The sequence below is a fragment of the Hibiscus syriacus genome, unplaced genomic scaffold (genome assembly GCF_006381635.1).
Source record: "Hibiscus syriacus cultivar Baekdansim isolate YM2019G1 unplaced genomic scaffold, ASM638163v2 tig00007895_pilon, whole genome shotgun sequence".
NCBI lineage: Eukaryota > Viridiplantae > Streptophyta > Magnoliopsida > Malvales > Malvaceae > Hibiscus > Hibiscus syriacus.
In genome coordinates this window covers 708,274-779,780 of record NW_024062147.1, presented here as the reverse complement: position 1 = coordinate 779,780, position 71,507 = coordinate 708,274, and the positions used below count along the sequence as shown (strand labels likewise).

The following is a 71,507-nucleotide window of genomic DNA, read 5'->3' as shown; positions in this document are numbered from 1 at the left end:
CCCAAATTCTACCAGACATAATCGTAAATGCACTAATGTATGATGATTGAGTAGTTATTATGATCTTTCTTTTCTCTCTGAAACTCTCAATATTTTATTTTAAAATATTAAAAAAATTATTTTAAAATAATATTATAACACGTATCAAATAATTAAATTACACATATCACACACATATATATAATGATATATGTATCATGTACTAATAACATGATATATGTACTAATAACATGACACATATTATATATAAAATAATAACATAATGTCACGTTATAACTTTTAACATATAAAACTTATTACATGAATAACAACGATAAATTATTTATCTCATTAAAAATATTTTATCAGTTTTTTTAAATATAAAGATTAAAATGTTAGGATAAATTTCAACATTATGTCATTCTGCTAAGGTTAATATAAATGATTTAATTAATTAATTATGATTAAAAAATGAATATTTCATAGGGGTGTTTGGGAGCATTATCCGTAACCACGTTCATTTAGCATATACACGACTGAAAGGCCCTTTTTGCGTGCCCATGTTCAAGCCATTGGGGTTAGTCTTCGCCACAGTTTTTGGTGTTAGCTTCTTTACAAACAGCCTTCATTACGGAAGGTAATCGACTCTCCTCTCTGTATTATAAGTTTGAGTCTGCAAATACATGGAATGATAAAAAGTTGGATGAAATAAAATCATTTTTCCAGCGTAATGGGCACATTAATAATTGGAGTTGGATACTATACTGTGATGCGGGGACAAATAAAAGAAGATCATCTTCGTCGAGAGTGTAATATGGACCTGAACACACCTCCACTGTTGCACAAGGAAGAAGGCCACCACAACCATCGTTGAAAGCAAGAGGATATTATCTATTCCACAATGGTATGTTACTATTACGTATGATATACGAAGGTCTTTCACTGTAAATTTCGAATCATTTCTGCTGTTTTTTTTACTATTATAGAGGATAGAGTCACCAAGTTTTAAATGTCTGTCAAATGTGGTTTGCGCGAATTATATATATCAAGGATAAATGTTTATGTATATATTGGTGATTAATTTTAAATTGTTTTATCTTTTAGATTTCTGTTCTTGAGATATAAGTCTTTACCTAACAAATTACTTAAAATATAGCATAAAAGAGAAACTATATTATTCTAGCATTATAAGACAACATGCAGGAATACACCAAGTTTATATTAAATGGGAATGGCATTGGTAACGGAAGGGTAAACAACCGTGGCCGGATGAGCCATGATACGGCGGCCCTTGCCGTGCTTGAAGCAATAAACCAAAGCCCCAACAGGCCACTCCACAATGGCTGCCGCAGCAAACGCCAGAAAGCCCACCGTTGGTCCGACCACCTTGCATCGGCAAGGGTTGCTGGCGGTGCCGCACTGAACGCAGATCGGAACCCCAACACCCACCATTTTTAGGATTGTTCAAAGCTATCGAATACTAAAGCAGAGATTGAGAAGATACGGTTAAGATGAAAACTCGGAATTTGGGAATTGATTTTGCTTTCTTTGATGGAATATTACTAATTGATAGGTTTGGGAAATGGAAGTTTACAGTGTGGAGCAGTGGCGAGATGGGGTTTTTATGGGGTCATTACGTTTACGATGGGCTTTCAGCTTTATGACACGAATCAACTGAGATTACACGTGTTTATATGTGGATCGTACACGAGTTTAGCTTTGATTGTTCTAGGTGCTCACGTGTACATTCTTTTGTTAAATAAAAAAAATATTTTCAAAATGGGACAAATATATCTTAGGTCTATCAATTATTAATTCAATTATAAACAAGTTATGTTTAAATAACTCTATATAATTTAATCACATAATTAAAAAATTATTATAAATATATAATTTTATAATCAAATTAATATAATATCATTTAATATTTATAATAAAAATATTTATAGAAATAATTAAAAGATATCCAATACGACAATGCCAGTCTTTTATTCTAATACAGTAGCAATGGAACTCCTGAAATGACAGACAATATATAAATATGATGATATTTAAAAATAATAGATAGACCTTTGGGGTATTTAAACCCAATTTAGAATGAACATACCAGCGTACTCATAGGACTAACCCTTGTTATGGAATTAAGAAAAGGTTCGAGTACCTAAGCTACAAATCTCTGTTTAGTAACGGGAAATTTTAAAATTTTAAGAGGGGATGAATTTAAAAAATATATAGAAAAAATTTAAATTATTTAATAATTTTAAATTTTTAATAGATAATTATCACATCCACCCTCCTCACTCCATCCTTATCTTTATAGGTATGAAATCATGAAAGGTAAAGTTCAAGGGTATTTAGTACTAAAAACTCTAAATTGTGTTTAAGCCTATTATAGTTTTATATAATCTTTAAATGTTAATATTTTATGTTATATAAAACGTTTGTACTAATGTTAATTTTCCTTAATATGTTATGTCTTAAATTTTAATTGTTTTCTATCTTATCTAATCATATTTAAAATTAATAAATAATATTTCAAAATAGATGCTTGCTCCCCTACTTCCACGGCTTCGTGAAAATCATGACATTGAAGTGCATGGGAAATTGGTTGGGGGCTTAATTAATAAGTCGCTAAAGTAGAAAAATAGTTGGTATCGTGCAGGTGGACAATGGTCCAGTGCCACGGAACAACAATGTCCAACATTTATTCTTTTGTTTTGGGATGGCAATGATTATATGACCGAGTAGAAAAAGAAGTTTACAAGAGAATTATAATTACGTGTGATTTGAAATTTAAAAGAGAATGATCCATCACATAATGCTACTTTGAATGTATTGGTATCTTACATCCCACATCGGTGGACCGTGTGGTTAATATAAATTAATCATAGTCCATCTCTTAACCTTTGTCATTTTCATAACATCAATCTGTTGAACTTATATCGCTTTCAACACTACTAATAATTACGGGATTAGTCATATTGTTTAAATAAAGTCTTGAGTTCGAGTTATTGTGTATGCAAAAAATCTCTGTTAGGAGACTGGCCCACTAAAACCAAGTGTGTGACACGGATTGATCCGAATTAATTAAGACGAAGCTTTATGATTTGAACCATGAACTCTGGCCAAAAAAAAATTGAAAGTATCCTTTCAACACTACTTTTCATCCAACTAAACCTACTTCATTTCGAGTTTTTATTACATCTTAATCCTAATTTTATTTATAAAGTATATAAATCATAATGTTTACGAATAGAGTAAATTGGAAATATGTTGTCGATGATTCTCTAAATCTTTAACTTCTCTTGCTCCATACGTACTCTTGAGGAGATTTCTGTACTGCTAAACCTTTTCTTTAGCCACCACGTACTGGGAATCATATTATTCTTTGTAATCTGTTTTATGATACCAAGCCATTTCTTCATATTATTTGTCCAATTGTCTGTTTCATGTAACATAAGCTGTCGTTTCGATCATCAAACGTAGATAAATCGAGGCAAGGAAGAGAGACAAATGCCTTTGGGTTTAGTCTCAGCATGGAACAAGCGGCGGAGAAGCAATCATACAGCCAGGGGACTTACTTGATCTTCATTCAAGTTCTACTGTTGGAATCCCAGTAGTTCACAGAGATGTCAAGTCCACCAATGTTCTACTAAATGCCAACTTCGAAGCAAACTTAACCGAAACATTGGATTCATTTTCACGAAGCGTCGAGGTCAGAAAGCATTGGTAACAACTTGATTTTCACTCTTCGCAGACATCGGATTTTGGACAAGCCAAATTGATGCCAGAGTATCAGGAGACTTGTGTGACAGTCGGAGTTCTCGGTACATTTGGAAATTTCGATCCCGATTATACATCAGTATGCATCTTCTTGTCACAGTACTTTTGCCTACCTTTTCCTTTACATGATTTTACTCATTTCATTTGTCTTCTTTGGTTACAGACCGGAAAACTAACTTTACAAAGCGATGTTTACGCATTCGGCGTGGTTCTTCTAGAGCTATTGATAGGACGTAGAGCCGTCGACATAAACAAGGGACCAAATGATCAAAACCTTGTACTCCAGGTTAGGCAATTACTGAATGACAGGAAGAAGCTACGCAATGTGATCGATCCGGAAATGGCTCGAAATTCACACACCATCAAACCTGTAGCTATGTTTGCAAAACTGGCATCACGTTGTGTCCATGTCGAGAGCCGAGAACGACCCTCGATTCCGGAATGCGTAAAAGAACTCCAATTGAGTTTCTGTACAAATGCAAAAGGCCTGGTGAAGCAAAACCAGATTGTTTGCTAGTGTTTTTCCTTAGTGCAGCAATTCCTGAACAAATTACGTATGTTGCGTAAATACAGTGAAACAATACGTATTCTGCACCAAATACAAAAATGAACTTGTCACCTCAACTGCATATTGCTCGAAAGATTATAATTACAGGTCAGTTGAGAGATTAGCTCCTCCTTTGCTTTCACAATTATGCCGAGCAATGCTCTTCTATCGTATACTCGTTTCACGGTAATAAATAAAAAAAACAAGGGTAAACTATTTAAATGGTCACTCAACTTCTAAGCTACTAATGGTTTGGTCTAGGTATGGCAAGCGGATACAGTTTCGTGGATTCCACACCGCACCCGCTCCAATTGGGGAGGGGATGAGTATAATTTTAGTGGGTAGTGGGCGGGTGTGGATTTAGAAAGTGGTACCCGTTGCGGGTAGTGGGCGGGTAATGGGTTTGAGACCTTACCCTCCTCGCATTCGCCCGCTCAGCCAAATATCCATTAAATTTTGGACCATTATGAATTTAGGTGTAATTTTAGAGACTAATTTATAAATCCTAATATTGTATAAGATATAACTTGTAATTTAACCAAATATTAAGGATAAGTTTATGCATAAATTTTTTTCTTTCAAACCTCTCCTTACTGAGCCGATCTTTCAAACCTCTGGTTTCCACTCTCCAGCTTATTCAGGTACGTTTCTTCCCTTTTTACTTGAAATTTAATTTTTGTAAGAGTCATTTTTGTAGTCATTTCGTTTTAAGCTCCTCTGCATTTCGTTTTAAGAGTTTAAATTTTATTTTCTTGTAATGATTTTTAATTATTTTTTAGATTCATCTTAATGTTTGTTTTAAGCTTAATTTTTTAATGTTCTGCAAATCAGTATCTTGTCACTGAGCACCCATGTTTAGGCCAACAGAGTTAGATCGTTGCTTCTCAAACCTCCATTTTTAACGCCACTGAATAGAATTAAGTGTTAAGAGATTCAATGTCTTCCTTGTGCTATATTACTTTCCCTTGTTCTTATCCCCGAAATTAAATTTATGTTTTTTTATCTTTTACTAACTGTAGAGTTGTCAGTAGAGGAGTAAATGAATGTTCTACCCACATCTTTCACATTTATTTATGATAAGTAAATGCATTGAAGAGAAATCTTTGTAATGATATGGATGTCTTATCGTTTATGGTTAAAAGGTTGTAATTTTTTTTTTGATCATTTAAAAAGGGTATTCTCCTTTCTGGAGAGCTGCTATTTTAGGAGGTCTTAAATCATCTTAGTTTGCTTCGACAAAACTTAATTGTTCTCAGCTTTTGTTTTGGTTAAATTCGATGATATTTTCTCATGATTTTGATGGAACAATTTAGTTCAAAGAAAGCAGATGATAGGGAAATATAAATATATAATGTCCTTGAATCATATGCGTGTAATTCAAGTGTCCTTTCCTATTTTACTAAAAACATAGTTTTATTTCTTTTCTAATCCAATATAGATTTTCTTGTTGGATAACATAGTTATAATTTCTAAAGCAAACCGAAGATACGGGAAGTTTATTGCCTAACATATTTATTCAAGCGAAATGTGGTCTGCAAGCCCCATACTGAGTTGTCACCGATCGTTGGCCTGAGCTTGAAGTACGAAACAAGACACACATATATGATGCATCCCCTATTAGGTGGGTAGTGGGTGTGTGGATGAATTTGAGAATGTACCTGCGTGGACGGGTGTGGATTTGAAAATTTTTACCCATCATGGGTGGTAGGCGGGTGGTAGATTGAAAAATATTATGTGGGTATGGGGATGGGGGAGGGGTATCTGCATCAGACCCGCCCGTTTGCCATCCCTAGTTTGGTCATACACAAAAATACTTGCAATTTCGTCTCTCAATTTATATGACGCTATCATTTTGATCACTCAAGCAATAAAGCCTTAATAGTTAATATTTTAGTCACTCAATTTTTAAGTGTTAACGTTTTGATCACCTAATATTATTTTTTATGTTTAACCACTCAACTTTTTATGAAAGAATTAAAATTAATTTATTATTTATATTTTAATAATAATTTATCATTATTAATAATAATTTTTAAAATTAAACTATAAATTAAATTTTAATTGTAACCCCCTCAAACCGATACGGGTAACTCGATCCAATCTGGAGTGTCACATTAGGGCCACCGGAGCGACCCACTATAAAAATAGCGGAAAATTTAAAACTTTTATTAAAACATGTAAACTCATAAAATCATTTGTCACTATTTAAAAATAAAACAGATTTTCAGACTCGTATATAAAACAAAATACAATTATATGCCCCATAATCACATGTACCATACTCTGCAAGCAACTCCGGAAGAACTTCTTTACTGATGTTGATAGATGAACTGGTACGATTCTTTTAACCTGAAAAGGTGAGTAACAGAGTGAGCTTCAGAAAGCTCAGTAATACAGAACTACCAGATGATGCTGAAGAACGTGCATATACAGATAAACATATATTTCCTTATCAGTTCAGACATTTACAGATCTTTATGTTGAGCAGATATCATACAGATATTTCAGGTAGTAACAGATAGTAAGTGTTTAGTTCAGGGAAATATTTCGGATGTCTAGGTTCAGGAGATCAAAATAGGTTATCTAGTGTGTTCCCATAAAACCAGTAAAAAGATACAGATCTTTTTAAAACATATATATATATACACCTCATCCTTTCACAATCTGTTTGTGTAGGTTCCCCGGAACCATACATCCCGCACAACCAGTGAGACTCTGAGAACACAGCCGAGAAGCCTGCAGATATACTTCCTCCAACAATAAACCCCCCATATAAAAAATTTCTCCGTTAGTAAACGGAGATATCAGAAATCAAAACAGAATTCAGATCAAATATCATAACAGAATCCATATCAGAAATCAGAACAGAATTCAGATAATGTATCAGAACATAATTCAAGTCGGAAATCAGATAAAATATTTATGTGATTAGGGAACACACCAGAGTTTATGGATGTTATTCAGAGGTATAGGATAATCTTAACAGGGAGACACACACGGATCTTCAGTATACAGATAGAATGTCTGAATTTAGAATCACTATTGGAAGAGTTCATTAACTGATGAAATCATCAGTTATTCAGAATGTGAGTTGAGCTGATAAGGAATAACTAAGATTCAGAACCTTTACAATCTATGTCGATTGATTGGATTTTCGAATAACTCCAGATGAATAGCTCGCATAACTAATACTCGTCAACTTGTCAATTCATTAACCTTCCAGGGTATTTACTCTTTAATACCAAATATTCTTATCCATAGATCATCTTCTGAGTCATCACTGAATAGATCTTAAGGAGATGAACAAATGTTCTAATGGTCTTTATTTCATTTCCATGTTTCAACTATATCAGGAAATGTCGGCGTACTTGATTTATGGTTCATAATCCATAGGGATGATTACGTAAGTTCATCCGAGTTTTCAGGCTTATTCGAATCTCTTACTTAATCCTCAGTCATTGAGGTTACCTAGTTCATTTAGTAGTCAAGTCTATTCCAGCTACTTTGGGATTTTTCAGAGTAATTCAGATGTTTCTGAATTTCATATACATATTGTACTTCTGTTCAATTCAATTTGGTCTTCGTGGTTGATTTGTCGAACAAATGTTCAATTCTTAATATTGAATGCGATCTATAATTGAGTTGAGTTGAATACTTCCACAATTATCATCGAGCCAAACTTGAAAAGACGAACACACATTCAAATAATATCTATGTCGTTCAGGTACTGACATATCATTAAGGTTGATCAACTCACTTAAGTGTTCCATAACTTTTAAGGGTAGTACAACATCTATATTTACTTGTATTCCTTAATTAATCCAAAACATCTACTCAGTCTAGGCCATAAGGGAATTTTAGTCATTTTAGTGCTAAATGTTTTTCTATCCATTTTAAAGCTTGAAGATATTCATTCATTCCTGGCTTAGCGATACTCTTGAGTCATTTCCATTATAGGGGTATTTTAGTCATTTTACTGATCCAGCATATTTCAACCCTTTATAACCCATCTGATCTTATTATTTAATTTAAACGTACCATCTTTTCCAGTTCTTTCGAACAATTCTAACAAAAGAGCACTATCAATAATTTATTATTAATTCGAAGATTTTCAGGTCAATTGCCTTCTCAGAAGTTACAAACATGTTATCAGGAATTTTCTGTACAAAGACGGATCTTAACCATTAAATCCGTAATTTATCGAGTTAAGTATGAATTCTCAAAGTACTTTCTCATTCAGGGTTAACTCAAACTAGTTTACCTCGCAAGGGTATTTTCGTAATTTCTTATCCACATAATTTGGGTATTAACTCATAACGAAAATAATTATAATTTAGAGATCCTACGGTTAATTGTTTTCCCGAATATTCTTTGATCTTGAAATGATTCCTTAACAGACTTCTAGTATCTTGCGCAAACCCTTTTGGGGTTAAAAACCGGTTATCCACAATTTCTAAGCAAACTAGCATTTCTTATGCACATATGTACTTTTATCAGATCAATATATCCTTTCAGAGTTATTAATCAACTTCCAGGGATAATTCTTAACATTTTACAACATAAGGGTATTTTTGTAATTTTACCAAACTGGAGTATTCTCATTTTCTCATCCAAGTACCCTTAACGTTTAACATTTGACGAAATAAATTATAATCTACATATCCATGTCTGATTCCTTTATCACTTAATCCTAGAACTTGTAATTTAATTCCAATTGTCTTCCAATTTCTTATAATATTCATCTAAGCCATATTCAGTTACCTACTTTCTACCGCATTCATATCGAGTGTAGAACTTCATTAATTACACCTATGAGACCAAACATTTCCATTCATGCATTTACCAATACCAACATGTTCTATAAAGCATAAAGATGTAGTAATGTATTACCTCGATTTTTGTACCATACTGATCGACCATTAAATTCCATTTGAACGCCCTCGATCTTGAAATTAACTTCCAATAATTCCTCAGATGCATATCAATAGAAATTACATAAAAACGGAGCTTAATTCCGAAAAACATATCGAATCGGTGATAAATCAGTGAAAAACAGCTTACCAGGTTCGAATTTGACGAAACGGACTTCGGATTCGGATTCAGGAAGTCGAAAAAACCCAAAATATTACTCTTGAAACCCAGCTCACCAACTTGATTTCTAACTTACAATCTTTTTCTAACGAACACAGACCATCTATCGTACAAATACGACTTCAAATAATTTTCCTCGCCATAAAAATAAGTTATTAGAATCTAATTAATAATTCGAGAACCCAATTGATAAAACTAAAAACTTATGGAACCACTATATATATTCAATTACTAAAATCAAGGACTAAATTGATTTTATTGAAACTATTATGCCATACTCATAATAATTTGGAAGCTAGAAAACAAGGTTAAGTTTTTAACAACTTGGATGGCTTACCTTGTAATTTCATCTTTTCATTTTAATAACTAACCCCAAAATCACGTGATTTGCTATTCTCCATTTTTTTTTTCATTCTCGTTTTCAACTTCAAAACTGGCTAAATTCTCCTGCTCACCACTTGTATTATTCATCTCCATCGACGTTTACTCTCACCAAATCCCGCTTTCCCATCTCGACGAGTTGCCTATACACCCCATGGTCGAGCTTAACAGAGCTAAACAAAGCAGATGAAACACAAGAATTCTCTTCAGGGAGCATGAAATCTTCAATATTCGTCAGTTCTCGCTCGTACAAAGAAAACCCATGAATTAAATCCATTAAATCTTTCGGTTTCAAGTCAAAACCGAAGAGCGAAGCAAGTTGAATCACGGAATGACAACTTGGGAAGCCTTCAACCGGAGAACACTGGTGTGTAGCTGAACCACAAAAGTCATCGGTGTTACATGAATTCCGATCACAGTCGTGGCAAAGCATAAGATTATCATCAGAGCAGAGAAAATAAGCCGGTTTGGCTTTGTAGCCGTCACACATCTGCGAACGAACGTGCTTGAGAGAGAGGGCATTGGCGGAGTGGACTTGTTGGCCACAGAACAAATAGAGACTTGCGGAGTCGGCACTGCAATACAAAACTACAGATTTTGAGTTGCAGAAGTGTGATGCAGGGGATCCGAGACAGATGATGATGAGCTGTCAGATTGCACGTTGATGGCGCTGAGATATCATGAGTTGGCAGATCAGCGCAAAGGCGGGAATTGATTGTGACATTTCAGTCTTTTAGCCATAACTTTAGCTACAGGTGTCAGAATCGCGCATAAGACCTCACTATTCTGTCTGGCGTCAAAGTGTCATAAGAACAACATGGATCTTCTTGGTTTTGAAACCAACCTTATCCAAATACTTAGTCTTCATAACTGAAAAAATTTGAAGATAATGATTTTGAATTGCAGGCCAAGCATCGGTGGAAATAAAGTTCACATTGGCAAATAATAATTGAATATAATAATAGAGTTCACATCAGATAAAAGATGGAGAATTCACGTGAATGCTAGAATCCCTTAAATCCCATTTTAAATAAAAAAAAACTAACCCCGCCAATTGGGGTGTGAAATTAATAATGTTTTTTCTTAATTCCTTTTTTCATTATTTTAAATATTTAAAATAAATAATAACTAATAAAACACTTAATATCTTCTAAATATCAATTCTGAAATTATTTATATTTTACTATAGATACTAAATAAATAGTATATTCAAAAGGCCTAATGCTAGGCCCATCTTTTTAGTTGACTCGTGTTTGGTCTTCAAATAAAAGAGCAAAAAGTTCAAATTTTGGAATAAATTTGCAAAATAAGAGTAGCAGTGAGCATAGAGATTGAATCAAAGGGATGGAAGGTGAGGAATTCGCAGTGGGTTGCTTGCTTTCAATCAAAACAACTTTGGGCGACGAATTCGAAGGTCAAATAATAAGTTACGACCGCCTCTCCAACATCCTCATACTCCAAGAGGGTTTGGAATCTGGACCCAGAAGGAACATTCGATTGCTCAAGGCTAATTACATCAAAGAGTTCTCTTTGTTGCGTCAAGATGAAGATCCACTTGATGTCAAGAAATGCTTTTTGGACCTTACTAGCCTTCAAGCAAGGGAAGATTCTGCTGTTAGGTATTTCGTTTCTATCCCATATTTTGGGGTTTTTCTTGTCTTATTCAATTTCAGTGAGTTTATTCATTTGCAGACAAGCTGAGGCCGATTCCGAGAGGTTTGGTGTTGGAGTTACCAGTGAGGCACAGAACCTTTTTGATGCGTTATCCAAAACGTATGTTCATTTCTTCTTTAAAATTTGAAGGGATTGTTTTGATCGTAGTTATATTTATCAAGTATACGGAGAGGAAATTCATTCTATATTGTTTTAAGGGATGTTTGTGAACCTTTTGAAAGCATAACGTTGGCTAGTTGTTGCACATTAAGGTTATCTTGTTAATGATAAAGCTTAGGATTAGTAGGGAGACAGAAATTTGGTTGGAATTGTGGGACAGGAGTGTAGGTACACTGAGCAATTGTAGAGTGAGGGTAAAAGCAAATATGAAGGATTTATAATGCAGGATGGTAGAAATAAGAGACGCATTTGTTGTGTCTCACCACATTGTGCTTACCATTTGATAGTCTGCCATAGTGTTCACTTGCAGAAATGATAAATGTTCTTAGGAGAAGTATAATGTTAAGTACCTCTAAGTGAGATGATTTCTAATAGGTTATGATGTATCTTGTAACTAAAGGGAGTTTTTGTATTTGACATCAAAATGAACAATGTTAAATGAGGCATTTTTCTTTTAACTTTTATTATGCGTAAATTATTAAAGGTGCCCCTAGACGATGAATGATTAATATGTGATAAAACTATTAATGTATAGTGCATCTTATCTAATTCAAGATGGTTGAGGAGGAAGACATAACAAAGACATAGAGGGGGAAAGGTCCCGCGGTAGGTTTAGAGTACGAAGTTTTTTATGATGCATTAATATTTTTGAGATCACGTCACAATCATAACTCATGAACTGGCCCAAAGCCTTGATAGTTATCAACCTTTTGTAATTATAAAACCATTGGAATCTATAATTAAGTCAGTTAGGATTGTGTAAGTGTCACGTGTTGGGACTTTAGCTCTGTTACTGTGAGACTTTGGGCCTGCACCTTCCAGCTTACTCCTTAGTATCCCTAAGTTCAGCATGCGAACATTCTACATGCAATAGCAAGCCTCTAGGCACTCACTCAAGCAAGTCAAATACGAGAGCTAATATGTTAAGAGATAGTGTAGAAGAATGCTATAGGCTTGTATTGATGGAGCTTGACATGTTACATCAAAGATTAATCATTTTACAAATGAGGGTAGGGTGCCTCCTATTTTAAGATCAAACCCCTTACATCCTATAGCTAATATTATAAGTGAACGGCTATGATACATGGTCTAGATGTATCCTATGGCTAATATTATAAGTGAGGGTAGGGTCCTTTTAGAAACATTAGCAAAGCTCCTTTTCTTGATTTTTCGTAGAATCTCTTGGATGCTTTCTATAAATCTCTTCATCCAGAAGCCACTAGTGAATTTTCTTCTAGTTCTGTCTGAAACACCCATGAAAGTTTAGCTATGATAGAACAACCATATAAAGAATAAATGAAATAGCTCTCATTTTTGTTTGGAACATAGCTGAAGTTGGAAATAGAAACGTTCTCATTGTCTGTCCATTCCAAGTTCCACTGGTCCAGTAAGGTTGGGATCGAATCTATACTAAAAAAAATGATTAGTTTCTACCTGATCTATCTCAAAAGAGGAGTGTGGAGGCTTCCAAGTCCTTCCTGCCCTACCAAAACCACTTAGAGTGCCTTGGAGACTTCCAGAACCACTTGGCCAGCCTCCCTTGCATGCATAGCTGCCACTATGATTACTTGTACATGCACTTTCCTTTGTTCTCATGCATGGACTGTGACATAAGCATATGCTTTTCCTCATTTTTCTCCCAAAGATGATAACCTTGGTTCAGCTTTATCTTCTTTTCTTCCTTTTTCCTTGGACATGTCAAAATGATCTGGGAAGTATTGTTCTTTGATTTTTTTCCCGTTTTCATATCCCCACCAAAAGGTAGAAGTATTTTAAGATTCATTCTTGATCACTGGCTCTATGCCTATCGACTAAATTTTGGAAGTACTAATTGTTATCTCTATGGGCTTCTTTGAAGTTCATCAGTTTATTGCTCTGGATAATTACGCCAAAAACTTAATAATATTTTTGTTAACACTAATGCATATGACCAGGCTTCCTGTTCGTTGGGACAAGACCGTCATTGTTGTAATGAATGAGGTGCGTGTAAGCAGTCCATATCTCCCTGAGTGTGTTAGTGGAGGAACTCCTGCAGCCAATGAACGTGTGAAAAAAGTGGTAAGAAGCTCAAAGGGACCTGCATATGCTTTTTTTCCATAGTAATATGATTATTAATATATCATCTATTTAAGTTAATTTCCTTTTCCAGCTGGAGCTTGAAAGGAAGAGGATGCAAACTCGTACTAGTCAGTGAAGAGCTCTCATTTGTGCTGTTCAAATGTTGGAGAAAACAAAATGTGCTATGCTTGGTATTATCGTGGTAGTTCTTTGGCCTCAGATTTTCTTATATTATTGGTAGAACGTAAACAAATGCCTGATTACTGAATTGTTAGTCCTAATATAATGCTACATCAACCTTTTTTGGATGATCTGGTTGACAATGAAGCCAGTACAAGTTGGGGGAAGTTGGGTTATTGTTTGGTTTATTGGAAATGTTGCTTTATAACCCATTCCCAGCTGCTCTTGGTATATTTATGTCAGGCTTATCATAACACTTTTCTTTGTGAAAGGCAATAGGAGGAATTTGTTCGATAGCACATGTTCATGTAACCGAAGATCTTACTATCGAGTCTGGTAAAGCTGTTCCAATTATTACTATTATGCAATAATGGTGTTAGAAACTATGTTCTCCTTTGGTCGTATCTCAACCCCATAGACCATCTCTTTCTCTAAGAAAGCTCTAAAACCTTCCTTTCCATATCACTCTTATCATTTAGCAACCTTCAAAGACCTCTCTCATTGCCTTGGCAAACATAAGCAGTTTCTGAACTCCCAGCATGTCGAAAAGAACATAATATCAGGAATAGCAAAAATGAAAATCATCATTGTTGCCCGTCGTTACTCTTCTGCCGGAAAAAAAAACTGTTTCCATTATGTCAAATGGATTAATGAGACCGAAGACAAATGCAGTTGATGAATGCATCCTTCTGGAGGTATCCTCAAACCATTTTCTTCCTAGCATTACTAAGGAAATGTCATTAAGAATGGAGTAAATCCATTATTAACTAAATATGTATTCTTTATATGATATTGTTTTAGACGATTGATTAAAAACCAAATGAAGATACTTTTAAACAAATTTAAAAAGTCAGATGAAAAGGGTGTCTAGTGAATTAAAAGCAGAGTTCCTTAATTACATAAAGCAATGAGCTTTGATGATCTTTTTCTAAAAGAAATTTATGCCAAGTAAAAAGATCGCTTTCGTTGATTGGTGTGATAAGCTCCACGCATTTTTTAATTCTTCAATGATTCATTCACAAGCAAGAAGCAAATGTCAAACCCCAAAACCATATCAATTAAACCGGGTAAAATACATCACCAATCACACAATTATTAATTTTCTTAGAAATGAGTCAATTTTTTCTGAAAATTATAGTTTAGTCACTCAATCGAAATACTATTAAAAATATGTCGTTGGTCGTTAAATATTAAATGAAATAATGATGTAACCTGATGTAATAATAGTTTTAGTTCTTGAAACTTATACATTCTATCAATTTGATCTTATTTAAAATATTTCAATAAATTTAATCATTTGTATTTAAAAGTTCTATCATTTCAGTCTTCATTCTCCTAAATTGCTTGTCCTATCAAGTTAACCCTTTATATTTAACCAGTAATATTATATTGTTTTCATGGTATAACCAATAACTTGTTTTATGGTAGAACACAATTATCCAATTGTTGTTTTGATATGATGGACTCAGTTTGATAACATCGCAAAAAAGACTAAATTGATGGGATGAAGGATTTAATTTAATGAATTATTTTGAATTATAACCAAATTGATAAAATATATAAATTTTGATGATTAAAATTATTATTATATCAAATTACGTTAAACGTCGATTTTGATTTTAATAATAAGTGACTTATTTATAATAATATTTTAATCAAGTTATTAAACTATAACTATTAGAGAGAGAAAATTACTCGTTTAATTAAGTGATTTGGGATGCATGTTAACCTAATTAAAAACAATTTTACTTTTCTAGATAGCAACGGATCAAGATCCAACAGCCGAAGTGGTGTTAAAAAAAATTATGTCTATTGCATATGAACAGAGATGTACTAAGGGGGCGGGATTTTTATATATATATAATTTTTATTAAAAATTTGTTTTTCCCCTCTCTTGGAATTTTTTAAGTTTATTTATTTCTAAAATTTTAAAAATTCACCCCTTACAAAAAATTCTACATTCGTCCTTGCATATTAAAATGATCCCAAACGTTAGATTCATTAAAGTTGAAAAAAATATTTTCCGAGGTGGGATTTTGAGTTGGATTGCACTTGAAAACTATGATATTTCTTTTCTCCTTTTAGATATTCTCATTGGCACCTGCCATTGCATCATATGGAACTTGTCAGACCAAAAGTATCTGCAGAAACATTATAACTTCATACATCAATATGTATGTATGCATGTATGAAATTATACATGCACGCATGCTCCCCGACATGGGGTCTTGAGATAAACCACTCTTAAGTACATATACATGTACATGAAGGGGTGATATGAATTGGAGGGCAAAGGGAAGTTCTTGAGTGTTGATGATTAAGTAGAAGACCCTTCGTCTCCACTATTGCAAATGGAGAGGCCCATATGCATGCATATGTATGTATGTCTAAAAGTATACATGTATGCATGCATGCTTGCTCCTCAATATGGGTCTTGACTCTAAAGCATATGTACATGAACATAAATGGAAGTTCTTGAGTGCTGATGATTAAATAGAAGACCCTTCTGTCTCCACTGTTGCAAATGGAGAGGTCCATATTCATGTCATAGTATATGTACTATGACATGCATATGTATGCATGTATCATGTATGTCTGAAATTATACATGCATGCATGCTTCTCAACATGGGTCTTGAGATAAACCACTCTTAAGCATATATACATGCACATAAAGGGAAGTTCTTGAGTGTTGATGATTAAATAGAAGGCCCTTATGTCTTGCAAATAGAGAGGTCCATATGCATGCATGTATATGTACCATGACATGCATAGGTATGTCTGTAATTATACATGCATGCTCCCCAATATGGGTCTTGAGATAAACCACTCTTGAGCATATATTCATGTACATGAAGGGAAGTTATAGAGTTTTGATGATTAAATAGAAGACCCTTTTGTCTCCACTCTTGCAAATGGAGAGGTCCATATGCACTATGGCAAAGGCAAAAACTATTAAAGAATAACACGAAGGCTAGTACCCACGCTCCCTCGAGACTATCCATCCATCCCTTTAATGGCATCCAAAGAGAGTTGGAAAAGCCAAAAACCACAACCTTCTCCGCCAAAACAAAACAACTATTAGTCTTTTATAGCCCTTTACTCTCTAGTCTCTACTACACCCTATACAAACACATGCTGCTGTCAACACAAATATCTATGAAACTACTGAAATTATTGCAGACTTTATAAAAGAAAAGCACTGAACGAAAACTGCAGAATGGATTATATGTGCGGTTCATGTTCAAAAGATTAAAGAGACAAAACATGGATATTGAAGGATGTGTGTGTGTGTGTATATATATATATAGAGAGAGAGAGAGAGAGATGGTATGATGATGAATAGTTGATATGCTGACTTGCTTTAAAATCAAACAACATATCAGCATATGATTCCAGTTTTTGAACTCTTTAGCCAAATGGGGACCGATAGGTACTCTTACAGAGAACCCCACGAACTTGTTTTTACATTCTGGAGAACTGCACCCTACACGCACACCGAAATGAAACTTTGGCTTATGGGCTTCAAACTTTGGATTCCCCCACTTTTAACCATTCTCCTAGAAAGGGTAAAAGGCTATCTACCAATACGCAAACGTCAATAGGATAACCTTATGTCTCTGATTTGTTTCTCCAAAAAATTATGAATACCGTTAGTGTTACGATGATATTAAAAATTATTACGATACTGTTGTTGCGTTTTATTATGAATGTAATTTATCACTACGATGTTTGTTTTCTCGATTCAATGTTAAGAAACATATGTATAATTATTATTTAATTATTCGAATAATAAATTTTAGGGTTGGATGTAGTTTTATAATTTGGTGTTCAACGGGTGAAAAAAAGTAATTTATTTTTATTTCTTTGCTTAAACTTATCAATATATTTAATATTGAAAAGTAAATTATTCGAGTTGGTTTATTTAATCAAATTCCTTTATAAAATAAAATCATTGAATATGATATGAATGTTACGACTTGATTGATCAGTAAATTATTTTTAATCTTTAAGTCGTGACATAGTAGTATTATATTATGTTCATAATTTAATATTTAGAATTAAAATTTAGAGTTTTAAAAATTAGTGATTATTTTTGTAAATAATTACGTCATTGCATGCGAACACCTTGGCCTATTGTCTGTCCCGTTCCATGGGCATATTTAAACCCTAAAGCTGCAGGTTAATCCACCAGTTGTACATATAAGGATGAAAATCAAATATATTTTGTGATTGCCAATCTTTGATTTGTAACAGCTTTTGTTATTTTCTTTGGATATAGAACATGTAAATTTATCTTAAAAATAATGATTTACATATTTAATGTCGAAATTATAATTCAATTGCTTTTACATTGATTGGCTCTGCACTTAGTTTGGATGTGAGGTGGGAAGTTATGCATCTTGTTATGGGTTGATAAAACTCCAATTCTACATGTCTCCCACCTAATGGCGGAAACACAGCATTTTATTACAAGGGATTCCTCCTATAACTAAATTACCAAAGCTGATTGTGACACCTTTTATGTGCATATAGGGGCTGTTCCTTCGGGGTCATGGATTTCCTCGATCAAGAGAAAATATATTTATTATTTTATAGTATAAAATGAGTTTAAGATAATATATGTTTAGAATTTTTTTAATTATTAATAATGCATACATATTTTATTTACATAGCTACTCAAATATAAAATTTATAAAAAAAAACACTTTCCTTAATCACCAACCTCACTTGATGAATTTATATATATATATATATATATATATATATATATATATATATATATATATATATATATATATATATATCCAAGTTAACTGAGAGTAGATCCAGGAGAGTGGATAAAATTGTACCGGTGAAGAATTGTCACCTAGTGTAAGATTTCCTTTCACCACGGCCCATGGGGGAAAATGGGCACATAAACCTTTTGGGTAAAATAAATTGGAGGTCACTGAGATATATTTAAATATTTTTTAATCATTGAATTTTCAAAAAATATAAAATAATCATTAAATTTATAATATTGTTATAAAATGATCATCATGAACATTTTTCAATGAATCCATGATTTTAATGACTATTTTGTAAAGTCATGATGGCCTTTTTATAATAGTTTGATAAATTTAATGACCTCTAACATATTTTACCCAACTTTTTTGAATGTCATGGATATTGAGTGGAGGTGATAAGGTTTGCCATTTGCATGGCCATTAGCTTAGTTTGCCCTAACTAAAATGCATGGCTACCTTTTTGTGAAGGGCCATTCTATTATCACATGCAATGTAAAAGATGATATTATTTGCCCTATGTCGGTTACCAATGGCTAAATGACAACTTAAATGGACATTTTTCTCTCTGCAATGTCACAAGAAAACTCGCATTATATGCAATGCAACACTTTTAGATGAAAAGGAGGAGATTAGTTTTCACGCCTTCCACCTATTGCTCTCTTTTTTATCACCCACGTAAACAAGGTTTTAATAGTCACGGAGAAAAAGTATTTGAGATAGTGTTTTGAGTTGATATCTGTCTTGAAGTTGATCTAAATAAAACTTTTATAAAAAAATTATTACAAATTAGAGTATGTTTAAACTCGAAACCTATTATATAATAATAATAATAATAATAATAATATCAATTGAGTTAAAACTTTATTATATATATAGATAAGCCAACCAGTCCTGAGGCGGTCCTGAGAGACGATAACTAAGGGCGGGGGTGATGTTCATGGATCATGGATCAACCGTCTTTATTGCCTGCGGGGCCGAGTCGTAGTCCCTTCACTCAGCGATGCCACCACAAAATTCCACTGTGAAATTCATTCGATTTTTTTCCTTCCAGATACAGTTAATAAAACCAATGGCAAAATTACAAATTTATGTATTGTCAATCACGTGCTGACACAGAAAGAAATAAAAATGGGTACGAAATAATATAAATAAAACATTATTACATAAGTAAATAATTTGATTATTATTAAATTTTATTGAATAATCAAATACATAAAACACGCTTGAAAAAGGACCCAAAGACCTTTCTTCGTATGATTTAGGCCAAAAATTGGCCACCAAAGAGCTTTTTTTTCTCCTAATACTATTTGGAAATTTTAAAAAAATGAAGAAAAAAATTAAGAGCTATGCACACGTGTTACATCACACACATGAGAACACATGAACACCATTCGACAAAAAAGCCCAGTATTTGGTTAGACCAAAGGTCAAGACTCAAGACGGCCATTGAAAGAAGAGGAGGCATTTCCCGCCAAAAGAAAGAACTCATAGACACGCGTGTGCCACACGTACCAAAAACGAGTGCACACGAAAACTGAAAAAAAATACCAACAAACAGAAACATTTATTGGTCCTCTCCCATATATTTGTAGCCGTGCCTTGCGAAACCGAAATAGCAAAAAAGCAGACATTGAAGCAAGACGATAGTTATGGGTTTGATGGGGAAAAGCTTGAATCCATCCCTCGATGAACCGTTCGATCCCTAACCCGGCCTAACCGGGCTGGTGTCGCCCAAGGGACCCGCCACCCATCTCGCTCTTCGGAACTCAACTCCATCCTTCCATTATTACAAACATCCTCAATCCCAATTAAACATGGGAATATGCAAAGCAATTAATGAATGGCTTCCCCCCCCCCCGCCCACCACCACGAAAATAAAAATTAATAAATATGCAATATTCATACATACATTAATAAACTATATAATCTAATATTATCACTCGGGTCAATTTACTCTCAAACCCCTCCAAGAAAAATGTTGAGGTTTTCTAGACATCTTGTACCACATTCTTTTTGACATAATGCAAAAATTAGCCCTCAATGTTTATGTTAATGATTATTTTGGCATCTATTTCTATTTTAGAGTGTTTTAACTCTTTACGTTTTAATTTTTGGTTAAAATGATCCATGTTAAATTGAAAGCGTTAATTGACTAACGGTTAACATGTTGATGGTGTTATATTTTCAAATGTGCTAAATTATTGATATATCGCATAGCACGTCACCCAAAATGATGACATAATATGAGTCACGTCAATAATTAAGTATTTATAGGACTATCATGTCAACAACATGTATTAACCGCTAATTAATTAATGATTTCTATTTAACATGGGATATTTTGGCAAAAAATTTAAAAAAACTAGGGGCTAAAATGTTTAAAAATATATATAAGCTAAAGCGACCCTTCAGATAAACATTGGGGGTTAATTTTGATATTATACCTTTTTTATTTTGTAATTTCCCTCTCCCCACACATCGCTCTACTCGGAGTTTCCTTTGTCATCATCTACCCACGAGTGGTTATTTAATTTCCTCCTTTTATAAGGTGACGAGTGGGGTGAAAGTGATGAGTCACTGGACCTCATTCCGGGTCTGATCGTTACTCGAAGCTGAGGTAAGATCTTTGGTGGTTCCCTCCTAGCGTTGTCGACTATCAGTTCTTGCATTAACCGGTAGCAGCTAAGGATTTTTTCCTGCAAATAAAATGGGGGATATTTTTCCAAGTCGGCATACAAAAAGTTTCCTTACTAAACAGAGAATCACGACATTTATTTGCTAAGTAGTTGAGCTTACCCTGCTTAGTCCATTACACCATAACTCAGCATGTTCGGGATTAACAAGGGATGAGTTTGGAATGTCATTGGCTGCACAAAGTATCGCTGCAGCAGCAATGCTTGACGGCCAATACTCAAGAAAACTGGCCTCTGTTCACAAATAACAAACAAGTTTCTTTTTATATGCTTATTGTGTGTGTGTCAGTGTGTGTATAATATCAACCTACAGATAGAGAATTATTACCTTTGATATTGGATAAAATGGTATCCTTTGCCTTCGAAATCAGGAACCCGAAAAAAGTTCCTGTTGGATCGACCTTATAGGCAAAGAAATCAGTGAAACTGAATGGCGTTACCGATCGCAGCCTCCAATCCAAAACCGTGAGAACAAGCAGTTCCATTCTGCGAATTGTTTTAGGTTCAAAGATAAATTTGGCACCCTCTACCTGCATAAACACAGCATTCAGTTGAAATTAAACTAATTAATGATAAGTGGAATTTATAATTGAAAAAAGAGCAACCCTGAAAAAGTTTTAACAAAAGAAATATACCTGAAGATCTAAAAGAGATGGAACAAGAGGTTCCTCCATCTTGGCCGCTAAAGACAAGCAAGCAACAGCTAAAAGTTGCCATGGCCACCCACTAGTTTGCTGAATAGTAAAATAAAAAGGTATCTCGTTGTTAATCACCACAAATCATCATCCAATTAATAACAAAACATAATGGGAATATCTAAGGTAAATTCTATGCACTGTGCACATTTACTGAGTTCATTTAAAAGAACACACCAACCACCAGTCAAAGAAACAAGCATAATATTATTATATTTCCAGTATAACTTTATTGAAGGGAATATATATACATACCATCATAAAGAAAATAGCACTAGAAGAGTCTTTCAAAAAAAAAAGTTTAATAACTGCACTTCAGTAAAAGTCTCCTTCTGTATTTAATGCAAAGGCAAGCCACAATTAGATTCAACAAACAAACAAACAAAAAGGTCTAGCGTTTCTTAATTATTTATTGCTTGCTACTCAAGTCTTTGTCAATGTTTTATCGACGTTGAAAACTGAAGCATAAAGCCATAAGTGCATCAAATAGTAAAAAAATTTAATTACTCAAATTATCATTATCCAGTTAATGATTCTTAATTAACTTTAGCTTTGATAAAAAGCTAATAATTCTTAATTAAGTTTTATTAATCAGTGACGGAAGAAAGAAAGCTCACCGGCAAGCGGCGAGAGTACAAAAACCGATCTAGGTAGTTAACGGAAAGATACGCCGTCAAAGGCTGGAAATTATAGAATGCTTGTACCTGCAAACAAACAAAAAGATAATTTCAAAAGCATTATTGATGAAAAAAAGGTGGAATGGAAAAAGTTGCAAAGTAGAAGCCGCCAAGCGATGATTATCTCCGTCCATCGGACGGCTGTTATTAGATCTCTTTATTTCGATTTTGAAAGCCAAACATATCGAGCGCTTTTTAGCGAAACCGTGGTTCAGCTAATTTGCGCTTGTCGTACCATCGTAATATTGGAAGAACAGAGATATTGACAGTACTGAGGTACAGTTTTAGTCAGTTCACCTTCAGAATCCATGCAACTGCTTCCTCTCGAGCCCATGCGTCGAGAGACTGAGACTGAAACCGAGCCAAGTAATCGCATCCGGGAACGAAGTTCCTTTCGTGTTCGATAAAGCCAGCGATGGAGGATTCCTCGATGCAAGACGCCGGGGAGTCAAGCTCCGAAGAACAGGCCGGAGAATCGCCGGAGAACACCTCGTCTGAATCCTCACCACAGAGTAAGTCAGTGAAACGATCGGAACAGGACACCGACATGTCGAACGTGATATTGATGAAGATACTAAGGATGACGGAAATCGTGGCCGTTCATTATGCCTCATTCTCCCTCCATAGACGCCGTTGATTTAGTAATAATAGACGACGGTGTTGCTAAAAATCGGTTGCGCGTGTGCCTGTTGCTGCCTTGGAATAGAAATGAGGAGAAGTGAAAGAGAGAATTGTTTTTGGTAGCTCTAGACTATCAGTCAGTTTGGGATATAAATATCTGAGGTTTTATTTATTTATTTATTTATTTATTCTGAGGTTTAGTTGGTTGGCGGGTAAGAGTTCGCGGGGGGGGGGGGGAACGGTGTTTTCATTTTTGGAACGCAATAAAGAAGTTTTATTGGTTGGATTTTTTTATGGGAGTTTTCTATTATTATTCATATATCATCATTTTAAAAAAGAATTAAGGGATAGTTAAGGAAGTCTTTAGGGAATTTTTAAGTAAAAAACTAATCATTTTAGTGGTCAAGAGATGATTATTATATTTAAAAAATTTAAGTTTAAACACGATGTACAAATCAAATAATTTTGTTATCTTTTAAAATCTTAAATTCGAGCATCACATGTGTACAAATATAAGTGTTTGTTTCTAAAGAATTAAGAGTATTTAAATAAATATTATCTCATTATTGTAAAAAAACATTATAAGTGGTAAAAAATTAAAATATTAAATCTTCATTGAAATTAGAAAAAGTGCCTTTCATGCCATCTAACCCAGAGAATGAGCGGATGGTTAAGGATTTTATTTACATGGTATGATTATTAGAGAATACGATTGATAACTTTTTTTTAAAATACTATTTACGTCGTGTGTATTTTTTTATGATATTTAAAAAATTATTATTTCAATAAACAATTAATAATATATTATTTTAGTAAATAATTTTTTTAATTGTGATATACACAGAGATTTACATGTTAATTTGGGAAGACATTCTACATTATTTATTTTATTAATTGTATTTATTCTTAATTTTTTATGTGTAAAATTTATGTTAGTAATGTGCCCAACTTCAAAAATATTTTTAAATTCACCATTAATAAAATAAGTGAAAAAGTCGTTCTCTCTTAAATATTTATATTTTGAATTGTTTTTAATTATTCCAAAACCCTTCTCTCTTTTTTTTAATATTTGTGATTAATCGATATTCAATCTATTTATCGATTAATTCATATTAGATATTGCAGAAGAGAGGATAACCTTTCTAACTCGGTTTGCTTTATTATCAAACGTCAAGTTTAAATCTCTAACCTTACTTAATGATTTAGGACCTAATCCCACTAGACCAAATAGTTATTGATATTTCAATACCCTTCTTGACTGAGCACTAAAAAGATATTTGGTATTTTATTTTCTCTGTTTCCTATATTCGAATTAGAGGGTTTTAAAAAATAGAAAATATTAAAATAAGAAGATAAATATTGTATTATTTTAAAAATACCCTAACCTTACATGAAAGGATATCCTTCATAAAATAAAAGTGAAAAAAATATTAATAATTTTCATAATGGTTCCACATTAGTTTTACTATATTTTATAGTTTTGTTTTTTTGATATATTTCTTAATTTGATATCATATGATTTATCTATAAAGTTAACTTTAATAAATTGTTAAGATATAAAATGTCATACAAAACATTATAATAAATAAAACACTGATAATTTCAGAAATTATGACTACAAACTAAGCAATTACCGACTCTAATACGCGCAAACAGAGGTAATGTCCTCAACCTCAATTGGAGGGAGATAAACGCCAAATTTATGAAGCTGTTGTAGGTTTTTGCCATCCATACTGACAGAGGCTTTAGTTGAAAGAAAGGCCAAGGCCGTCAAGAAATGAATATTTGAATTATTACACATAACAATTAGGCCGGTTATTTTTATTTACCTAAATATCATTCATTAAAAAATTATTTTTCTATTATAACATTCACTATCAATTATTTTTTAAAATTAGTTCTATTCTTTAAATATCACCCACTATAAATAAATAAAAATAATACATATCAAATACACTTAATTACGCATATATGAGCGATAATACAAACACAATAATTTTACTATCAATCATTCAATAAATACAAACTTAAGAAATTATATATAAACACTAAAAAACCTTCTTATCTAAATATCTAAACAATATAAGATTTAAAGTATTCAGTAAAATTCTTAAACTCTACGTTATTAAGATATATAAGATTCTAAATATTTAAATATAATCTTTTAAATGTATATTTATTAAATCATTAAACACAAATTTAATACAAGTATATTTCATCACTATTATATGTATAGGTTTTTTTTCTAGACAATTTATATATAAAAAAATTTCCCATATTTTGAAAAATTTTCTTTCTTTTATTTCAATCCAACTCTAAAATTTCTGATCAACTTCTATCATATCAACAGAAGACACGTTCTAAAAGAAATACCCAATTATGATAGATATAACCCGAGCCCTTAGATAAATGAAAGGGTCAAAATGGGGATGGTGAAATGAGGAAACATGTTGCAAATTGAAGGTGGCAATGACAATTATGTTGAAAAAACAAGTACCCATCATTATTACTGGATCAAAGTTAAAAGGGTTTCTTGGTTGCCGTGGCTGGCAGGCTCCATGTGCAATCTGCAGAATCAACAAACCTACCCCCTCCCCACCGTTTTAATTATCGAATGCCATGACAGTTAATTATGACCACAAACACTAAATGAAATTACATTTCAAAACCAAATGCAAAATGTGATAATCACATATTGCTTTATGCCTTAATACCGACTGCTAACATGTGATGCTTCAGAATCCGCCAATTACAGGACGGAAAAGTCTTAATTACCAGTTGGCATCGCTCTGGCATCGCTCTCTTCATTTCAACATTTCTTTCCCTTATACAATGTCAAATCCGCATTTAAAATCAAAATGCCGGTCCCGCATCTTTAAGACTGTAACACACTAAGCAAGATTTCAAGCCCTTGGGTTCCAATATCTGGAGATTCAAATCACCTTCTTAATTAAAAAAATGCAGACCAAAAAGATATACATACGGTATGCGTCGAAAATACATGTTAACACGAACATATGCGATGTAAAATGCTAACATAGCATTAAGTTTTTACCCCATGGATAATGGTGCAAACTAAAGTTTGCTCTACAGAAATGGAATATAGAGGAGGTGCATCACAAAGACAAAGGAAAACCATCAAATATGTAATTGCTAAATTCTTTGCTTTAATTCCTCTTACCTACTTTAAAACCATATGTGTATATATACATCATAATTTGTTGACTCCTTCACATCCAACTTTATAGTGGAAACGTGGGGAGCTATTGCAATTCTTTTCCCCACATTTTAGAGACAATGACTCCTAGTCCTAGTTTAGGGTTAAATAGTGCCCTTGCCCTTTCTCTATGATTTAAACATATGTATGTAATAAATATATTTTCCACAAAAGATCTTCTAGGAGACTTGTTTTTCTTTCTCCCAAGTAATTATTTAATATATTGATAGTGAAAATTTTCTTTGTATATACATGATTTTACTTTGTTTTCATATATCTTTTTGTTCATGTATAATATAAATCAATAAAAAGCTCCCATTATCATTTTAAATGATGAAATGTTCCGAAGTAATGCAACATATGAGTTTCTAGGCTCCTATGGGTGAAATGCTTTGTGGAGCGTACTTGCATCGCAAGTTCATGCAACTATGTTGTTTCACAGATTCCTTTCACGCGGTTCAAGCCATGGAAATCCCAGAAAATCGAACACCTCCTCCGTTTCCATTTTCAAACTTGTGGTAGCTCTCGAACCCTACAAAAGAATCAATCCTTATTATGGAGGTTTAGCTGAAGGCTACATGCAGCAATAACAAAAAATTACCCGTTTACCGCCTGAACCATGAGTAGCTGGAAATAGCCCTGTATCATCGAGTCTGTATCCTTTAGATTCTGCTAGCAGTCTCAACCTGCACTAAGGGATCAATGTCAGTGTCAACATATATTTGCTCCATAGCAACAAATGACGGACGCAACCAAGAAAAAAAAGGCATCGGGAACATAAGTATGGTTCATTTAGATTTGTAAGGGACAAAGAATAATGGAACAGTACTAATAACTACATAAGCCACACTCAGATACAGGAGGCAGGCAATGTTAAGACTTCTGGCACCCCTACTGAAGAAATCAGAGCATAGAGCAGGTAACCCAATGGAACGGAAGAGTAACCTGGCTCTAATATCAAAGAAACTAAACCCGGCCTCAAAAGCTAGCTTGTACGATGGAGAGTCTAAATGATATATGAGCCACACTCAGGTAAAAACGATGGGAAGTGTAGAACTTTTTAAGAATAAAATCACCCTGCAGTATTAGGGAATCAGTCAACAGCATCTATTGATAACACTATCACACACTATCAGTAAAAACATAGAATACTCAAATATGCTACGACAAAATTACCATCCGCCAGCCAGCAACACAATTATATTGATAAGTGGCATGTTGCATCCAACAAATAGCACAATGAACAGGCCCAGAGCTATAAAAAGTAAAAACCAACAGCAAGCCTATTGTAATACTAATTGCATGCTTTTGATAATTAAGGAACATGCCTTCTATTTAGCACATCATTCCCAGTCCATGCTATTAGTCCAAATGCATATATGTCCCTTGGATATACCTACAAAGTAGAAGTAGAGGATACAAGCAAATAATGAATATTATATACTGTAACCTGCAAATTATCACATGAAAATATTATGCACATAAAACCCAATTTGGCATGATAAAACCAGTAAAAATATATTAGAAAAGTTTTCCATCGCCTGAAACGAGTAAGGTCAGTAGCAAAGCAAAGCAAAGCATGTTGAATAAGGATGATGAAAATTTTCCAATAAAATAAAAGAGAAGAGGTTGTTGGTAAGTGATAACCCTCTTTTCCTCTCTTTTTCAACATGACACCATATTCTGATTACAATATAAAAGTAATCAAGCTACCTTTAAGTCTATGCGATGCCTAAGCTCTCGTCCAGGATAAGTGCAAAGACCAAAATACGTGTCGACACCTGAATCAGTATCCTATTCACATAACATAGAGAAGTAAAGGTGAAATGGAATGTAATGAAAGAAACATCAGAGCTGGAGTCTAGAAATTCAACAAGGTGTATCTTACAGGTCAGACATCAAGTATTCAACAAGGAGTCATAGCTACCCTATCGGGAAAGTCCAATAAACAACTTAAATTGAAACCTCAGTCTTCAACAAGATCAAGTTAGCTAATTTTGCTTTTGCAATAGAAATTTTCATAGAAAGTACAGAGTCCAGAACTCTTGTCCTTCAGCATTTCCTTTTAGGTTTTCTTCTCATTGGCTTATTTAATACCATCGCAAGCATTTAGCAACTTACACTTGAACTCGGCTAGCTATGAATTGTTGATTTTGCATGTCTTATAACAACAGGTAATGTATTGGTATTAATAAAAGACAATATCATTCTGTAACCTTGCACAAACCAAATAGGAGCAACTATAATTTGCCAATATTTGCTTAGTAGAAGCATGTTTTTCTTGTAAGCAACTGAAGGAAATAACAAGCCTAAAATTATAAGATCATATCAGTGCATCATGCATAGCCACCCTCATCATCAGTATAGTGCGAGTAAATGCAAACAATAGAATAAATATTTACCTCCTCACTATGGGTGCTAAAAATCAAATCTTCCCTCAGAAACTTCATCTCTTTTAAATGCTTGACATATTTTTGCAGAAAACCTTTATGGCTGAAATAAGAGAGCAATCAATCCAAATTTATAGGAACGAGTACCACAAATTGTTGAGCAGAAACCAGGAAGACCACAACAGGTAATATAACACACACACACACACACATTTATATATGAGTTAAAAGGAAGGTGTAATGAAAACAGACCAAATTCTGTTCAAAAGTTATATATGTGTGTGTGTATATATATTTGCAGGAAAGTGTCTTACGAACTGAAGGATGTGGTTACAAACTGGAAGTCAAATGAAGAAAGCCATTCTGCTTCTTAATAGGCACTAGAAGATAAAGAAATTATCTTATCCAGCCTAAACCACTACATATTTTATGAACATGGAGCCTTCCTAACAATCTGATGCAACCCAACTCTCATCTACAAAAGATAGACTTGAATAACAGAGGCAGAAACCACTTAAGTTTTACTTTATGGTTAATTACTGGAGTTAACATGTAATCCTCATCCTTTTTCCATTTTAAAATGTTAAGCAGAATACAGTGTAAAAGCAGACAAGTAGAATAAGAGAAGCCAATTTCAAACAAAATCAATTAACTAGGAAAAGGACAGAAGCCAAAGAAGAAAGTAGAATTGAAACCTTTTTCCATCAGGATGTGTAATTACAATGTCCAAGTCTCCACGGGAAGCTTTTCCACGTCTATAAGATCCCCCACATACAACAACCATCTTCAAGAGAAATATAAGAAGAAGAAGAAATAGATTAAGGATTCATGTAGACATTATTAAGCCAGCACTATAATGTCTAATCATGTGAAGATCACTTCTTAAGGTAAGGCCACAACATGTACATCTTGATACATATCAAGTCGAGTAACAACAGATCCTATTCTAACAAACTGAATTCAGTTGGTGCAAACACCATTAAACACAATTATATCTGCTTTCAATTCAGAGCTAAGATAATGCTACAACCTGCAAGAATTCGTTTTGACCTTTAAAGTTTGAGAACATAATTCAGCTCATGCAGCTGTCAACATGGTGTTGCAGGCCTATTTCTTGAATACACTCGAATTCAGTAAAAGAAACAGCACTACTCGAGTGTGCTGAGCTACAAGCAGAAGTGTACCTTAGAATATTAAAAAATAATCAATTTATAGCCAACTGCACTCGTCAGTTACTCTGGCTTGACTGAGTGAATAATTAAGTGACTCGTTTACTATCAAACTCAAGCTTGAGCTACTTGAGGGAGTCTAGTTTGAATACTTTCATAAACAAACGCTTGAGGCTCTCTGCCCTTCGGTTTTAATATATATTCAATATTTATAAAATTAATTAGTAAATGGATAAAATATAGATTAATGTACATATTAACAATTTTTCAAACATAATCAAGTCTAGCAAGTTGTGCTTGAGTGTCTCAAGTAAATTACAAACAGGGTTCAAGCATGAAAAATGAAGCTCAGTCAAGCTCAATCCAAATTTAAAGTCTCAAGATTTCTTATAAAACCGACTTCGAGCTTGGCAGTGTATCAATTCGACTCAGCTCAATTATATCCCTAAATATAAAACACATGAATAACTGACCAAACAACTTTTTTTAATATAATAGTTGAAACACTGATATTTAAAGTATTATTAATTTCAAAACTTTTTTTATACTAGCCCTTCCTTTCAGAGAGGAAAAGCTGAAGTAGAAAAGGCGGATATTAGTTTAATCTGTATGCACATTATGTGTACAAAGCATAGACATCATAGAAATTTTCTAGCAGTAGAATACAGCTTCACAAAATTCAAAGTTTAAAGCATTATGAAATCCTAGTTCAGTCTAAATTTTGAGTGCTCACCCCAGGTACAATACCGTCTGCAACTTTCTGTAAAAGAGATTCCATGTCTTGAGCCTGTGCACCCAGAAAACACATAAATGTTTCCATAAAGATAAGGGATATATCTGAAAATTTTCATTCATGAAAATCATAAGCAGGAACATAGTAGCCTAACCTCATGCCGAGGGATCCTTGTCTTAATATCATCAAAATATTTCAACCCTATCACTTGGGAATTTGTTAAAGAATCTTCGTTCTTCAAGTCATTTAATGTATATCCTTTCTCATATAATTTTAGGGCTGTAGCTGGGCCAATTCCCCAAACTTCTCCAAATAAACCTATTGTCCTTACCTGCAAAAGATTGAAAAGCAAATGTCGTAAAGTATATAAGTATTGCCAATAATTTCCTATCCATAAAATTTACGACCAAAATAAATATGAACCAATCATTGTAAAGAAATTTTATATTTTTAAAAGTAAGCCCAAAGTAAGAAAAAGAAAACAGTAGTCTAAATTAAATTGAAAAAGAACCTTTTACCTTACCTTCTCATCAGTTTCAAGTGCTCCAATTTAGATAACTTTCCAGTGGACACTATCTCCTGGATCTGCATGAATATTCCAACAGTCTGGGATAAATTTAAGGAGTCTAAAAGGTTTTTGTTCAAAAAAAAAAAGACTAAAAGGTTTATATGTCTTTGAAAATCACTTAGAAGGTACATTTTTTGGTAAACTATATTACTACCTCTATCCCACATTACTGTCCTCTCCAAAAGTTTAAATGGAAAAACAAAAACATTTTAACCAAAGTAGGGAGCAAATGCTGCAAGCAAAAGCTCAAACCAAAACATGTTCACTTACATGATCTTGCATTGACTTTCCAATTCCAGGCAGACCTTTTACCTGAGCATTAATTGCATTAAGCAGACAAAAAGAATGGACAAAATAAACAACTTTCATCAGAACTAACAATGGAACAGGGAACTCACATCCATATATTGAGTACTGAGGTTTTCAGGACTGCAAGGTACAGAGATGGGAGATTGAGGATCAGTATCTGATGCTGCTGATGCAGAGTTAGTTTCTATATCTCCTATCCTTTCTTCATTAGTTTGCTTTATCTCCTCGGGTGACAATTTGATCCTTTTGCAATGTGATTGTTCATCATAGTCGGAAGAATTTATGTTGGCTAGTTTAGGTTTTTGACTCTTGCCAGGTATATCCAGTCCTGCTGGATCCACTTTCAGGCTATAGAAATCCTCAGAAACCTTTTCACCAGCTGCCAAGCTGTCCTCCAACCATTGATACAACAGAACATGCTGCGACAAGTAGTTATTGCAAAACAACTTATAATTCAAGTAAGCACTTCGGAAATAAATTTCAACATATGCACAACAGATCGAATTCCCAAATATTGGTACAATTTGAATTCAAATATTGACAACAAAGGTGAATATAAATGAACTATCTAATCCAAATAATAATTCTGCAATGTCTGGAAGATGAAATTGAGAGAATGAATCCTGGACTTAGCTTCCTATAAAAAATTGTGAGAATGAAACAAACGCACACACTACATACAAATCAGCTAAAGTTCAATATGTACCTATATATTTTAAAGGGAATAACAAGATAAATTTCAAATTCACAAATATCAACAAGTATTTCAAATCCACCGCCAAGCTACGTTTGTAAAAGAAATTTCAAAACTTAGATTTGGATTCCTTTGTTATAAAAATTGTGGGAACAAAATACACGCATTATGTATAAATTAGTTAAGGTTCAGTATGGTTGTATATTTAAAAGGTATAAACATATGAATTTCAAATTCACAAATATCTATAAATATGTCAAATTCACTGCTAAATTTAATCTATAAATTTGAAAAATAATCATGAATGTCACTCGTGTTTCATTTAACAACTTACACTACCCATTCTTTCTGGAAATCTAAGTTCCCAAACACAACCCTGAAGAAATCATGAATTTTAAAATAACCATGGAAGTCATAATTTCATGTTCTATATCAACTTTCCGAATTGAAAGCTTGCAGTTTTCCCCAAGCAAAGTCAGGACATCAAAGAATTTCCAGGATTTCATTGAAATACTATCAAATTAAAAAGACGAGAAAGAGCACTGACCCCTTTGAAACGAGACAATTGGTCCCCATCGACGCGGTGAAAAAGAGCATCTGAGCTGATAGCAAAAACATGAGTCACTTTATCCGACAACTGAGTCTCAATCTTAGCTCCCATTTGTACCAGCTTTTGCTTCCAAATCTAGAATTCACCCAATAAACAATATACAAAAATGTGGCAAATAAATGAGATAGCTAAAGTAACGGAGAATATAGAGCGGAGAGACCTGTAAACGAAGAGACTGGATGCCGTTTTCGATTAAGAAAACCGTCATACCGGCGAAAATCCCTTGTGGGTCGGGCGACGGCGTCGTATTTTTGGTTCGCTTGGGCGCCATTTTTTTTCATCTTCTGGTTGTTTCGACCAGCTTCATAGAGAAGTTTTGTTTCTTTTCGTTGACCGTACAAGGGTTGAAACGGTTGAACTTCGAATCGCACTTTCAAAACACATTCAAATTTTGGACCTGAGAATTGCGGTCAGTAAACCGGCGCCATTGAGTGACACGTTGTACGTATCGGGAGTGTTCCTTTGTACCACATGGCAATGCTTTGCCACGTAAGCTCGTAAAGACAATTCAGTTTGGTTATAGTAAGTTTGCAGGTGGGTTTAATAAAATAAAAAAATTACAAGTGGGAGGAATTTTTTTTATCAATATAAAAAGATTATAAGGTGGTATTTATTTAAAAGATTTTTATTTATTTAATAATAATTGTTTTAAAAAAATTTATAAATATCATGCTTGAACATGAGATGTTATGAGACGTTATAAATAATAATTATCTCTTTAATTAATAAAATCGTTTGTTTCTTATTTATATATTTATTTTGTGTTTATAATTTTTTATACTTTGAATTATTATAAATGTTTATTTGTTAATAATTTATTTCATATATTTATATATATATATATAATTAGTAAACTTGATATGATTTAAAATTTTAATATTATAAATAAAACTATGTTGAGTGAGTAATTCCCATAATATTCCATTTATGTTAGTGGAATAATGTCGACCATTATAAAAGAAAAGAGAGACATAAGGCCAAATTCTGACGACAATGTGACCCCGTTTTAGAAATGCGTCATACGAGGAGTTGTCGACTCGAAGTCTCGAATAGTATAGAAAAGTAAATGAATAAATAAATAAATGTTAGTCAAAGGTCAAACTCATAATTTTCTCCAATAGTTTTCTTCTATTCATAAGTTAATTTTTTTACGGCATTAACATTTTTATTGTTGGGTGACGATTATTGATATTTTTTTTATTATCTTTTTATTTATTTGTATTATATATTTATTTATTTTTAATTTTACAATGACACTTTTTATTTGTTTTATGACATATTTTCTTTTATATTTTAGCACGTTTTAGGTCATTTGATCATTATTTTCACTTATCTTTTTTAAGTGTTGATTTGATATTGTTACGACTGATCAAGATAATGTTCATCAGTTGTATTATTGATCTTCCCTACTTTGGACCATCGGATTGAATTTAAATATTCGTTATGCGTTTGTGGATAGCTTTTTATGTCGCTCGAGTCTGATTTTCGATTTGATTGTGATCTTTCAATAGTTTGATCTCCTTTTTTAGTTTGTTTTTTGATGCGATTAGATATGTTTGTATCTATCTTTATTTGAGTTTTATTGATTAGATTTTAATATTTCATTGTATGCTTTTTATGTGATATTAAGTTGTTAGTTTTGTTTTAATTATTATAAGAAATTATAATTATGTATTTAATTTATTATTATAATTTAGAATATTTTCTATTTTAAATAAAAGTATTGATTTCTTAAAAAAATACAAATCATTATAATACTTGTGGATGTCCAATAAAGTTTCAACTTGCCACATGCCATTTTCATTATTCATCCTCTCTTCCAAATATATACTTACAACGTTTATTTTTCTTTCAAAAAAATTATACCTAGGAAGAAGAGAATGAATATTATATTCTTAATGAATGTTTTTTTAAAGATATTCTTAATAATTTAATCTATAAAAAAGGAGATATTAACAACAAAAAATTAATCACTTAATCTAGATTATAACATTATTCAAACAGATAAAGTCACACAATGTTCATGCGTCCATTATATTTATATTTATTATTGTTATACTATTATTTCTTTAAAATTTATACTTCTATTCATATTTTTAAGTAAATGATTTTTAACTTAATATTTGATCAAATATAATTAAATATATTAAATTTCCCTTTCACTCTAATTTTCTTTAGTTCTTTAACTATAAAAATTAAAATTTAACAAAACCAAAACCAAAATCTAAATTTTATTTTCAATGTAATGAATTTGATTAGATTTTATATAAAGACTCATTATTATAATATCTTTCTTAATCCAATTGCTTCATTCATATTATCATGATTCAAATCTTCAACTTTGTTTGAAAAATACAATATATCATCTCGATTGTAAATAAAAATTAAAACTATTAGAAATAATTACGAGAATTGCTCAAAACGATTTTGGGACGAAATGATAATAAAATTGAACTAAGAGTTTATTTAAACCTTAATAATCCCCATGTATAAAAGATAATTGCAAATCAACCAGTATAATGCTAGAAATGAAGTGGAGAAACCACCTAGAAACCTTAATTAATTGCCTTGGCAATGGCCGTGAGTTGTTGGACGAAGTCATTAATGGTCTCATCAAAGCTCCCTCCTTCACTGATTGCTGTCTTAGCTATTTCCTTCCATTTGTTAGCGTTTCTCTTAAACTCTTTGCTCCTCTCCCCTTCCATCACTTCCTTGAAGCACTTAATCAGCTCTTCTTTCCTCACAACTCCCTCCTCATCCTCTTTGGCTCTCACTCCGATCCCCCAAATCTCCTCCACGAACTTGGCATCCGTCAACTGATCCGCCCATTTCGGCACACCGATCATCGGCACGCCGAGGCTCAGCCCTTCAAGGGTCGAGTTCCACCCACAGTGTGTCACGAAGCACCCCACGGCCGGATGTGACAGCATTTCTAGCTGGTTACACCATGTTACCACCATGCCCTTCTCCTTGTTTAAGTCAAGGAACCATTTGGGTAGCTTTTTCTGCTCCGATTTCCGGACGATCCACAGATAATGCAGATTGCTTTCCTTCAAGCCGCCGGCGATCTCTTCCATTTCTTCCTCAGTTAATGAAACCATGCTCCCGAATGAGATGTAGACCACGGACTTTGATGGCTTTGTTTCTAGCCATTCCATGCACTCTTCGCTTAATGGCTTCCATAAACTCGAACCATAGCTTCGGTCACCTTTGATCCTTTCGTCGAGGTACGCAGACGGTACCATCGGTCCGATCATCTTCGCTCGCCAGAGCTCCGACGCGCCTTTTGCTTCCTACAACAATACGTAACTAAAATATAACAAATTTGTAGGTGACGATGATTGTACGTAGGGCTAGTAATCAAAATATATACCTCCGTTTCCAAGTCTTCAAAGGTGTTAGCGAAAACCCAATCAGCTTGATTCAAAGTCGTGAACTGGCTTAATTTCATGGCCAAGTACGCAGGATAGCTATCCGGGAACCGAAGAAAAGTGGGCAAATCACGGAAGTTCAAAGGAGGAAGTCCCGGTAGCATTAACGGTGTAGTTTCAGGGGTGAGCGGCAGAGCAAGGAGGCCATGGTGTATACGAGAAAAGATACTACACACCGCGGCGGAGTTCGTAAAGAACGAAGCACAGTGAATCCCTTGCTGCTTCGCCACATCAAGAGCCCACGGCAGGAATGAGTCATACACCACGCAAGTAACCGGGGTGCCGGCGTGTTTAAACTTGTGGATGAGCCGAGTCAGGGTTCGGGACCCTTGTTCCCTGAACGACTTCAGGTAAAACTCGACGTTTCCGGCTTGGGAATAGCCGCCTTCGTCGAACCCATCGGAGATAGCCTCGACACCGATTTGCGGTGCACATATGGAACCGACGGTGTAACGCGTGGTAGCTAGTGTTGCCTTGACACCTTTAGATGCTAAACGCTTGGCGAATTGGAGAAGAGGGTTGATGTGGCCTTGGCTTGGGTATGGCACCACTATTACGTGCCCTTTAAACTGTTTGTTTTCCATCTTCTTCCTCTCCGGTGCGGCGGTTGCTCAACGGTGTGTCTCTGTGGTCAATTGTTGCCGGCGAGGGTGCGTTCTTATTGGCCAGAAGAGGAGAAATCTAATAATGGTTTGAGGGGGAGATTTTGTGTGAAGACAGGCAACTGACAGATCAATTAGACCATACACTATCGATGACGGCGAAAGAATAATACACAAATGTGTAATCTAAACACTTACACCTGTGATATTGAAGTCGGTACACAAAAAATATATATATCTTTAAGATCCTCGTGAGACGAGTCCTTTTTATTGTTCTCCCGATCCCCCAGACTTGAAAGTTATTAGATAATTCATTATTATCACGTAAGCAGACTGACGTCAACATGATTCCCTAATTGCTTACGAATTCCCTACTTGGTTTGGCGTCTACGAGTTTAAATATTAATAACTGATTGTGAAATAAAATATTTAATGTTTAAAAATAATTTAAACGAAATAATTATAACCGTAATATTAAAAATAGAATAATGGTCTAAACCTTTTAAAATTTATATATAATAAATAACTATTAAAGTAATATTACAATGAGATGAGAAAAAGTGAAAGAGCTTTTGAAGTATTATATTGATATTTATATAGAATAAACAATTAAATGATAAAATATTTTTATTTATATAATAATAATTAAAAATATTAAATTTAATTTTTATAAAAAAAATCTATTTATATAAAATAATAATTAAAATTTAGATGATGATAAGTACCATTAAAGTTAGTTGCAAGTTTGCAACCCTTGACTAGTGCCGGCAATTCCGCTCTAAGATTATCTACTCTCTATTTTGTTACCAAATTGGATTTGGATAAGGGCAACATTGGCCTTGGCTCCCAAAAAATAAGATTAATTTGCCTTCTAGTACCTTTACAAAGGAGAAAATTATACTTTAATCCTTTTAAAAAATTATAAATCAATTTTATTACTATTTAAGATAACATTTAAATTATGACGGTTATTTATGGTTCATTTCTTTTAACTTAACTGAAGAAACGTCATTGATTATCAACGACGGATTTATAGACGGTCAACATCTTTTGATTTATTTCCAAAGAAAAAAAATTCAAGTAGAAGATGGACAAAATGCTCCACTTCTTTAATTTCATATAATGATTTATATACCAACTCATAGTATTGGTGTAAAATTTAAGGTCATCATGATTATTTTTGGATTAATAAGTTATATGGATTTAACTGTTACACATTAAATTGTAAATTAACTCGATGTTACATTAAAAGATTGTAATTGTTCCGAGGACCTAGAACTCCAAAATTTTCAAAGGAGTTTGGAGGCTTCACCGCACGATAAATAAAAGAATAATAGCAGTGGTGTGATTTTCGTAGAAAAATTGGAAAATGTACAATAATATTTTATAAATTCATCTCTAAATTTAACAATACATATTAATTTAAATTATAAAATTAAATTTAAATACCAATAATATATTACCTCTTTTATCTGATTTACCAACCACGTTTATTCCTATTGTAAGATACTTTAATCGTTGAATTGCTACATATGATTTTTAAGAAACACAATTTAGATATGCTGCCAGCGAACTGAGTGAAGTCTAAATCCACAGCAGGCCGACATAGATGTTGGCACAGTGTTTGTACTTCTTTTCAGGGCTATACTGACGGGCATAAGTAGGGGTGTTATGAGCGACTTGATTATGAATCAAGTAATGTTCTATTCGTGTTTTTTTTAAAAAGAGTTTATTGCCTGGTTTAATTTATTATTCATTGTTTGGTTCGATTCATTATTCGTTAAGTTTGTCAGTATTTTTACATTGTTTTCTAACTATATATAAAATTTAACAAATTAATAATTAGTATGTTATTAACTATTAATTAATAATTTAATATATTATTTGTTGTTTATTGAAAAATAATAAATTATTAATAATTATTAACTAATGAATTAATATATTTCTTATTTTCTATTAGTAAATAAAAAATTAAAAGGCAATTGTTAAAATTTATTTAAAAAACTAATTAACTATTTGTGAATCCATCAAATCGAATTAGAGTATTAGACCTTGTTTGAGATAACTCATTAAAATATCAAATCGAGTTTGAGTCATCAAATTAAATATTAATTAAATTTTAACTAAATTAATTTCGAAATAATTGAATTTTAACTAAATTAAATTCGAATAATTTATTAACCGTTCAACTCATTAAGCATCCAGCGTAAGTAACAGGCGAGGTTAGCCCTCATAATTGACTATAATAGTTTTTGGGCTACACACAGTCCGTTATATCATAGGAAAACCTACGAACAGAAGTTGTTCCCTCGTAATGGTTGATATAAATTCGATCGATGGGTAATTTTGATATGTTAATAATAACCATTATAATATATTTATATTATGTAAATAAATGTAAAATATGATTATAATATAAATATGTATGAAATTATTCTTCTTTTATTTTAATTTAATTTTTTTAATTTGAGTATTAAATATGATTTTAAATCAGAGTATTTTTAGTTGATTTAAAGTGAAAATATCATATGTTTGGTGAGTTGCAATAATAACTCAATGTAGCCTCTTGAACTTTATGAATTATTTGTGTTTGAGTATGAATATTATATATAGAATTGTTTGAGTTGAGTTAGAGGTATTATACAATAATTTTATCATATCTATCGATAATATTATAATATTATATTTGTTAATACATGTTTAATGGTTTAATTTTTTTTCTACAAATCAAATCATTAAACATTATAAAGTTACATACATTATGAATTTTTTTATGAAACTTGACATATATAATCTATATGAATGAAACATGAAATGTGTCGTGATTGCACAAAAGTTATTGAAATGTGTAAAAACATTATATTTTTAGGGTGATTTTGAATCTATATGATATATTTATCATGCTAATTCATATCTATATTTTTAACGGAAATTCTTAATATGAATCAACTAATTAGATAATGTAAATTTATTTGAAATTTAACTGGAATGATCCATATGAATGGAACACGAAATATATTAGTCAAATTATTAAAATTATTAAAGTATGCAAAATTTATTTGTACAATTTATATTTATAAAAGAGTAAACTATATAAATGGTCATAAGAGTTTGAGTAAATTCATCTCTTCTCTACTGATATTTTAAAAATAATGATTTAATATTTTAAAAATAATAATTATATATTCTCTACTGATATTTTAAAAATAATGATTTAATATTTTAGAAATAATAATTATATAATTGACATTATCGATTTATAATATACCAATTACTCAATCGTTAATAATTATTACTAGAATAAATCAAGCAAGACAACAAGTTAATCAATTCATAGTTAAATTTACCATTAAAGATAAAAGAAAATTACCTGATGGGCAACGTGTATATGCATATAGCATTAAAGATGGTTCAACCACCCTGCCTAATTACTGGAGGTATCTGGCATGCACCTCGGTGATTGAAGAGAGAGAGATGGGACTGAATTAGCACAGCAGTACAGATTATAACTACAACAACATGGAACTTGGAACGTACAAACAGAGATATCAACTCTTACAAACTACCAGATTAAAACATCAAACTCCATAAGCATGAAATCAAACACACATTTGATCACTACGAGAGAGAGGTTTCTTAGTTTATCAGATGGGAAAATCAAGGGCACTTGAACTTGTTTCCATGGGTTCTCATATCAGTATAGCATCTCCCGCACCTTTCTCTGTTGCCCGAGGTGCCCGGCGGCACACATTTGCACCTGGCGCAGCAGGTTCCACATGCTCTTTTACACACGTTTTGCCTCGAGTGTAAAATGTACCTCGCCTGGCACAACCCTCCACAATCTGCAAACTCACCCATTTTCATGATTTTAAACAACAAAAAAGACGAAAGATTTAATGGTGGAAATAATTACCAACGAAATGAAAAAGCTTTCTTGTTGGTCCTTTCACCATCTGGGTAAGGTTCCGCTCTTCAATCGTGGTTTCTGAAGGGACCTGGAAATGTAAAACACAAAGGGTTGATTCTTGAAACGATTAAACAAGCTGTTGTTACAAGGAAATAACGTGTTTACCTGAACCATGCAGAGGAACAAAAGCAGAAGCAGGAGAGTAAGGCGAAACTCCATTAGAAAAGGTGGCAATGCTTAGCTTCTTTGCAGTGACAAATGATGCTGAGGCTTTGAAACTTGGGACTGCTTGGAAAATAGGCGCTTGGCCTTTTTATAATAGTTTCTTTCCTTTTTCAATTACAAAATCACCCTTCCAAAACTACACCCTCCACATCTGTACAAAATATGACGTGTATCATCGGCTGGGAATGTGCCAAATGAGCAGCATGAGAATCTAATGGGGTTTTCTCCATGGAAAGGCAGGTGTCTGGGTACATTGCGTTTGAGTTGAGGTGGGCGAAGGAATCAGGTTTAGGGAAGAGAGGGACAAGTGTGGTGGAACACAAAACAGAGAGAAAAACAAGGACCGTGAGAGGCAGAAATAGAGAAGGAGATGGCGTTACGGCACAACACAATACATTGCATCCTATAGTATATTCCATAGCATTCCACGTATAATCATGCATCCCCCATCACCAACTCATACATCCACTAAGACTCGTGATAGTTACATTATATCTTAATTAATACTAACTACATAAATAGTCTCTCAAACTTTTACCATGCTTACATTTTAGTTATGATCAAATCTTTAAAATCTGTAATACAATCCATATGTTTTTATTCGTTTTTTTTATTATAATCATAGTTATTATTTATCGTTTAAAAAATGACATAACACGTTAAATATTTCTAAAAATTCATAATTTTTTAATTGACAATTGTCAAAAAAAATTTGCATGCATCATTATTGTCTAACATTCTTACGATCGATGTCATTACTAAACACAACACTCATTCTATTCAAAAGTTTTCTACAACTGTTGAATCATTCTTCACCATCATCTCAATCAATTTTTGAATATTACAAATCATAGGTCACAACTATCATTCACGACTAGACTAATCAAAACTCAAGCTACCGTCACTGATCTCATTTGATCGCTATCCAAAGCTAAAGTCATCAATATATAACAATAGGAAAAAAAGAGTAGTTCTCATCTCAGTTTTTGTGAGTTTTTAATGAACAAAAGGATTGGATGTCAATCTCAATGGTGAGAAGGTTCAATTTAATTAGAAAATTAACATTATTAGATTTCATGGTGATATAATAATTGACAATAACAAATCATAAATTTTAGATTTTCGTTTTAGTTAAGATTTGAAAAAAAATAAATAAAAAATAAAAAATAATTCGGTAATCTTTTGGTAAAAAAAATTATTAAAACAATGGCTAAAGGAGAAGTAGCAACTGTCAATTTCAGATATTAACAAATTAATTTTATTAAAAGATTTTAACGTGTCATGTAAATTTTTTAACAATAAATAATAATAATTGTAAAAAATTAATATTTATATTATAAATTTTAATATTTTAATAACTAAAAATAAATGTCATAAAAGCCCAATGACTGTTTATGTAGTTTACTCTTAATTTTAAATAGAGAAGACAAAATACATTGGTTGCAATCAGGAAGACCGACAATATTTCCTGAGGAAGAATGCCACGTATGAAGTGGCAATACAAGGCGCGAGTTCCCAGTCCAGGGTTCTGAATTCAGTTGCCACCTGTTATCGCATAACCTCAGCATCTGTATTTTTCACTCCATGCATTCGCTAACAATTGCGAACCAACTCACAACTACTTAAATTCAGTAATTAACCTAACTCGGCAGCTCTTGAAGGAGATGATGATAAGCAAGGCCTAGGTGGGATGGTGAGTGACTCGGTACTCCCTTCCAACATCTCCACCACTCTACTCATCGATGGCCGATTTGATGGATCAGTTTGTATACACCACAAGCTCACTATTATCATCTTTCTGGCTTTCTCTTGCTCGTTTTCATTCCTAAAACCCTCTAATCCCAGTTCTTCATCCAATTGTACACGACTATAAATCCAATCCGGAAAATATACTTCACTAGTCCGATCAACTTCCACGTTAACATTCTTTCTTCCCCCTACCATCTCTAGAAGCATCATTCCGTAGCTATAAACATCGGACTTGTGTGACACTCTTCCAAAATTCCTCGAAAACACTTCGGGTGCAATATATCCGATGGTCCCTCTGGCGCCCGTCATGGAAATGAAACTCTCGTTTCCATGACACAGTTTCGCCAGACCGAAATCAGATATCTTCGGGGAGAATTTGTCGTCGAGAAGAATGTTATGCGGCTTGATGTCGAAATGAAGAATCCGTGTTGCAACCACAATGCAGATATTCAAGCCCTCTGGCTATGCCGATTGCAATCCGGTACAACTTCTCCCACTCCAATCGACGACCCATCTTCTCTTGAAATACAAACTTTTCGAGCGATCCATTCGGCATGAACTCGTAGACGAGAGCCCTGTGACGACCCTCAATACAGAAGCCGAGAAGAGATACAATGTTAACATGAGAAGTTCTGCTGATGCTTGCAACTTCATTGATAAAGTCTTCCCGTTACTCTTTGATTTATTCAGAATCTTCACTGCTACATGTCCTCCATCAAGTAGCTTGCCTTTGTAAACATCACCATAGCCTCCTTTACCTAGTTTGTCTCGGAACGAGTTCGTGATTTTCTTGATATCTGAGTATCTGTACCTTTTTGGAGCTAGAAATTCATGGTCCTTTAAGAATACTTCAATGTTCGTAGTTTCTCCTGTTCTCAGCATTAATGGGATCTTTTTTTTGAAGCAGAAGGTGAGAATGATCAAGACTAGTATTCCAATAATTGAAGAAGCTGCATTCAAAGAAAGGGTGCACGCCTTGGATCAAATATATTTCTTTAAACGAATTAATCTAAAATAAAGGTTAGGATTACCAAGTCCAAGGCCGAGCTTCAACCTCATTGTGTTCTTCTCTGCAATTCAGTTACAAACAAGTGCAAAGTTAGTCTTCATCCAAAAATAAAAAAAGAATGGGGCAGGCTGTACTTCATTAATTATGAAGGGTTGTTTATGAATTAATATATAGAAGTGCTGAAAGTAGGTCGGATATAAGAGGTGCTCAAATTAAATGTTATTGAATTCCAGGGGTTTGTATTGATTTCATCATTGAATTTTAATACTAAATTTTAGTGTTGGATTGTAGGCATTGGGCCTTTAAACCGTTAATAGTGTCATGGTAAAACCTTTTTTTTCCGTGAACTTTAGTTTATGTTTTGATTTTATTATTAAACTTTAAAACGTTTCATTTTCATACACTGAATTTTAATTTGTGTCATTTAGGTCCATGCGTACAATCTTTAACTTCTTCGGACATTGTGGTTGGTTAATCACAACTCATCAGTTGTCATTCACAATAAGATCAATATAAAATATTTGATTTCATTCATTTTTATTCTCATTTGATTGGTTTTTCACAAAATCCACATAAAATCGACGAGATATGTAGTTCATCTTATAAAAAATAATGCTACTGACCATTCAGATCTTTGAACAAACACTCAAAATCTTCAAAAATAATGAATTTTTATGTCTAATTTCGTGAGTTTTAAAAATGTTTTAGAAAAATCCAGATGGACACAGTGATAAAGAGAGATGAGACGAATTAATAAATGTCTAGGGTGATTACAAAAAATGCAAATGATTTTTAGAGATAATTGGAAATAAGTGAAAAAGAAATTCCAACTTTGATAAAGAAGATGATGAGATGAAATTAAAAAAAAATTATTCATTTGACTTATTCGTTAATACAATAAAACACCAAAATTATCATGTCTTATATTAAAGTTAAAATTAAAGTTAAGTGCGTACCGAACACGAAAATGATGTGAATAGATTAATTCCTCGTTGCTGAATCAAAATTAAAATCTAATGTTAAGATTGAAATAGGTAAATTTGATAAATAAATAAAAACTAAACTTTAATGACATTTGAAGTATATTAGACCAATCTTATTATATAGAATTCAGCCCGATAAACTGAATTGATAAATATTCTAGTTGTTCTATGGAGTTTGGCAGTATATATTAAAATTTGAAGGATTTTTTTTAATGATCTTGAAAACAACATACCAGGAGGACAGCGCGCGGCGTGAGGCCTATCGGGGCAAAAGCACTTGAAGTTGTAGGACCCGTAATCGAATCCGCATTTGCCACCACTCGTCTCGCAAACGTAACAATCACTCGCTATCCAATTCAACACAAACCCTCTCCTAACCACATCTTCCACATCTCTATCTCCGTCGGTAAAAGCCACGGGCGCCAACACACTTCTGCTACAGTTCCCGGAAAGTAAACTCACCTTAGGATCGCCATTCAACAGCCCCAACGTCGTAGTACTCTCATTCCCAGAACCACAATCAACCCTGTACCGTGAAAACTCCGCCATCACCCCCGAGCTTAAACTGCAATTAAACAGCAAAACCATAGCTCTCTGGTTCTCAGGCAGATAAAGCCGATAATCCGGAAGCGTTATATTCCGGATCGAGTGGCCGCACACGGCATCTCCATCAGCTCTCGAAACCAGAAAAGATTGGTTCTGATAAAAGATATCTTGGATAATATAATCGCCATCAGGCAACTTAAGAACTGCGGTCATGTTGTTTCTGCAGGAGATGTTGAATCTGGGATAGCCACATCTAGGTTCATCCAGCTCCTGGATGAAAAATGGGAACTTTATCAATTGTCTGCCACAATATCTTTGCACGCTACAGATTGTGAAGTTCTCGTCCACAGCTAAACCTTTTCTTGGCTGGAAAAAGAAACTGAAGAGAACCAAGTATACCACTGGAAACAACGTTGATGTAAGGTTAAAGGGATGGATTTGATTCATTTGTGGATCTTGATGTTTGGGAAAAGAGAGATGGTAGGGTGGAAGAAGATAACATATTATTATTAATTTTATAGTTTATAAAGGAGGAAAGAGAGCAAGTGGGCATAGAGGTAATTAAGTGATGGGAGACTTGGGGTTTGACTTGGTTATAGTCAGCCATTGTCTCTTAATATACGAGTTTAAGAAGACTTGTCCAAATTATCTGCCACACATCTTAGACAGTTGAATTTCAAGGCAATTTTCATAATTGGGAGTCGCTTTCGGAAAGTTGCATAAGTAGACCCACCTACAAGAATTAATGGAGGCAATTAAGTAAATTATTTTTTTTAATTTTTTATTCCAAATTGACGTTGGAAAACTACATGAATTCATACGATCGGAATATAAAAAATATTATATTTGACAGATGGAATATAAATTTTCCTAAAAGTATATTATAAAATGCCTTAAATTTTCCTTTGCACTTCAACGACTATGGCATCATGCGTTGTTGAACGTGCGCGTATAAATAGATAAGCGTAAACTACTCCAATGGTCACTACTGTTTGGGTAGGTTTTTATTTTCACCACTGATGTTTCAAAAGCTCCAAATCGGTCACTAATGTTATCGTTTGTTACAAATTGGTCACTCGCCGTTAACATGCGTGACAGAAAACAGACGTGGCCTGTTATTTATATATTCTTTCAATTTGATCATAGTTTTAATAAATTAAAATATATTTATTTTTAATTCTTATAAATAATGATATAATTAAAAAAATAAATCAAAATTTTAAAATGAGTTATAAAAACAAAAAAATTAACGTTTTTGTAATGTTAGGGTAAAAAAATAATCAAAATGGGACTAGACTTGATACTTTTGATGATATGTCAAGTGAGATTATCAGTTTCTTTAAAAAACAGTTGGGGGTGGCTGACCATGAGGTCAAGTGTTGTAGTGTGAGCATAATCAAGGATCTTCTTGATTATTCCTTGCCTAGGGGAGCAGCTGATGCTTTAGTTAAGGATGTTTCTGATGCTGAGATTAAAGATGCCATATGGGGGCAAGGGAAAAATAAGTCTCCTGGTCCAGATGGCTATAAATCCTATTTTTTTTAAAGAGAGCTTAGCCTATAGTTGGGAAAGATTTTTTGGCAGCTATCAGGTACTATTTTGATAACTCCTTTATGCTCATTTCTTTTAATGCTACAACTGTAGTTCTTGTTCCAAAGGTACCTAACCCGAATATAGTTAAGGACTTTAGGCCTATTTCCTGTTGCTCTATAATATATAAGACTGCTACTAGAATCTTAGTGAATCGGTTATCTGTTGTTTTCCCTAGTACGGTCTCTATGAATCAATCTATTTTTGTGAAAGGGATGAGCATTGTAGATAATACTCTACTAGCTCAGGAGCTTGTTAGGGGCTATTCTAGGAAAAAAATCTCCTCAAAATGTGCTCTTAAGATCGATTTGCAAAAGGCTTTTGATTCTTTAAGCTGGGAGTTTGTGGGGGTTATTTTGCATGCTCTGGGATTACCAGAGAAGTTCATCGGCTGGATCTTGGCTTGTTTTACAAATTCCAGCTACTCTATTGTGTTCAATGGTAGCCTAGTTGGATACTTTAAGGGTGCACGTGGTGTTAGACAGGGTGATCCCTATCACCATATATTTGTCCTTGTGAATGTTTTATCCATCCTTTTGAATGTGGCCGCTTCGAATGGAGATTTAATTTCCATCCTAAGTGTAAAAAGATTGGGCTCACCCACCTTTACTTTGCGGATGACTTATTTTATGCAAAGGTTCTATTGACTGTGTCATCGGTGTGCAAGCTATTTTAGATATTTTCTACTCCATGTCAGGTTTAAAGCTAAATGCTAATAAATGTGAAATGTATTCTGCGGGGATTTCTGCTGAACAATGTGCTGCCATTAGGGAGATTACTGGTTTTAAGCTGGGCAGCCTTCCGGTAAGATACTTGGGAGTTCCATTGGTGACTAGGAAGCTAGCTATGAAAGATTGCCATAGCCTCATTGATATAATTAAGGCAAAGTTGAATTTGTGGGCCAACAAGCATCTCAGCTTTGCTGGGAGACTTCAACTGATTTGTGTTGTTTTATTCAGTATGACAAATTTCTGGTGTAAACAGCTTATTCTGTCGAAAGAGATCATCAGGAAAATCAAACAACTTTGTTCTCGATTTTTCTGGAAGATTCTGATTTTCCTGCAAAAGGTGCACGTGTTAGCTGAAAGAAAATTTGCTTAATGAAATCTGAAGGTGGTTTGGGCGTGCAAGATGTTAGTGGTTGGAATAAAGCCTGCATTGTGCATCTAATCATGAAGTTATTGGCTAACGAGGGATCTCTCTAGATGGCTTGGATGCAATCCTATGTGATTAGGAATGTTGACTTTTGGCAAATGAATATCCCCGCAAATGTAAACTGAAGCTTCAAATGTCTTTTGAAAATTAGGCCTACTATTTCTCATCTCTTTGCTGATTCGGGCTGTGACCTCAATGCGAGACGTATTTGGGAAGACATGTGCATTAAAGCTCCCAAGGTCCCTTGGCAACATTTGGTCTGGTTCCTTGGGTGTATCCCCAAACACATCATCATTGCGTGGATGGCTATTTTAAGTAAGCTTCCTGCTCGGGTAAGGCTTTTGAGAGTGGATCTTAATATTGATAATGATAAATGCCTATTGTGTGACTCCGAAGCAAAGTCTAGAGAACATTTGTTCTTTGATTGTAGTTTTGAAAAACTTTCACTACAGCAAAATGGGTTTTTAGCGGCACTTTTAGCGGCGTTTTTTGAACAAACGTCGGTAAATACTTGTGGTTTAGTGGCGTTTTTATATAAACGCCGCTACCTACTGTACTTTAGTGGCGTTTTCGTATAAACGCCGCTAAATAATGTACAATAGTGGCGTTTTAAGCACAAACGCCGCTAAATGCTCGTACTTTAGTGGCATTTCTATATAGACGCCGCTAAATAATGTACTATAGTGACGTTTTAAGCACAAACGCCGCTAAATGCTCGTACTTTAGTGGCGTTTTTGTATAAACGCCGCTAAATACTATACTTTAGTGGCATTTTAAGCACAAACGCCGCTAAATTCTCGTACTTTAGTGGCGTTTCTATAAACGACGCTATAGACTCGTACTTTAGTAGCGTTTTTATATAAACGACGCTATAGACTTGTACTTTAGTGGCGTTTTTATAAAAACTCCGCTAAAGACTCGTACTTTAGAGGCGTTTATATAAAAACGCCGCTATACACTTGTTCTTTCGTGGCATTTTTATACAAACGCCGTTATACAATTATACTTTAGTGGTGTTTATATACAATGTCGAAAGTTTACAATTTTTAATCCCGCCCTTTTTCATTTTTTCCACCTTCACCCATTTTTCAATCCCGCCGTTTACCCAAACCATCTGCTTCACTACCAAACCCCAACGTTAATTAGAAAAAATGGTAGGTTTAATTAACAAATTCCAAACGTTAGTCAGAGAAGAGTGATGAGTCGGCAGCCTGCAAGCAAAAGATGAGCAGTCGTCGAGGGCCACCGAAGCACCAAATCGCTACGCCTGGAAACAAAACGCCGGTGTTAAATCTGACTGTGTTTGTCCTTGAATCTTTTGAGATTTTATTTTTGTTTCTAGTTTCCGATACATATTTGGGCAAAGATTTAACATTGAACTTCTGACTGTGTTTCTCTTACAGGGATTCTGCAGAGGTTGAAGAAGAAATCTGGGTTTGCTTGGAATCTTCAGAACAAGCGCGAACTGGTTAAAGGCTGTCTTGAATCATCATTAATTTATAAAATTCAATAATTGTTGCACTATTACATTCTCTTTCTCATGTGTTTATAATGTTATTGCCTGTTAAATTGTTGATATTTTTGGTCAAACTCTTGAAACCCAGATCTGGTTGAAGGCTGTTCATTGCTTTCTGGTCATCAAAGCTGAATATTTGTTCAAAACAATTTAACTTTTTTCCTGGAAATTGTGCTGAATTATTGCCCTGTTATAAATTAAGGTGAGAAATTACTGATTTTAATTCCATAGATTATTGAAGGTTGTATGCATTTGAATTTCTGCTGGCTTTTATCAGTGAAAATTGCAGTAGGGTTTTGTGGTTTATAACTGCAGTCTTGAAAATGTTCTAAGGTTGCCTTTGAGAACTTAGTTCCAAAGGAGGGATTGGAACTGTTGAATGAATTTTTTTGTAGTACTTTCCAACATATTATTTTTTATGATTAAATTTAAAGATCATAGCATTTCTGGATTTCTATTGAGCACTGAATTAGTAATACACAAATAAAAAAGGGAACTCCAGTAATTCATTTATTCTCATGATTTGTAAAATAATCAAATCAAAATCTACTCTCTTGTCTAGTACTTGTTCCAAATAAGCATTTTCTTATTGCCCTTTTTTCTAAAACTGCTTTCTGGTTGTTGCTATAGGCGCTTTGATGAGTGAGGTGTGAGGATACAACCAATTTTTAATGTGAAGCTCATAGATCCATTGATTTGTTTCTCAACTGCAGTAGAAGAGTTGCTTGAGATGATGTATTCTGTTCAAGTGGAAATGCTCATGGTCTCTTGTAGCTGCAATTGCTTCTATATAGTGCTAGTTTCAGTTGTTCATCTATTCCTGTTTCCTGTCATCCTTTCTTTTGATTACTTCAGTGCTCGGCAAGTCCAGTATAAGTGTGTTCCAGTTAATACATCAGTTGACCAGGGTGCTGATCATTTATGGGTAAATAATAAGCCACAGGGTCTTGATTTAGATCACAGATTTCCTTCTGACTTGCATAATGGAGTTGTTTATCGTAATGCACCTTGGAAGGCAGCGATCGGCCAGTGGTTTTCTGGTTGTGATGCTATTACTACAGAAGCCCACATTATTGAGGTAATTATGATGATTTTTAATCGTTGTTCATCTTTCTTGTCCCTGAGCTATGTGATGGGTTGTTTCAATATGTTCTGCTCATTGTCACACTACCCGAGCTATGTGCTTTTGTGGAGAAGGCACAAATATCCAAAACCGTCATGTGGCAGAGTCATGTGGGTTTCAAGTAAAGTAAGCTATAGTCAGGCTCCTAATTCCATGCTTCTTGGTATTTGTTTTCTGTTGTGAACATCATGAGCCGCACTCCTTGTGTTGCCTCTATTTCAGCTCACCTACTGAACCCGAAGGTGTCAAAGTGACTGATTGGACAAAAGCTGACCCGGATAATATTTTGACAACAAACGGGAGCAAACCAGGATGGTGTAATGTAGACCCAAATGCTGCATATGATTCCAAAGTTCTCTTTAAACAGGAATGTGATTGCAAATATGATGGACTTTGGGGCGTTTTGTGAAGTGCCTGTTGAAAGTATTTGTATCAACCAATGCTCTGGACATGGCTATTGCCGTGGAGGATTTTGTCAGGTAATGGCTTTGTACTTTGCATTTTTAAATTAATAGTGAAACTTGATTTTCTTTTTAAAGGAAAAGAATGGTACAAATTTCCTCTACCTACATTCATTATAAGATATACACGTGTGTGTGTTTGTTTGATCAACATTTTCCTGAATTTCTATTTCTGTGTATGATTTTTCTACAGAGTACTAAACAATCAGAACAACAAGAAAGGCATGGTTTTTCCACTCTTCTCATTTTAGTAGTTGATTATGGTATAAAATGTAAGCTTTTGATGTTTTAACTGACATATCTCTTGTTTGGTTTTTTCCTTTGAAATGCTTGGATTTTATTGCTGAAGAGATCAGTGAGTAAACTTCCCTTAATTGGTCTTATCGGGTGAGAGTTAATTTTATCCTCGTAAATTTCTCCCGTGATTTGGTGCAAAACAGTCTGCAGTTTGGTTGCCATAATTGATTTTTTTTGCCTTTTAAAGCTTGATATAGTTATGGGACTTATGTCAATAGTTTTCTTTTATGTCACTCATTCTCCTAATCTACAAGCTTCACATCTTATGTTGTAACAATGTCTAGCAAGCGAACCATTTACATTAGAATAAGAATCTTCAGTTTTGGAAAGAGTATTGTGTGCATCAATTAGTTCTTGGTAGTTATATATTTCTTTTGTTTTGTATCTTTCCTACCAGTTCTATATTTCCTGTGTAGTAGAAATAAATTGGTTTTGAACTGGCGTGATGAATGATATTTGGCTTGTTTCTTACAGCAAATGTCTTGGTTGTGTCTATGTTCAGCGCGATTCAAAATCATCAGACTTTAAAGGTGTTGCAGGTGAGTCAAAATAAATTGGTTTTGAACTGTTACTACTACTATTTAAAGCTTTTTCAGAGTTTTAGATTTATCATTCAAAATCATCAGGCTTTTTCAGGTTACTGCTAACAGCTGGGAAAGTGGCCTCTTTATCTTATTTCTTGTTGTATTTGCAATAATTGCTGATGGTTATGATCAATATGTTTATAATCAACATGTTTGTCTTTCATGTACTATATTAATGTATCTTGTTTCCCTGCATTTTGTGATTTTAATCATTCCCTGCATTTTGTGATTTTAATCATTAATTATTTTAGAAGCTTTTTCTTTATGAAGTTTTGGTCTATAGCTATTGTCTTTTTTTCTTTTAATTGTTTGAATTATCTATTGTTTTGCTATCAGCTTCTTGCCAACCATACTCTGTTCATAGTTCTGAATTTTAGGTGTATTCTTGAAATGCAATAGAACTATCACGAGCATTTCTATGCCAAATCAGAAGCATCACACCTGTGTCACAAACATTTTTTGCTTAGGAATGTTTGAAGCATTGTACCATTAAGGGTTGACAGTGTTATGTATGTTAGTTAAATCTATATTTCTCCTCCTTTTTCCATATGCCATCTGATTATGGGGGTCTTCCAGAATGCATTGGCTAGCTTGCATATGTGGATATATGCCATGTATCATAGTTATTTAGAAAGAAGGTAATGTTTAACATTTTTTCTCATTAGCTTGAACTTATGTTTGAAGGCAAGAAATTTGGAGGTAATATTGTTTAGAATCATGCTTTTTCTTCTAGTTTATCTTCTGTAATATATTGTATCTGAATCCATTGTTTCATTGTTGTTTGAATTGAAGGTACATTTCTGATGAAGAGAATCAATTGAAGTTGCATGCCAAAAGGAAAATTGCCACTAGAAGATTGTTTTTATTCTAGTGAACAATGTTTTATTCTATTGAAAGAGAAAGAACCTAGAATAAATTGTAGTGAACAATCTTGAACTATGTTATTTTAATTTAATTTTATAAAATTTGATTATTTTTGCATATAATTTGTGTCGTAATAAATTTTAAGTTTATTATTATTAGAATGATATAGAATATTAAATATCAATTAATCTTAGCTAAAGAATGGTAATTTAGATCTGACTTTTTGCGGCGTTTGTGTCCAAAAACGTCGCTATAGATCTGACCTTTTGCGGCGTTTGTGTCCAAAAACACCGCTATAGATCTGACCTTTTGCGGCGTTTGTGTCCAAAAACGCCGCTATAGATCTGTACTTTTGTAGCGTTTGTATCCAAAAACGCCGCTAAATATCTAACCTTTTGCGGCGTTTGTTTCCAAAAACGCCGCTAAATATCTAACCTTTTGCGACGTTTGTTACAAAAACGCCGCTATAGATCTCGACCTTTTGCGACGTTTGTTACAAAAACGCCGCTATAGATCTCGACCTTTTGCGACGTTTGTTACAAAAACGCCGCTATAGATCTCGACCTTTTGCGACATTTGTTCCATAAACGCCGCTAGAGATCTTGACCTTTTGCGACGTTTGTTCCAAAAACGCCGCTATAGATCTTGAACTATAGCGGCGTTTTTGGTTCTCAAACGCCGCTAACTTTTGCGGCGCTTCTTGCGGCGTTTTTCCAATCGCCGCAAGCGCTTTTAGCGGCGTTTAAAAACGCCGCTATAGGACTAAAAAAACGCCGCTAAAACTCTATTTTCCTGTAGTGTTTATGGGGTGTCATCCTTGCATTATGTTGTATGTTCCGTAGGGTCAGTAGTTGGGATGGGGAACTGCCTTGGGCGACCCATTGTCTCAAAGGTAAGTCTCTCATTGTGAGAGTGCTTAAGCTTGCTAGGGCAGGTCATGTACCTATATATTTTAAAGGGAATAACAAGATGAATTTCAAATTCACAAATATCAACAAGTATTTCAAATCCACCGCCAAGCTACGTTTGGAAAATAAATTTCAAAACTTGGATTTGGATTCCTTTGTTATAAAAATTGTTGGAACAAAATACACGCATTATGTATAAATTAGTTAAGGTTCAGTATGGTTGTATAATTAAAAGGTATAAACATATGAATTTCAAATTCACAAATATCTATAAATATGTCAAATTCACTGCTAAATTTAATCTATAAATTTGAAAAATAATCATGAACGTCACTTGTGTTTCATTTAACAACTTACACTATCCGTTCTTTCTGGAAATCTAAGTTCCCAAACACAACCCTGAAGAAATCATGAATTTCAAAATAACCATGGAAGTCATAATTTCATGTTCTATATCAATTCTCCAAATTGAAAGCTTGCAGTTTTCCCCAAGCGAAGTCAGGACACCAAAGAATTTTCATGACTTCATTGAAATACTATCAAATTAAAAAGATGAGAAAGAGCACTGACCCCTTTGAAACGAGCCAATTGGTTCTCATCGACGCGGTGAAAAAGAGCATCTGAGCTGATAGCAAAAACATGAGTCACTTTATCCGACAACTGAGTCTCAATCTTAGCTCCCATTTGTACCAGCTTTTGCTTCCAAATCTAGAATTCACCCAATAAACAATATACAAAAATGTGGCAAATAAATGAGATAGCTAAAGTAACGGAGAATAGAGAGCGGAGAGACCTGTAAACGAAGAGACTGGATGCCGTTTTCGATTAAGAAAACCGTCATACCGGCGAAAATTCCTTGTGGGTCGGGCGACGGCGCCGTATTTTTGGTTCGCTTGGGCGCCATTTTTTTTTTCATCTTCTGGTTGTTTCGACCAGCTTCATAGAGAAGTTTTGTTTCTTTTCGTCCAAAGTGCAAAGTTAGTCTTCAACTCTTCATCCAAAAAAAAAAAGAATGGGGCAGGCTGTAATTCTTTAATTATGAAGGGTTGTTTATGAATTACTATATAGAAAGTGCTGAAAGTAGGTCGGATATAAGAGGTGCTCAAATTTAATGTTATTGAATTCCAGGGGTTTGTATTGATTTCATCATTGAATTTTAATACTAAATTTTAGTTTTTGATTGTAGGCATTGGGCCTTTAAACCGTTAATAATAGCGTCATCGTAAAACCCTTTTTTTCCGTGAACTTTAGTTTATGTTTTGATTTTGTTATTAAACTTTAAAACGTTTCATTTTCATACACTGAATTTTAGTTTGTGTGTCATTTAGGTCAATGCAGACAATCTTTAACTTCTTTGGACGGCTCATCATCCGTTGCCATTCGCAATAAGATCAATATAAAATATTTGATTTCATTCCTCTTTATTCTCATTCGATTGGTTTTTTACTAAATCCACATAAAATCGACGAGAATTATTTAAGGGTTTGACATTTTAGTACTTTTATCTCTTTGATGAGATTAGTTGTGGAGATATATAGTTCATCTTATAAAAAATAATGCTACTGACCATTTGGATCTTTGAACAAACACTTAAAATCTTCAAAAATAATGATTTTTATGACTAATTTCGTGAGTTTTAAAGATGTTTTAGGAAAATCTAGATGGAAATAGTGATAAGGAGAGATGAGACGAATTAACAAGTGTCTAGGGTGATTGCAAAAAATGTAAGTAATTTTTAGGGATAATTGAAAATAAGTGAAAAAGAAATTCTAACTTAGATAAAGAAGATGATGAGATGAAATAAAAAAAAATTATTCATTTGACTTATTCGTTAATACACATAAACACCAAAACTATCATGTACTTATATTACAGTTAAAATTAAAGTTTAGTGTGTACTGAGCACGAAAATGATGTGAATAGATTAATTCCTCGTTGCTTAATCAAAATTAAAATCTAATGTTAAAATTGAAATAGGTAAATTTGATAAATAAAAAAAAATTCTCGTTGTTCTATGGAATTTGACAGTACATATTAAAATTTGGAAGATTTTTTTAGTGATTTTGAAAAAAATGACCATCCAGCTCAGTTGGTAGAACATAAGGTTTTTAATTTTGAGGTCGTGGGATAGAGTCTCATGGATGGTATTTCATAATTCGAAGATCTCTTACGGAAGCTGCTCACAAACTAGTGTTAGGAACAGCCTACTATCTTACCTCCCCTTACCCCATTACATATGGAACAAGGGACAACCATTCTCATAGATCTCTGGTTCTCAGGCAGATAAAGCGGATAATCCGGATCGAGTGGCCGCACACGGCATCTCCATCAGCTCTGGAAACCAGAAAAGATTGGTTCTGATAAAAGATATCTTGGATAATATAATCGCCATCAGGCAACTTAAGAACTGCGGTCACGTTGTTTCTGCAGGAGATGTTGAATCTGGGATAGCCACATCTAGGTTCATCCAGCTCCTGGATGAAAAATGGGAACTTTATCAATTGTCTACCACAATATCTTTGCACGCTACAGATTGTGAAGTTCTCGTCCACAGCTAAACCTTTTCTTGCTTGGGAAAGGAAACTGAAGAAAACTAAGTATACTCAGCTTTGGTTGATGCAAAATGATTTTATAATAAAGAAAGAAAACGACATAAATCACACGCTTTAATAATTCATTTCGTTCACTGTCGATCTTATATATTTTTTTTTGGTTCTCTCTCTTCATAGTCTCGCTTACCTTGAGATCCTAAGGAAACCCAATTGAGTCATCTCTTCATTGTATCTACCAGATCTTGTAGATTTTTTAAAGACCCAAAATTTTGGAACTTCCAAAGCTTTCGTTTGAGGAAGACAGAAGCCAAATAAGGCTTGGCCTTGCGTGGTGGGTGGCGAGTGTGACTGCTTTTATTTGACTACCGAGAAAATCTTATTCCTTTTATTTCTATGTATTTTTCTGTTTGCTTAGGGAGACTAGAGAGGGAAGAAGACAACTTTTTGTTGTTTTATTTGTGTAGAGTTGAAGAAAAGATGCAGCAAAATCAGTTACGAAGAAAGGAAATAAGAATGGTTCACCAGTGGTTTTAGAAAAAGTTACTAAAGAATAAAGGGTAAATCACATCATTAGTCATCCAAGTTTGCTGATAATTCAACCATCTCTTCTAATTTTTATGTAGTTGTGAATGTTGTTTAATGGCTTGAATAAGATTATTTTGGTCACTTACCTTGGTAGCTAAGTATTAAATTGGCCTTTTGAGTTTTTAATTTTGTCAATTTTGTCCCTCTGTACATAAAGGATTTTTAATAAGTTATTTTTATGGTGAGGAAATTTATTTTAGATTTGAGTTTGTATATTTGAAAGTTCGGGTTCTTGAGAAAAAGATTGGAAGCTAGAAATTGTGTTGGTGAGCTTGAATTCAAGAGTTATTGTTTGGGTTTTGACGACGTTCTGAGTTCGTTTTTTAGGTCCGTTTTGTCAAATTCGAACCCGGTAAGCTGTTTTCACTGATTTATCACCAATTCAATCCGTTTTTCGGAAATTAAGCTCCGTTTTTTATGAAATTTCTATTGTTATGTATTTTAGGAATTATTGGAAGTTGAATTAAAGATCAAGGCATTCGAATGGAATTTATATGGTCGATCAGTTTGACACAGAAATCGAGGTAATAGTAAATGCATGAATAAGATAATGTTGGTTACTTTTGTGGAGTTGAATAATTTATACACTCGATATGAATGTGGTAGAAATTCTGTAACTGAATACGGATCGAATGACTAATATAAGAGATTGAGAAATTGTTAGAATTAAATTACAAGTTTGTGATTGATGATAAAGAAATCAGTCCTGGATTTGTAACTTATATTTTATATCATCAAAGGTTAAATGGTAAAGGTACTTGGATGGGAAATTATGAGAATACTCTGGTATGGTAAAATTACAAAAATACCCTTATATTGTAGGATGACAAGAATTGTCCCTGGAAGTTGCTTAATAACTCTGAAAAGACATATTGATTTGATATAATTACAGATGTGCATAAGAAATAATAGCTTTGTTTGGAAAATTGGTTTTTAATGCAAAAAAAAAGGTTTACGCAAGATGCTAAAAGATTGTTAAGGAATAATTCAAGATCAGAGAATGTTCGGGAAAGCAATTGACCATAGGATCTTTAAATTATTATTATTTTCGCTAAGAACTAATATCGAAATTATCTGGTTAAAAAATTACAAAAATGCCCTTGAGAGGTAAAATAGTTTGAGTTGACCCTGAATGAGAAAATACTTTGAGTATTTGTACTTAACTCGATTAAGTACGAATTTAATTATTAAGATGTTGTCTTTGTACAGAAAAATTCATGATATTCCGTTTGTAAAATCTGAGAAGGCACTTGACCCGAAAATATCCGAGTAATGAGTAAATACCTGAAGAATAATTTATCGGGGGTATTCTGCTGTCAGAATTGTTCGAAATGACTGAAATAAATGATAAGATTGAATTTGATAGTAAGATCGAACGGAAGGAAATGATTAAAATACACTGAATCTGTAAAATGACCAAAATACCCCTGTAATGTAAATGACTCAAGAATATCACCAAGCTCAGGAATGATTGGATACCCTCGAGCTCTAAAATGAATGGAATAAAATTGAACACCAAAATTACCAAAATACCATTATGGCCTATATTAAGTAGATGTCTTGGATTGATTAAGGAATCCAAATAAGCATAGGTGTTGGATTACCTTTAAAAGTTATGGAACACAGCTTAAGATAGCCGATCAACCTTAATGATATGTCAGTACCTGAACGACATAAATACTACTTGAATACATGTTTTTTTACTCAAGTTTGGCTTGATGATCATTTTTGAAGTATTCAGCTCAGCTCAGCTCTAGATCGCATTCATCACTAAGAATTGGATATTTGTTCGACAAATTAACCACGAAGACCGAATTGAAGTGAACGGAAGTACAATATGTATCCAAAATTCAAAAATGTATGAATTACTCTGGAAAACCCCAAAGTTACTGGAATAGACTTGACTGCTAAATAAGCTAAGTAACCTCAATGACTGAGGATTAAGTAAGTGAATTGGATAAGTCTGAAAATTATGATGAGTTTATAAGATGTATTGTCATTATGGAAAATGAACTACAAATCAAGCACGTCAGTATTTCATGATATCGTGGAAGCTTGGAAATGAAATAAAGACCGTTGGAAGATCTATTCAACGATGATTATGGGGATGATCTATGGATATGCATTATGGTATTTAAGAGTGAATACACTGGAAGGATAATGAATTGACTTGTTGACATGTATCAGTTTGGGAGTTGTGTAACTCGAGTTGTTTGATAATACGATCGATAGTCATATATTGTAAATGACTTGAATCTTCGATTCAATATTTTCATCTAAAATCACTTCGGTCATGTTTGAAAACGCAAGTAACGTAGAAGGAAAAGATTATGAATACCTCATTTGGTTCAATTGGGCTGAAATCCTATGAATTCAAAGTATATTCCTGAATACCCCTGATTGTTTGGGTAATGGAATCACTCGCAGTAAATCTGAATTTAGAATTATTATGTATAAAGGTTCCTGAACGTTTTCCTGATGCACATGGAAACTTAGTGGAATTCTAAAGTATCAATTTGAAATGTCTGATTAGATTGGTTAGAAATCGATTCTCTTCAATAAGATCTTATTCCTGGAATCCGATCAAATTGCACAAGTTCATGTTATCCATATTGATAACTACAAAATGCATCTAAAAAATATTTGGATTCTCTAGTGTGTTCATTATATTTTGAAAAATTGTTTTAACATGTGGTACACTTAAATCTATGGTTACTTTTTTATGGATGCACCGACTTAACGGTGATGGCTTATGGATTTGTATCATTGTATAAACTGTATCTTGGAGATACAAATTTGTAAAGTACAGCTCTGATCAAGCTGGAAAATTTTTATGGACCTAATGTGACTCTTAGGTAGGCTCTACGACCCTGAGATCATTCTCGGGTAGGCCCTACGACCCTAATATGTGTTCTTAGGTAGGCCTCGTGGCCTTAAAAATACAAGTTTAAAAAGCTCCACTACAGTATGGTTTATGGGATTTACTGAACTATCATTTGATTAGTATACCTATTATGATTTTATTGTACTGATGGAACACACTAGACATCCTATTCGACCTCATGAACACGTGACTGTATGAAAGGTTTCTTATGAATTGAGATTCATGGCTTCTACTCGATGAACTACTAATGGAACCCCATATTATTCCGTAATTAGTATACGTTTGATTCAATAAGGAAATTATGGCTTCCCATTTATCTGCATGCCATGTAGCATCATCTGGTAGTTCTGTATTACTGAGCTTTTCGAAGTTCACTCTATTACTCACCATTGCAGGTTAAAAGATTGTACCAGTACAGCTATCAACATCAGTAAGGGAGTACTTCCGGAGTTGCTTGCAGAGTATGGTACATGTGATTAAGGGGCATGTAATTGTATTTTGTTTTATATATGAGTCTGAAAATCTGTTTTATTTTGAATACTGATAAATTTTATTTTGTACTCATAAATGATTTTATACATTTACATGTTTTAAGTAAAGTTTTAAATTTTTCGCTATTTTTACGGTGGGTCGCTCCGGTGACCCTAATGTGACACTCCGGTGACCCTAATATGACGCTCCGGATTGAATCTGGCTATCCGTATCGGTATGGGGGGTTACATTGATTTTTTGGAAGAGACGTAAGGTGGGGAAGAAGATAAATATATGAACCATGAAGGTAAATTATTTAATGTGGGACTTAGGCTTGACTTGGTTTTGTTCGGTTAGTTCACGGTTCACTGTCAATGTTACTTAATAAGACTTTAGTGTTGACTTGCATGCAATTCCTAATTGGCGGCATTTCTTTAAATGTATTTATAATTATATATATATTTGATATTTTCTATAATTTTTATATTTTTCGTTGATTTTAATTTTAAAAAAATATTTTTATGATTTATATTTAATTAAGTCATTAATATTAAAGAGAATAATCATTTGAATTGTTGTGGATAAGAAATGTTTTTATTCTAGGAATATGTTAATCACGCAGATAAAAAATAATGATGAACACGATTAATATTGATGTAAGGGCTTGATTAATTAAATTTTTAATTTTATTTTAACATAATTTTATATGAGAATTTAATTTATTTTTATATTTTATTTTATAGGGAGAAATTGTTGTCCTACTAGAATGGAATCGAGATCAAATGTTTCTGGGACAAGTATTTGTACGCATAATTTTTATAAAAACTCGTGGTGTTTACATGTATGAATCTTTGGAACGTGACAGCAATAGTAATGAAATTGTTACAACGTTCATTTGCGAGGTGGAACTGAACCCGACGTGGAATTAGCGATTGTAATAAGTTGGGTCTCGAAAAATATATATCTTTTATCCGAATACGATTCTTCTCGAAAATATACATCATTCATCTGAATAAATTCGAAGTAAAATAAAGATTTGATTAAAATTTCGTAGAAGTATATTATATAATGCCTTAAATTTGCCTGTGCACTTGCACTTCAACGACTATGTCATCATGCGTTGTTGAACGTGCGCGTATATATAGAAACTTAGGCATCTTGTTTTTCAAAATGAAGTATGGTCCGGGGCATTGTTTTTGAATTTCTTGAGCATCTGTTTCTCCCCTTTGACCAAACAAGTAATGAAAACACCTTTCCCTTCTTTTCAAACCATTTTATGACACGATTTAGAGTTGGTGTTAAAAGAACAGTGTTGATGTGAATCAAAGATGCTTTGGAATATATCTCATTAGAATACTCTGGCAAGATTCGTCCTTCTTAAAAGATGTTTATAAATTTATTGTACCGACCTCTTCAAATTATACTTAAAATTCAAGTTTATTTTTAAATTTAAGAGGAATAATACAGAAGCTTAATGTTATAAAAGTAATCTATAAGGATTAAATTTTTAATTTTGAAATAGTGTAACGATCATGATATATCTAAATATTTAATAATTTTTATAATTAAATGACTTTTAGACGTTTCTATAAATTAATAAATTTTATATAATTATTTATAATTTTTATAACTTTCAATAACTTTTCTTAATCATTTTACGATTTTTAAACATTTTTATATGTTTTTTTCAATTTTTTATATAAACCACTAATTTTATTAAAATGAAAATATTCAAATTACAATGAAGCTTTACAACCACAACCTTAAACTACACATATAAGAATATTTTCCTAAACACAAGAAAATTATATCACGCAAAGATTGTACAAGGAAAAGGCTAAAAACCAAACAAAATAAACTCGAACAAGAGATAAATACGAATAGATCTGCCTGTATCGACAAACGAACCACAAAAGGGAATAAAACTATTGAAAGACCACCGACATACCATAAATCAAAATCGAGCGATGTGAAAATAATATTTATGAACACAAATCGCATATTTCAATCTGAGAGTCGAAAGTAGGGAATATCATCATGATAACAAATAAGCGCCACCTTGATCAGTCGTAATAATGTCAAATCCAACCCTAAAAAAATAAACGAAAACAAATGTCAAACAACCAAAAACGTGTTATAAAAGCATAAGAATATGTGTCAAAAAGCCAGAATTATTAAGAATAAAAAAAATAAAGATATGCTATAATAAAGCAAAGAAAAATAATGAATATCAGCAGTTGACAACTAATATCAAGATTGGTGTCGCCGTCGATCTCAAAGATAAAGGAAAAAAGAAACTAACGACGACAATGGAAAAAGAGAGTAAAAAATGTTTTTCAATTTATTAAATCAAAATATTTGTTAATATTTACATTTATAAAATCAAAATGATGAGATATATTACAAACTTAGAGAGCATGTCGTATTGGATTCGGGCCTTGAATCTTGAAGCTTTAGCCCTACCCATATTTTAAATAGGTTTAATTTTCTTATTCATATTTTGAATATTGGAGTATGATAATTTTGTCCAAATCCTCCCAAGTTTCGGGTCAACCTCTGAGTTTGGCATATCGTCCGACTCTTGAACTGATCTGCTCATAGATAATCTTATATTTATCGTCAATCAATATAATCATACACTCTAGTCAAAATAAATCAAATTATTATACATCATTTTAGACAATTTTTTTTATCCCTTGTTCCCATATGTAATGGGGTAAGGGGGAGGTAAGATAATAGACTGCTCCCAACACTAGGTTGAAAGCAACTTCCGTAGGAGACCTCCAAATTATCAAATGCCTTCAATGGGATTTGATCCCACGACCTCATGGTTAAGAATCTTATACTCTACCAACAATTTGTCAAATATAATATTGTACTCTGTGAACCAAACATCCCTATAGATTATGTGACAAAAATATATCCACGTGTCACTTTTAAGAGATCATTCTTCAATACAACAACAATTTAAAAAAAGATAATATGATATGTTCTAATGTAAAAGAAAGATGTACTTTCTAAATATAAAAAATAGAGAATTTTTTGCATATAAATTATAATATTTAAATTATTTATCACTTTTAATTCTTAAATCATAGGCAATTGTGTTTAAGCACTCTCAAATTCATAACCTTTTTAAGTATTATATCAAGAAAGATATCAGCTGAACTTGTATTACATTCTTAAGAAGAGGATGTAAGTTTTTAAAAATTAAAAAACGATATTATTAAAAGAGATAAATATAAAAAAAAAGTATCACGAAGACGGAACATATCGACAAATGTCATTTACGAATTAATCAAAATCAAGGAGTTGATGAAGACGCAATGGTCGGGAAGAGATGGGATGACCCTACACGCCCATGTTTAATTTGCTAATCACTAACCAGTTTGTTTTTCTTAAAAAGAAAGAAAGTAAACGAGGGAATGGAGAGATTGGTAGGACCAAATGGCCCAAATTTAAGATTCTGGCTGATTAAATGTATTTAATCAGATTTCGTGGAGACAAGCTTTGCATTTCATGATTACCAAAGTCAATGTCAATCCCTTCTTTCCTTTAATTTCATTTGATTATATGTTTGCCTTTAACATGTTAATTACGATTTATTAATCATTTTATTTTTTAAAATTAAATTAATATTTATAAATACAAGTTTATTCGTATTATAAGTTGATAACATTAGTGTATTTTTTTTTAAATAAATATGAGAGAAATATAAAGTAATATATATATATATATAAAAGGTAATATATGTATGGTTATAAATGAGACAGAATAGAATGCGAGCTACTTGAAATTAACTTGGTCAAAGTTCAGGAGGAGTTCGAAAAAATAACATATTGAATTTTTTACTTTTTAAAATTAAAATAATAATAATATTAACATTTATGTGTTGTTTTTTCTAAATACAATTCAAAGCTTTTAAGTTCTTAAAATTTAGGTTCGAGCTTGAGTTTGAGCTCATTAACACTCGACTCAGCTCATTTATAACCTTAAGTATATATTCAAATACTTTCAACTATTTGATAATGAACACTTATACCTTTGCATATGTGGTGCTCGAACTCGATACCTCAAGGGATAACAACAAATTTTTTAACTACTGAGATCACTTTATTTGTATATGAAAAATAAATAAATAGATATTCAATCTTAAATTTAACTACCGAAATTTTAATAAATTTTACCTACTTCACTCAATTTATACACCAAATAGTACACACGTCCAGTCAATTTGTTTATTTATTGAAAATATTTATAACATTCATTATGATTTTTAGAATCATGCCGGTTAATTGAACTGAAAAATTAATAATTTAGTTGAGTGAATTGGTGAAGTAAAAAAACTTGTATAAACTGTTGTGAATAGTTAGTTAAAGAACCAACAACTCATGTGAAAAAAAAATTACGGTTCAATTGGTTGAATTTATTTATATTTTTTAGATTTATATAATAAATCAATTTTATCAAATTAATCAATAATCAAATAAAATTTTAAATAAAATAATATTTAGCTAGATCTTTATCTATAACTCTATAATCAAATTTAAAATTAAAAAATATCTCACTTGAATCATTATTTATAATGAATTTATAAGTAATAAATTATTTGAAATAATATTTTAAATAAAAATTTACATGGATATTATTTAATTTGATACGAGTTATATAAGTCTAATTTTAATTTAATTTCTAGTAAGTAAGTCAATGGTTCAAGTTCAACTACTTGACGGTATAATCGGCTCATCACCCATCCGGTTTATGCAATATTAATTAGGATTTTTAGATATATATATATATATATATATATATATATATAATGATTCATTTATTATTTATAAGAAATTGAAAACCATACAAAATAAATTATTTTTTAAAATATTAACAAAATACGTTTCAATTAATTAGGATTGAACACGTTGGTTGAGTTGACGAGTCATTGCGTTGTGTGACCGACTCGTGACTGAATAGGAAAGCGAGACCCACGTCGGCGTATCTGTAAAAAATCAAAGCAGAGGCAGAGAATTTACCCTCAGGTAAATAAGATCGCACTTCTGTACTGGGTAGTACTACCACTCACTGAACACAACTTTACTTTTAACAGCGCACCACACGCTTTATATATATATATTAATATTTATATTTATATTTATATTTATATTTATATTTATATTTATATTTACATGAATCTATTTGAAGTAAGGCCCTCCAACGTACTCAAGCCGGTAGAGGTAAAGAAGATAAAGGATAAATTCTAAAATTGATCACTTATATTATCTATTTATTATATTTTAATCATTAAATTATTAATTTTTATAATCGCAATTGAGTTGTCACGTTAAAAGATTGTTAATTGTTAATTTTTAATTTAATATTTATATTTTAGAAAAAAATATTAATTTAATTCTGAAAGTTATAAAGTTTCTAAGTTACGCAAAAAGTTATTAAAACTTTGCAACAACATCCCACACCTAACACCCATAATCCACTCGATCGACGTTTATTTCACAACGCCGCCAACACAGTGGCATATTCGGGCCACCCGAATTCCCCACTATCTCTATGCCATCTATCATCACTTATCTCCATCGTTCAATCACCTTCATTCAATTACCATGAACCCCTACACTTATGGTCTTCATCTTTACCTTAATTAAACTTGCAAAACCTCATCCCACTGTTATCATTCCAGCTGTAGCATATCATTATCAATCTTCAATACAACAATCTGACTTTTACGAGACGAGATGAAGATCTGAAAGGAAATGAGAGACGATGAATCATGGTTAGAAAGACACTAATATGAAGGCGATCTCGGGGATTTGATGTTGGAGACAGTGTGAAAGTTTTGAAAAAACCTAGGAAAAGTCCAGTCCATTTAAATTATTTTTTTAAAAATTATAAATTAAAGAAGGTGTTGGGTGGTCCCCACCCTTAGATTTGGTTGGGACTCCCAAATCTCCTAATTCTCTTTCTGATCTCATGTCGTCTTGTTGGATTCTGCTTCTCACTTCCCATTTCTTTCCTTCCACTTGGTTACGATCCAAATTTAACTTTAAATAGATTAAATTTGATAATTTCGATTGAATAATAGAGTTCAAAATGTTATATAAGGTGCAATAGGAATTATTTTCTGAATTATTTTTTTATAATAGTGGGTGAAAGTTGTTAACTTATTCGATTTTTAAAAGTCGTCATGATTATATCATGATTTATGTTTTAAATCATATTTTTATGTGTCGTCTGTGTAGGAAAATTATATAATCCTGGTAACTTCTATTAATTATTATAATATATACTCTAATTTAAAAAATAATTTATGCTATACCTTATATAATTTTTTTTTCTTATTTCATTATTCAAATATTTTTATCCATTTAGTTGATTTAATATTTTTACTTATAATATTTTATACGTTGTAAAAGTAATATATAAGTGCTAATTTTTTATATTAATAATTATTTACTTTATATCATAATTAATAACAATGGTTTGTAGAAAAGAAAATCATTACTAAAACTCACCTTTAATAAAGAAAAATAGTGAAAATGTCCAAATAATGCAGTTGAATAAAGGTTTTTTTTTAGTGTGTAATGTAATTTAGACTTGATTTTTTTTATAATTACGGTGGTATCTATAATGTTTGAGGAAGACGTTAGAATTGTATGGTGACTTATGGGAAGATGCCCGAATGACATGATGTTGAATTGTATGGTGATGTCGTTTGTTGGTGTCCTTGAGTTGGTCGGATACTTTAGACGTTTTCATAAGTACAATGAAGATGGTGAACTAACCCGAGCCATTGTTGGAGAAGAAGGCGTGAGAGCTAGCAGGCACCATTAATGAAGCTTGAGAAAATAAATAAGATAAGCACGAGAGCAAATAAGAGAAGACAATGTGTCTTTCGTGTATCTTCCCAAAAACGTTAAGTGATTCATGTAATTTTCTATTAGTATTTTAGCATACACTCTATTCGGGGGGGGGGGAATTCTCCAACACCTTATGTAAACAAGTTAATTAAATAAGAGAAGACAATGTGTCTTTCGTGTATCTTCCCAAAAACGTTAAGTGATTCATGTAATTTTCTATTAGTATTTTAGCATACACTCTATTCGGGTGGGGGGGGGGGGAAATTCTCCAACACCTTATGTAAACAAGTTAATTTTCCCACTATATTATCCCTTTAAATTTATCAAAAAGAAAATTATTAACCAAGCATACTTTTTTTATGACAAGTAAAATGCATGTCAAGTAAAAGTTTTGAGTCATCATTTATACTAAAATGATTTAATGGTATTAGTATACAAGTTTTATTTTATTAAAATATAAAAAATTAAATGATGTAATTATAACAACTTAAAAATTACGACTTCATCCTGATTTCATTCAAAGGAAAATCTCTAACAAGATTTCATTATCTCATTACTTTGAATTTCATTTTAAATTATGCACCAATGAACACACGCTTCCTAAAGACCAATCATCCACAGTCCGCACACATCACCCTGAACGGGCACGCGTATCTTTCAAAGATCGGAATCCACGACGAAATGAGAAACGAAAAGGGAAAATCAAATTAACCATGAGGTGGCACGTGCGAGGCAGCCCATGGGATTAGGGAAATGAAACCCTTACCGGAATTAGTAAAAACTAGTGTTTCCCCATTGCTGTCTGCCTTTTTACTAACACAGTTAAAAGTGAAAGACAATAACTTTTATTTTTACAGGTTTATTACATTTAAAAATAGATAAATATAGGTGTGAAAAAAATATTTAGAGATTTAAAACAAATTTTATAGTAATTATTAAAGTCCTCTTTATATGTTAGTAAAAATGAATTGGATCTAAAATTATTGATAATTGTCAGTTAAGAAGGAATAGAGGAAGTCAAGGGGCGATCGAAGAAGTTTAAAATTGACTGTCACTTAAATTTTTATATAATTTAATTATTTTTATTAATAATTTAACTTTATTATCAGACATAAAATCACGTGTCTGTTATTTTTTTCATTGATATTACTGACAACTCTGATTTGGTTTATCTTTTGTATTGCATGGATTAAAATTGAAAAATAAATAAATTATAAGGGTCAAAATAAAAAAATTTAGATTTGATATCTGCCCATATATGCTTTACTCCACAATAGTATAATCCGACTAAAATTTTAAAATAATACCCTTTTTAATATTTGTTAATCAAAATGAGATAAAAATTACTTAACAAAATAACATTCATTTTTATTACATACGATGAAAATACACTTAAGTGACAGTGTCTTTTAAAAGACTTTTCTTTAAGAAAGTATATTTATTTATGTGATAAGTCAATAATCAATGCTGATATCATCTAATACATGCCATTTAAACAAGGAAAAACCTTTTAAAAGATGTCACGTATTCATCTTAAGAGACAAAAATAGATACTAGTTTTAATTCTATTTTTATAAATAAATATTAAAAAGATATTATTTTAATGAATTAGCCAGAGTTCATCTTAAATTCTTAAGTATTTTTCTTACATCACTATTTCTTTAGTTTTTTTTCACAAATGCAATAAATCTATATAAAAAAAAGCTGTTTCACGGTGTCGACGATTGGAGACCCGGCGGTGTCCACCATTGACCTCCGGTCAACTTCCATATCCCGACCATTTACACGTATCCCGCGACAAATGACTAATTTCTCTCTTTCCCACGAGAAAATGTTCGAGATAGAAGACACCAAAGTGGAACCACTGAAAGCCTTTGTATTAAAGAAAAGTAGATTTCGGAGATTTGTTAGAGAGAGAAGAAAATAAAAACAAATAGTAAGTAATAAAATAAAATAAATTAAATGAAAATGAGGCGGGGAAAGAGAGAGAGACAGATAGGCTTTGGTTTGTATGTCACAGCGTATAAATTAAAGCAAGGCCACATATCCAAGGGAAACTCTATTTTTTTCTTCTTCCCTTCATAATTTCTGGGTTTACTTTGAGATGGCGAGCAACGGCGGCGTTACGTGGCGGAGGACTGAAGAAGTTCATGTTCTTGCCGTTGATGATAGTCTAGTTGATCGGAAAGTCATTGAAAGGTTGCTCAGAATATCCTCTTGCAAAGGTGGGTCATCGTGATTTCATAGTTTCTTGAATTTTCCCTTCAAAAATTGTTTGGTTTCCTCATTCAGCCTGGGTTTGTCGATGCAGTGACTGCAGTGGATAGTGGAATCAGAGCTTTGCAGTTCTTGGGATTAGATGAAGAGAAAAACAGTAATGCTCTTAATGTAAGTCTAAGTTGATCTTCTTCTTCCTTGGAAATTAGGATTTCCCTACATGATTCTTCCATCTGACTCTCAGCTTTATCTGTGATTTGACTAGGATTTGAAAGTTGATCTTATCATCACCGATTATTGTATGCCGGAGATGACGGGCTATGAATTACTCAAGAAAGTGAAGGAATCCTCTGCTTTTAGAGAAATCCCAGTTGTAATAATGTCATCCGAGAACGTTTTAGCTCGAATCGACAGGTATTTTAGGGAATTCCTAGTTGTTTTCAGAGTTCATACGAGTCCAAAGTAATTTATGGGTTTTTTCCTGGAAATTTCATGAACAGATGCTTGGAAGAAGGAGCAGAGGATTTCATAGTAAAGCCGGTGAAATTATCAGATGTTAAACGTATAAAAGATTACATGACCAGAGAAGGAGAAACAGAAAGATCAAGAAAAGGAATCAACAAGAGAAAGCTAAGAGACAGCTTTGATGATCTCTCCTCATCTCCACCGTCCATTCTATCATCGTCACCGATTTCATCTTCATCTTCATCATCATCATCATCATCTCCATCTCCATCACCAACGTCAGTCCAATCAGCATCAGCACCGAGTTCTCCATCACCGCTAGATTCTCCCACCAGACGTCTCAAGATGACAAACAAGCTCCGAATAGAACAAAAAGAGAAAAAGCTAATTTAATTTACTCACAAATTTTTTTAGAATTTCTCTTGCAATATCTCCGTTAACACTGTTTTTAACGGTTTTTGGTTGCGGTTTCACCACCTTCGATTATTTGCTTATATTTTTTTTAATTTTATATAATATAATGTAATGAATTCACTTGCGAATCCCTCCTAATTCTGATTATTGATTAAAGTAATTATAATCTGAGATGGAGAAGACAGATGCGAATTTGGAAATAATAATGTAAGAAGAGGATACGATATGATCTTGTCGTCGAGCAGGGAATATTTGGAAGAAGATTGGACAGTGGGGGCGTGGGTGAGTGTTTCTTGTGCTAGGCGTGACGGAACTGCCACTCTTGTCTCTCTGTCTTTACCAACTTCATGTCATCTAAGTCAAGTCTACAAATTTTGTGTTTTTTCTTTCTTTCAAAGAATTAAGTATCTCACAACGAATTTAATTATCCTTGTAATAAAAGAATTATTATTATTTTTTAAAATTTTAAGTTTAAATCTTACGAATACAAAGATATGTGATTGTTCATTATTAATTCTTTTTTTAAAATTTTCAAAATAGAAAATAAAAAGATGTATGATTTTCCATTATTAAATAATTAAGAATATTTAGATACAATCTTATATTTATATCAGATTAATAATAATAATAATAATAATAATAATAATAATAATAATAATAAAGAATGGTAAAGTGCACAAATGCTCTTCGATTATAGGGTGATGGTTGTTGAGTATTTCGATTATTAAAAGTTATAAAATAGTCATTCGACTATAAGACACTATTTTGTTGAGTCTTTTGATTATTAAAAGTTACAAAATGATAATCCGATTATTGATATGTACCAAACTTATCATTTTTTATTAAAAATTGGTAGTCGTCTGAATTGTACATTAATATAGTGACTAATATATGATAAAATCATGTTTTAATAATATTTACTGCTTCTATTGTTACTTTTAAGCACTGACTCGACGGTATAATCTTTCAAGTATTAACTCGATAATATAATATAAATGGAGAGTCATTCCATAAAGTACAATTCAAACGATTTTAGGATAATATTTTACCATATCCCAGTCAAAATGTTAATCTCCAACTCAG

At 32.9% G+C, this 71,507-nt stretch overlaps 7 protein-coding genes and 3 pseudogenes across 9 annotated transcripts; 4 read left to right on the top strand and 6 right to left on the bottom strand.

Moving 5' to 3' along the window:
* Positions 1 to 853, top strand: part of LOC120201624 — a 2,060-nt pseudogene extending 1,207 nt beyond the window's left edge.
* Positions 854 to 1,136: 283 nt separating this feature from the next.
* On the bottom strand, positions 1,137 to 1,548 carry LOC120201645. Its single transcript, XM_039202217.1, has one exon. The coding sequence runs from the start codon at positions 1,429 to 1,431 to the stop codon at positions 1,201 to 1,203; it is 231 nt and encodes a 76-aa protein (XP_039058148.1). The 5' UTR covers positions 1,432 to 1,548; the 3' UTR covers positions 1,137 to 1,200.
* Positions 1,549 to 1,561: 13 nt separating this feature from the next.
* Positions 1,562 to 4,279, top strand: LOC120201623 (probable serine/threonine-protein kinase PBL28). The gene is made up of 4 exons (XM_039202200.1): positions 1,562 to 1,597; positions 3,509 to 3,653; positions 3,735 to 3,841; positions 3,926 to 4,279. Exons 1-4 carry the CDS (start codon positions 1,562 to 1,564, stop codon positions 4,277 to 4,279), a joined length of 642 nt encoding a protein of 213 aa, XP_039058131.1.
* Positions 4,280 to 11,078: 6,799 nt separating this feature from the next.
* LOC120201732 (protein LSM12 homolog) lies at positions 11,079 to 14,064 on the top strand. Its single transcript, XM_039202287.1, has 4 exons — positions 11,079 to 11,400; positions 11,474 to 11,554; positions 13,549 to 13,672; positions 13,764 to 14,064. The coding sequence occupies exons 1-4, from the start codon at positions 11,126 to 11,128 to the stop codon at positions 13,806 to 13,808; spliced, it is 525 nt and encodes a 174-aa protein (XP_039058218.1). The 5' UTR covers positions 11,079 to 11,125; the 3' UTR covers positions 13,809 to 14,064.
* Positions 14,065 to 21,109: 7,045 nt separating this feature from the next.
* On the bottom strand, positions 21,110 to 23,396 carry LOC120201730 (cyclin-D1-1-like). Its single transcript, XM_039202283.1, has 6 exons — positions 23,004 to 23,396; positions 22,647 to 22,733; positions 21,970 to 22,068; positions 21,663 to 21,864; positions 21,438 to 21,568; positions 21,110 to 21,337 (listed from the first exon to the last, which is right to left on the bottom strand). The coding sequence occupies exons 1-6, from the start codon at positions 23,253 to 23,255 to the stop codon at positions 21,125 to 21,127; spliced, it is 984 nt and encodes a 327-aa protein (XP_039058214.1). The 5' UTR covers positions 23,256 to 23,396; the 3' UTR covers positions 21,110 to 21,124.
* A 3,466-nt stretch (positions 23,397 to 26,862) lies between these two features.
* On the bottom strand, positions 26,863 to 33,340 carry LOC120201728 (annotated as a pseudogene).
* A 2,217-nt stretch (positions 33,341 to 35,557) lies between these two features.
* On the bottom strand, positions 35,558 to 37,059 carry LOC120201729 (UDP-glycosyltransferase 74B1-like). Its single transcript, XM_039202282.1, has 2 exons — positions 36,391 to 37,059; positions 35,558 to 36,310 (listed from the first exon to the last, which is right to left on the bottom strand). Exons 1-2 carry the CDS (start codon positions 37,030 to 37,032, stop codon positions 35,573 to 35,575), a joined length of 1,380 nt encoding a protein of 459 aa, XP_039058213.1. The 5' UTR covers positions 37,033 to 37,059; the 3' UTR covers positions 35,558 to 35,572.
* Positions 37,060 to 40,432: 3,373 nt separating this feature from the next.
* LOC120201731 (snakin-2-like) lies at positions 40,433 to 41,293 on the bottom strand. Of its 2 annotated transcripts, XM_039202286.1 has the most exons (4): positions 41,219 to 41,293; positions 41,123 to 41,184; positions 40,964 to 41,045; positions 40,433 to 40,892 (listed from the first exon to the last, which is right to left on the bottom strand). In XM_039202286.1, the coding sequence occupies exons 2-4, from the start codon at positions 41,174 to 41,176 to the stop codon at positions 40,708 to 40,710; spliced, it is 321 nt and encodes a 106-aa protein (XP_039058217.1). In that variant the 5' UTR covers positions 41,177 to 41,184; positions 41,219 to 41,293; the 3' UTR covers positions 40,433 to 40,707. The 2 variants fall into 2 exon arrangements, with proteins under 2 accessions (XP_039058217.1, XP_039058216.1); XM_039202285.1 differs by having other exon boundaries at positions 41,123 to 41,249.
* A 1,278-nt stretch (positions 41,294 to 42,571) lies between these two features.
* Positions 42,572 to 45,962, bottom strand: LOC120201726 (annotated as a pseudogene).
* A 23,348-nt stretch (positions 45,963 to 69,310) lies between these two features.
* LOC120201638 (two-component response regulator ARR5-like) lies at positions 69,311 to 70,507 on the top strand. Of its 2 annotated transcripts, XM_039202210.1 has the most exons (5): positions 69,311 to 69,553; positions 69,640 to 69,716; positions 69,811 to 69,959; positions 70,046 to 70,224; positions 70,257 to 70,507. In XM_039202210.1, the coding sequence occupies exons 1-5, from the start codon at positions 69,433 to 69,435 to the stop codon at positions 70,448 to 70,450; spliced, it is 720 nt and encodes a 239-aa protein (XP_039058141.1). In that variant the 5' UTR covers positions 69,311 to 69,432; the 3' UTR covers positions 70,451 to 70,507. The 2 variants fall into 2 exon arrangements, with proteins under 2 accessions (XP_039058141.1, XP_039058142.1); XM_039202211.1 differs by having other exon boundaries at positions 70,046 to 70,441.
* Positions 70,508 to 71,507: the final 1,000 nt, after the last annotated feature.

Excerpts from the sequence above, each read along its gene's own strand:
- LOC120201729 (XM_039202282.1), bottom strand. The coding sequence starts at position 37,032 with ATGGAAAACAAACAGTTTAAAGGGCACGTAATAGTGGTGCCATACCCA. Across the intron at positions 36,311-36,390 it reads TTGAAGACTTGGAAACGGAG|GAAGCAAAAGGCGCGTCGGA; the intron begins GTATATATTTTG and ends GTATTGTTGTAG.
- LOC120201731 (XM_039202286.1), bottom strand. The coding sequence starts at position 41,176 with ATGGAGTTTCGCCTTACTCTCCTGCTTCTGCTTTTGTTCCTCTGCATG. Across the intron at positions 41,046-41,122 it reads TGTTCCTCTGCATGGTTCAG|GTCCCTTCAGAAACCACGAT; the intron begins GTAAACACGTTA and ends TTACATTTCCAG. Across the intron at positions 40,893-40,963 it reads AAAGCTTTTTCATTTCGTTG|ATTGTGGAGGGTTGTGCCAG; the intron begins GTAATTATTTCC and ends GTGAGTTTGCAG.
- LOC120201623 (XM_039202200.1), top strand. The coding sequence starts at position 1,562 with ATGGAAGTTTACAGTGTGGAGCAGTGGCGAGATGGG. Across the intron at positions 1,598-3,508 it reads TGGAGCAGTGGCGAGATGGG|TCTCAGCATGGAACAAGCGG; the intron begins GTTTTTATGGGG and ends CTTTGGGTTTAG. Across the intron at positions 3,842-3,925 it reads TCGATCCCGATTATACATCA|ACCGGAAAACTAACTTTACA; the intron begins GTATGCATCTTC and ends CTTTGGTTACAG.
- LOC120201730 (XM_039202283.1), bottom strand. The coding sequence starts at position 23,255 with ATGTCGGTGTCCTGTTCCGATCGTTTCACTGACTTACTCTGTGGTGAG. Across the intron at positions 21,569-21,662 it reads CATTTTATCCAATATCAAAG|AGGCCAGTTTTCTTGAGTAT; the intron begins GTAATAATTCTC and ends ATTTGTGAACAG. Across the intron at positions 21,338-21,437 it reads GGTGTAATGGACTAAGCAGG|GAAAAAATCCTTAGCTGCTA; the intron begins GTAAGCTCAACT and ends TTTTATTTGCAG.
- LOC120201638 (XM_039202210.1), top strand. The coding sequence starts at position 69,433 with ATGGCGAGCAACGGCGGCGTTACGTGGCGGAGGACTGAAGAAGTTCAT. Across the intron at positions 69,554-69,639 it reads CAGAATATCCTCTTGCAAAG|TGACTGCAGTGGATAGTGGA; the intron begins GTGGGTCATCGT and ends TTGTCGATGCAG. Across the intron at positions 69,960-70,045 it reads GTTTTAGCTCGAATCGACAG|ATGCTTGGAAGAAGGAGCAG; the intron begins GTATTTTAGGGA and ends TTTCATGAACAG.
- LOC120201645 (XM_039202217.1), bottom strand. The coding sequence starts at position 1,431 with ATGGTGGGTGTTGGGGTTCCGATCTGCGTTCAGTGCGGCACCGCCAGC.
- LOC120201732 (XM_039202287.1), top strand. The coding sequence starts at position 11,126 with ATGGAAGGTGAGGAATTCGCAGTGGGTTGCTTGCTTTCAATCAAAACA. Across the intron at positions 11,401-11,473 it reads AGGGAAGATTCTGCTGTTAG|ACAAGCTGAGGCCGATTCCG; the intron begins GTATTTCGTTTC and ends ATTCATTTGCAG. Across the intron at positions 13,673-13,763 it reads ATGAACGTGTGAAAAAAGTG|CTGGAGCTTGAAAGGAAGAG; the intron begins GTAAGAAGCTCA and ends TTCCTTTTCCAG.